We start from the raw sequence: 68,205 nt of genomic DNA, 5'->3' as shown, positions 1-68,205 counted from the left end.
CCCCCACTCCTCCCTCACGCTCCTTCTTTCACTCCTTCTCTGAATGTTTCTGTGAGTGAGGTCATAAGATACAGTCTTCTCTGAGTTCTCCGAGCAAATTGATATGGTGCTATGTTGTGGCCATTGGAAATCCCAATCCCTTTGTCGGGATATGTGTCCTGCGCTAGTCTGGAGAAGGTGTTACTGTGAAACATAGGGTCGAGAACATTGGTAAAGCAAAGGAAGCATTAGTCGTTGACCAATTAAAGCCTAATTCGTGACTAGACACAAGCAATTACAGTCTTTGCTTCCATGATTGCCGCCCACGTGAACTTTTGCATTGTGATATTGCGTTCTGTCCCTGGGTGACATAAATAGGGGGTCTCTCTCTGTTGCAGAGGGAGCTAAAATGACACGATTTACATTCTATTAGTTGTACATCCATGACTGTCCACGTGGTCTTTAGTAGGTGACATTTGGGGTAGCTCTGTGACATTTGGGGACCGTGTCCCCTGCCGTAGAGGAATGCAACGTGTCCAGCGTCTGTTAGAGACATCACACATGCTCCTCCACTCAGCTCTCTTCTGCCCATATGGTGCCGCCCTGGCCTCTCAGGAATGAGAACACTGTCACTGCACTGACCTCCGACCAGTTAGGGAAGCCCTCTAATGTCATTGTCATGGTGGGACTTTCCCTCCACACTGTTAATTCATCTGTGACGTATTGTCTCTCATTTTCTGGAGGGAAAAAAATGTAGGGTGTTGACTGTGGCGCTGTTCCAGAGTTGGGGATTGGGGTCAATTCAGATTCAGAGATTCAGATTCAGTGTTTAACCGTCACATATACAGCACACCCACACAATTCAGGAGACACATTTGAGAAATGCCATTTCTTTTCAAAGCGGATTTTCTTGAATTTAAATTTCTGTTCAGTTCCTGAATTGCTCAGGAACTGCTCGGTCTTCCACACATTTTGCTTTTCAAATCAAACAGTGAGCGGAAAGTGGCATCTTCAACAACGTTGAACTGCCACTGAATCCGGCATTACCAAACAACAGATAAGAGAGGACAAAAGAAGCAATGAGAGGACGAAGAGGGATGTGGAGGAGAGGATATGATAATGGGTGGAGTAGGGGGATTGGCTAGGAGTTGGCTGAGGCAACAGACAAGCGTCAGAGTCCCTAAAGGACGTGGCATCCCCTCTCCTCCCTTCCTCCTCTCTTTCATCCCCTCTAACTTTCAGGCTTCTCCCTTTCCTCCACCGTTGGTTTGGCCTCGCTCTGTTTGTGTAAACCACATTGCACCATGGAGAGAGAGAGAGAGAGAGAGAGAGAGAGAGGGAGAAAAAAAAAGGAGCGGGAGCAAGTTTTGTTCACCTTTATTGGCTTTGTTAAGCAGTTAACAATGTTACTTTGGGGATTTTTACGAGACAGCAGGATATCCCACCCATTTCAGGAGACAGGTACATACGTAGAGAGAGAGAGAGGACTACATAACACAAATTAAATGACCTCATCTGATGACCTCATCTGACACTTTCAGCTAGGTATCTGAGAGGTTTTCTGGGAGATAACACATTAAGTAATGAATGATTCTCTTTATCCAAATCATCTCTATCAGAGGATAACTGACGATACCCATTAACACAGGACATCACATCTCTTTTTCTCCCTCACGCACACACACACACAAACACACACACACACACAGACAATGGCTCCAGTATAAAAGGATTGAATAAGGGCAAGTGAGCTGAATTGGTGTGCTCTCTCTACTGGACGTTTTGTTCATCTGGCTTAATTAAATTTGACACACATCGTCCACCATTAGGACAGACAGGGTTACCATCAAGTCTTATGTTACATTAGAAAATATGAATTTTTAATTGAATTAATATCAGAGCATACCGGCCTACTGCATTCTTTGTAGCTTGATGAATTGATTCGATTCACGGTGGTTTGAGTTGGTAGCATTGTGTCAGATTCTCGCGTGCAGGTTGCGGACTTCTGAAGCATCATCACTTTGACACACTATACGTTGTGTGTGTGTGTGTATTTGCTTGTGCATGATTGAAACACACACAGACTAGCAGGGCATAGAGAGACTATATTAACTCTATGTTAACCCCCCCTCTCGCACACACACCTCACAGAGAAACCTCTGGTCAGGCATCCATAGAGACCTATCCATAGAGAATTATTCCCACTCTCTCACATACACATCCAGGCCACTAGCATGGAGGGTCAGTCTCTCACATACACATCCAGGCCACTAGCATGGAGGGTCAGTCTCTCAAATGCACATCCATGCCACTAGCATGGAGGGTCAGTCTCTCACATACACATCCAGGCCACTAGCATGGAAGGTCAGTCTCTCAAATGCACATCCAGGCCACTAGCATGGAGGGTCAGTCTCTCAAATGCACATCCAGGCCACTAGCATGGAGGGTCAGTCTCTCAAATGCACATCCAGGCCACTAGCATGGAGGGTCAGTCTCTCAAATGCACATCCAGGCTACTAGCATGGAGGGTCGGTCTCTCACATACACATCCAGGCCACTAGCATGGAGGGTCAGTCTCTCAAATGCACATCCAGGCCACTAGCATGGAGGGTCAGTCTCTCACATGCACATCCAGGCCACTAGCATGGAAGGTTAGTCTCTCAAATGCACATCCAGGCCACTAGCATGGAGGGTCAGTCTGAATGAGGAACTTCAGGCACAGTTGGGATTATAATCACAGGAATACTTCTCCCCCCACCTCACACTATGAGCACCACTTGAGACCATCAGGCTTCCGCCGCTCCTGGCCTTAAACCCACGCAAGTCTGCGCAATGCAATTTGCCAACTGGTGGGAACATTTTCCCACGCTTTTTTCCATTCCACATAAAGGCCGGACTCTCCATCCTTGCCCCGGCTACCTCACTCCTTCCAATTCTCTCCTTCCTGTGGCATTAGATGTGTTTTTATGTCCCGTCTCGGCCCAGGGGATAAGGACTGTGTGTGTCTGTGTCAGTGCCCGTGTCAGTGCCCGTGTCTGTGCCCGTGCCGGTGTCTGTGCATGTGCCTGTGTCTGTGCATAAGCCGAGTCCGGTCTTGCAGCGGGTCTCAGACATTCACTCACTCAGCCCCTCTAATTCTCAGCAGCGGCAGATTGCCAGGTATTTTACTACCTCCCAGCCATGTGTCTGTGTCGCGCTCGTAGCAGCGTGGATGGTGTTAGCAGACGAGAGATGTGAAAAGCAGCCCAGAGACACATAGAGACCTGTGTGGACGCACTGAGAACATGGCGCTGAGAACATGGCAATGCTTGGAGGGCATCCAAACCCATCACTCCCACCACCAAATGCAGACCTGACCGTGTGAAACATGCTAGAACCCCAACGCTAAGCTTGTGTGTCCGAGACACGGAGTGGACCTAAATGCTCATGTTGGGAAACATGTTAGGCTTCATAGCCACACGTGTGAAAACTGAACTGAAGGTGTGTACAATATGCTAGACTCCAATGCTAAGCGTGTGGGGAAGCACATGGTGGACTGAATATTTATAGTATGAAACATGCTAGAACTCAAGACCACCCGTGTGATAGGTGTGATATATTAATGAACTGAATACTACATCTATGACAGAGGGGCAGAACTGTTGCCTCTGAGTGTGACCTAGCATGTCTGGGTCAGTAGAAGTGGCGTTAGGGTGAGGGTTGGAGCCAATAGGCAGGGGCGCCTGGAGAGTGTGTGTCAGAGGGCAGTGTGTAATTGAGAGTGTGTGTGGGTCTGTGTGTGTAATTAGAAGTGTGTGTGAGAGAGTGGTGTGTAATCAGGAGTCAGAGGTCACCTTCTGTCTCTCCTAGTGTACAGTTATAGCACACCTTGAAGCAATACTTAGGGATTTTGGCAATGACGTCCATTATCTACTTGCCCATAGTCAGGTGAACTTGTGGATACCATTTTTATGTCTCTGTGTTCAGCACGAAGTTAGAGGTAGTTTTGTGAGCCAATGCTAACAAGCATGCTAGCAGATGCCCATAGACTTCCAGTCCTTGCGCTAACGCTAGTTAGCAATTGCGATGGCGCAAGTCAACAACTTCCTTCAAATTGCACACAGAGACATAAATATGGTATCCATGAGTTCATCTGACTCTGGGGTAGTAGCTAAAGGGCCTCATTGCCAAAATCCTGAAGTATGCCTTTAACACTATAATACTTTATCCTCTCACGAGACCACAGATCCCACAAAGACTGAGTAAACAATGAAACAGCATAGAAATGTTGTGGAATAGAGCATACAACATAAAAAATAGACTAGGAATAGACTAGTCTAGGGCACAGTTTAGTGAGCTGGGACTGAGCACCTCTAGTATTATTATAGCCTGTTTAACTGGTTCATACCACATTTCTATTGGCATGAGGAGGGAGACTGCTAAAACAAAGGGCAGGACCCACTCCCATGCTATAGATGCTAAAACAATGGTGTTGCTGGTCGCTCATATGGAATAGGTATTACTAGCATGTGTTCAGTGAAAACACATATATCTGGGTGAACCCAACGGGGCTATGAAAGCACCCCTGGCTTTGAGACTGGGAATGGAGCTGCTGTCTGGGGCTCTCAATAAGTAGATGCCAGGGAGAGACCTCTCTCTCTCTCCTTCTCTCTCCAGATGGATAAACAGTTGAAAAGCACACCTAATGAGCAGGATGGCTGAGAAAGTCACTGGGGTTGGGTGACTGCAGGTCTATAGGCGATTCCAGAGTGAACTTAGCTTTATTACTATAGCTTATAAGGTATTGTATTAGGTTTTAACTATGGTATGGCATACCTAAGGTTTGAGAACAGCATGATGGCAGCTATGACTGACAAGAGGCTGCCATGCATATTCAAATCTAATTTTATTTGTCACGTACGCCGAATACAACAACCTTACCGTGAAATGCTTACTTACAAGCACTTAACCAACAATGCAGTTCAATATATTTACTAAATAAACTTGAATTAAATAAAAAGTAACACAATAAAATAACAATAACGAGGCTATATACAGGAGATACCGGTACCGAGTCAATGTGTGGGGGTACAGGTTAGTCGAGGTAATTTGTACATGTAGGTAGGGGTAAAGTGACTGTACATAGATAATAAACAGCGAGTAGCAACAGTGTAAAAACAGGGGGGGGTCAATGTAAATAGTCCGGGTGGACATTTGAATAATTGTTCAGCAATCTTATGGCTTGGGGGTAGAAGCTGTTAAGGAGCCTTTTGGTCCTAGACTTGGCACTCTGGTACCGCTTGCCGTGCGGTAGCAGAGAGAACAGTCTATGACTTGGGTGACTGGAGTCGTTGGCAATTTTTTGGGCCTTCCTCTGACACCGCCTAGTATATAGGTCCTGGATGGCAGAAAGCTTGGCCCCAGTGATTTACTGGGCAGTACGCACTACCCTCTGTAGCACCTTATGGTCAGATGCTGAGCGGTTGCCATACTAGGCGGTGATGACACCGGTCAGGATGCTCTCGTTGGTGCAGCTGTATAATGTTTTTAGGATCTGGGGACCCATGCCAAATCTTTTCAGTCTCCTGAGGGGGAACAGGTGTTGTCATGCCCTCTTCACGACTGTCTTGGTGTCTTCGGAACATAAACGTTTGTTGGTGATGTGAATACCAAGGAACTTGAAACTCTCAACACGCTCCACTACAGCCCAGTTGATGTTAATGGTGGCCTGTTCGGCCCTCCTTTTCCTGTAGTCCACGATCAGCTCCTATGTCTTGCTCACATTGAGGGAGAGGTTGTTGTCCTGGCACCACATTGCCAGGTTTCTGACCTCATCCTTATAGGCTGTCTCATTGTTGTCGGTGATCAGGCCTATCACTGTTGTGTCGTCAGCAAACTTATTGATGGTGTTGGAGTCGTGCCTGGCGATGCAGTCATGAGTGAACAGGGAGTACAGCAGGGGACTGAGAACACACCCCTGAGGGGCCCCCGTGTTGAGGCTCAGCGTTGCGTATGTGTTGTTACCTGCCCTTACCACCTGGGGGGCGGCCCGTCAGGAAGTCCAGGATCCAGTTGCAGAGGGAGGTGTTTAGTCCCAGGGTCCTTAGCTTAGTGATGAGCTTTGTGGGCACTACGGTGTTGAACGCTGAGCTGTATATTATGACTTCTGATGACTTCTGTGGATGAGGAACATTTAGCACTTCTGATTGGCCATGATGATAAAACAAGGATTAATGATCTGTTACTTCAGTCTACCAGCCTTGAATATCTATATCCTCTGTCATTTCATAAATAGTCTAATGAATGTTTAAGTTCCCATGGAGTTTCTGTTTTGTGTCAATTTCTCACGAGAAGAGAGCTGACATTATGATTAGCAAGTTTCTAGTTCCTCCTGGGTGAACATGGTGTTTGTCTTTGTAAGAAAAACTGAGAGAAGGTGTGTGTTTAGCAATTAAATATTTCAGTTCTTATGGGTCCCCGTATCACGTCCACTTTAAATGATGACATAGATGGAAAGGAAAGTAGAGATAGCGGGAGAGAGAACGAGGAGAGCGCAAAGGAGGGAAAAAGAGGTTATGGGGAGAGTGAAGGATAAGGGTGAAGGTGGGGGAGAGAGGTAGTGGGGGGGGGGTGAAGAGGGATAGCAAAGGAGGAATTAATAGGTAGTGGGAGAAAGATTGAAGGGGGGGAGAGAGCGAGAGAGATGTTGTGAGGGAGAGTGAAGAGGGAGCGAGAGAGGTGGTGGGGGAGGGATGGTGGTGGGGACCCCCACAGGGCTGCTGATGGATGTGGGACTCCTGGGGTTAAGGGGAGGGCAGGCAGACCTTGTGCCGGGCTGCAGAGTGGCAGCTACCTGCCGCTCATCTCACACACTTGTACGCGCACAAACACACACAAACACAGAGATAGAGAGAACAAGAAGACAATGCTAATGGGAGGATGGGAAGGGAACATAAATACAAAGCAACTAGCAATAAGAAGTCTGACAGTTCAAGACAGGCTAGGCCTAATACTCACAGATGAATAAAGTTCAGCATAATGAAATTGCCGTCAATGAGAGCTCATCAAATACATAAACCCTTTCATTTTAACAGTCATTACACCTCTGTATAATATTGCTGACCATTATCTAGGGGGATTTTAGAGACTAAATACTGCATCAGTTCAATAAATATCTGTTGTTGTTTGCTAGGCCTACTACAATTTGTAAGTCGCTCTGGATAAGAGCGTCTGCTAAATGACTTAAATGTAAATGTAAATGTATAATATGTATTTCTTGTACCAATGTATTAGAGTAGACAGACATAGTGCCCCCTGGTGGTTCACATGAGTAACTGCTGGCAGGGTGACAAGGACAAATGATAGTGTGATTTGTCAATGACAGTGTTAAGTCCATCCATTATAACGTGCTTCAATAGTCCTTCATTAAAATCTATAATATTTTAGTACGCACTCACATGCATGATATGGCGGCACCTGATTGAAAGAGGGATTGAAAACATTTGTAGTCTCTGTCTAGTCCAAATCATTTCTTTCCTATTCAGTCTGTTTATTGGATTGGTTTACTCAACAGACAACACATAACGTATCAATATTAGACACCAGTGCAATTCAATACCGAACGCATATATTATTTTCATAATAACAATTACCAAGACATGACTGTAGCCAGGGGTAACGTTAGGCTACTGGTTGGCCCTACACATTCATTTAAGAGCTAACAAACTTCAAATGATGTCAATCAAACGTTAAAAGAGTGGCGGGGCTCTGGGCATCTGTCTGACCATCATGTGGCTGAAACAAAACTCTGGATCTGACCACCTGAAACGCCTGTGCTTGCTGGACCACAACCTAATTAATGGCAGGCAGTCAATAAACCAGAGGTTCTTCCTGGTTATGGATATATTCTAAGGGTCACATGTAATAAAGGTTGGGGTGGGGTCTGCATTTAAGGGGATAGTTTGGGATTTTGTCAATGAAGCCCTTTATCTACTTCCCCAAGGTCAGATGAACTTTGGGATACCATTTTTATAACTGCATCCAGTATGAAGGACGCAGTTTAGTGAAAAGACTGGAAGTCTTCAGGGTGTAGGCTACTCCAATGCTTTCAGTCTTTGTGCTAAACTAGGACTAACCATAGTTAGCATTGGCTCAGGAAACTGCCCCTAACTTCCTTCATATTGGATGCAAAGACATAAAAATGGTATCAACAAGTTCACTTGGGCTCATGAGGGGTGCAGTGGTCTAAGACACTGCATCTCAGTGCAAGAGGTGTCACTGCAGTACCTTGTTCAAATCCAGGCTGCATCACATCCTGCTGTGATTGGCGGAACAGTTGGCCCAGTGTCGTCCGGGTTTGGCCAGGGTAGGCCATCATTGTAAATAAGAATTTGTTCTTAACTGACTTGCCTAGTTAAATGAAGGTTACATTTTTTTTATTTAAAAAAAAAATCTGACTTGAAAAGTAGGCTGGATAAAAGGTTTCATTGCCAAATCCTGAACTATCCCTTTAAGGGGTCTTCACGCTTCACTTAACCCAAATAAATTAATTGAGTGATTAATTTGAACACTTGGCCTCTAATGGCCCATTCACCCATCCTAGGTGAGAACGTCCTCTTGCACAAAATGTCCACAACGATGAAAATGGTTCTGTCTGATTTCTCTCATAATTAAGTGAGTTTTCGTTGAAGAAGTCTGTTGCATTCGGGACAGTGTGACTGAATGATCAATTGGATAGGCTATTCAATAGGCTATCGTTTCAGCTATACTGTAAATTTACATTTTGCAAAGATATTCATGTAGCCTAATGTTTGTTAATCTACCCTAGTTTTCTTCGTTAAAATCCCCAATGTCTAAGAGCCCATGAGGAGCATCGGGTGAGAAGCGGCTGTTTAGGCAAGTGGAGATGAATGGTCTCCCTTTATCAAATGAAGGGAGGGGGTGTTTAAAAAAACGTTAATCGCCTGTAATCCTGTTAATAAACCAGTCTCTCACTTTTCTTCGGCAATACACAAGAGACACAGCTAAAAAGTATCCATAGCTAATCCCAGTGACATATCCCAATTTCATCCAAAAAACGAAAAATATTCAATCTAGGCATAATGTAAATTTGGCTATTGCATAACATTCGCATTGATGGAAAGAGGCTATTGTCCTGAAATGGACTGCAATTTTATGTTTGGATTTTTCTCTTTCAATTTGGAATATACTTTTTTAGGATAATCTAGGAACGTTCCTTTAACTCGTTTTTTATTTCATTAATTCAGAGGGTCGTTTCGGTGAAGAAGCGTCATTGCGCGCTGGGTACGCAAGACTCCTGCTTCTCCGCAAGTGTTGACTTTTCCTCAGGTGAAGATATGTTTTAAACACAGGGGGAGGAGGGACGCTTTTGTTCTGCAGAAAAAGGGGGCTTGTTCCTCGCAGATCGCCCTTCCATTTTAACCAGGGGTGTGAGTGCGAACAAGGGGTTGACATTGGAGCCTGCGATGGGAGTAGAGGAGGGGAGACGGGAGTCGCCAGTCCTGCACTACCGAACACTGAAGCAACATCACCCGCTCTGAACGCACGGGACGCGCACGTTATCCACCACGCAAAAGCCAGATATAAACTCTCTACAACAGGATACACTGGATGATAGCGATTGAGGATTCTCTGAAGGAATTACAAAGAGATAGCAATCTGCAGCAAATTAACTGTCATCTTCATTGGCTTCGGATGACCTTGCATTTGTATCCTTATTATTAGAACACTCATCCAGCGCTTTCTTTGCCAAAACTTGAATGCACCTCTCTTCTAAGTAAGTGCACTTAAACGTTGCTAATCGAGAGGGCCGCCTGACAGATAGACAGTTATTATCAATAATCAATTATCATTAATCATTATTATCAATTATCATTGTCACAGTTTCACATTTTACTGGCAAGGTTGTCGATCAGTTGTAAGCGCCAGCCTTGCCAAAACAGGCTATGGACATTTATTTGACATGAAATGTACCCACATTTTTACAAAACAATAATAGGCTTAACCATTTCTTCCACCATCTTTGGTCGTTTTGGATTTTAATGAAGTTTTTGAAGAGCGACGACTTAATCAATTGCAACCGACACCAGTGTTTCACACAGCTTACCTTTACCAAATAACCTCGATTTTGGAACACTGCAAGCCCTGTGGTCTGTATTTATCGAAGGAACAATCAACACAATCAACATGCGACGCCTCCCTTCCCGGTTGAGTTATCTGTGAGTATTTCCTGCGAGTCTCAATTATGTTGATTAATGTGCCCTAATGTATTATAACTCATTAATTAAGCTCTTTTTCAGGTTCCTACACTTCTTCGCATTCTGTTACTATGCTCAGGTATGTTCATATGCATGCTTTGAAATAGCCCAAATATTTTGTATATCAGCAGGCTTTGTGAAAATAATATAGCATTCTTGATTATGATTTTAAATATCTCACGCGTTTTCGGTTAATATGCTAATAATTTACAAACTGTTCAATCTATCAGTGGATTATTGGATACAACTGTAAATCTCCTTGAACAACAAGTAATTATTTTACGCATCTTGAAAATTCGTATAACTAACCTACATCAAATGTCACTGTTAAAACATATGGTTAGGTTTCTGGGGGTGAAAGCACGGTGTAATAATGGCGAGCAGTGAGGGAGAGAGAGACGAGAGCTCATATAATTTGTGATATAACGACACATCAGATGGGTCCCACCGCGCAAAGGGCAGCGGGCGCGCTGCATGCCGCCCGCGTCACATTTTGGCACGACGTATGTTGCGAACATACTGCCCTCGCGCAGGATGCGTGGGCACAGAATGGGCATCGCGCGGGGAAAGGCGAGTCTGTGAAAAATGTCGTGGGGTTCAAATATAAAGGCCAAAGTTAATTCCTTCGTTGTCCTCCTTGGAACAGAATGAGTGCGTATGGCTAAGTGTCAAATAGGGAAGCTTTTAACATAGGCATTAATATGTCCATTTGCTCCGTTTAATGTGAGGGAAATAATGAGCATTTATTATGTAGGCTATAGCCTGTTTGATATTTTGGACATGTTTTTTAACGTCTACCTCCACTCACTTTTACGCACAAGCTGTTGCAGATTGCGCGCCCTTTTTAATTTCTAGGTTTTCATGCTTTTAATTATGCATGCATAATTTAAGGAATGTAAGGCCTTTGTATCGGCGGTATATTCACGTGGTCTATTGCATGTTATAAAGTTATGTGTTATTATAGCCAATCATGCCAAGTAGGTCTAAAGAAAATGGGAAACATCCCTCCAAATTTGCTTCTGTTGGGTTTAGAGCTAAATAATGATGCTATTATTGCTTAATACATACGCTACTGTAATTACATTGAAGCAATTTTTGCAAATACTGATTGTGATGACATTTAATTTCTGACAGGTAACCAATCAGTCCTCGCCTAATTTCACGCAGCATGTAAGCGAGCAGAGCAAGGTGACAGACCGTGTGAGCCGCAGGTTAATTCGGACCTATCAACTTTACAGCCGAACCAGCGGGAAGCATGTGCAGGTTCTGCCCAACAAGAAGATCAACGCCATGGCAGAAGATGGAGACATACACGGTAAGCCCAATATCCAAACTTCATGGATTTGTTTCAAGTTCCTAATTTTTGTCGGTTTTAACTTGCCGAAATCCATTGCTAATATTTCTGAATCTCTATAAACTAACCTACTAAAATAAACGTATGTCTACAACAGGCTTAGGCTATGCCTATAGAGTCACAGGGCCTTAAGGCCCAGTTTGGCCTAACAAACTATCATGTGCAAGAGGTTAGTAGCCAAATGCTTACTGTGAATTCTACAGAAATGGTTTTTCTCTCGTCGTTTTTGACAGTAAATAACACGGCTACTGTATCAGCTGGTATTGCTAAGAAGAGGCCGCAGACCGTCAAAAAAATTGTCAAATGGATTGAAGATTGTGCTGTCGGTGATTCTCCAGAGATACTCATGTCTGGAAGAGCCATTAGAAATAATCATCCTTCAACCTCCTGAACATTTCCTGCATAGCTCTCCTGCTCTCTCTTTCCTCTGACCAGCTTCAGAACCAAAATAGGGCCCGCCGAATTTTCAACCAGCCCGCCTGCATTTTATCTATTATCTTTGCATATTCACAAATTAACTATTTTTATATTAGTGGTTTTTATATTTTAAAATTAAGTCCATTTTTTTGTGATTTTTCATTGGGCTATTCCCATTGCCATTAAATAGTGTTAGATTTAAACATAATTTGGCAGCAAACTGGACCTTTGACTCTGTGTGTATGCTGCTGTAGGTCCTGTCTAATGTGGTGTGTATTCACACTTGTGTGTGTTTGTGGTTTGCACCAGAGGGTGTGGAGGTGCTCGGGTCACCTATGCCAGTGCCACCTGTACCATGGTAGCAGGTTGTACTTGTGGGTCTAAAGCTGTGGCTTACATGAGGTGTTTATTGCTTAGCCCCACACCAACCATCTAACCATAACCATAACTCAATGACCACGTGGGTGTGCATGGATCAGGGAGTGGTTAGAATATCTAGTAAGGGACATACACGTGGCTAACATTTTGAAACGACATTGTGCCTATCTGTTGAATTTTGCCATGTTTAACAAGAACAGAGGTTGAGCAGTAAAATTATCAGATGCACCAAGGGTTATTCATTTCTCTAAATGTTGGTCCAGGAATGTGTGCCATCATCATGTAGGTAGGGGGATGGGAAACCCGGACGAGTAGGGGCTGCCTTGGCCGAAGCTAATGGGGACCCTGATAAAATACTCAATCATAACTCTTAGTAAGCCTTTGAAAAGTTGATTCATAATGGCTAGGTAGACATTGTGTGCCTCCGTGGAAGGCAACAACAAAATAGATAAACATATTTTAGTTTGGAAAATAAGGATATCGGTGTTTTCAATGATAGAAGCAGTTGTGAGACTTACAGTATCTATGAACACACATTAAGATAAGCCATTTAACACGCTTCTATTTATGTCCATCTGTCTCCAAGCGTGATCTATGATCTATGACAGAGATGAATGTGGTGCTTATGTGTGACGTGAGTACAGATGTAGAGAGAAAAAAGTTGATAGTCCTTCCAGGATGGCCTCTTTAGTTTTCAAAGAATTGAGGTACACATGTTTTTATGATTGTGCAAGATTTTAAGCTTGCATAAATCCTCAGGAATGGTCCCCACGGGTTGTGTGTGTGTGTGTGTGTGTGTGTGTGTGTGTGTGTGATATATAGAATTTTCTCTTGTAAAAATATAAACTGAATCAGCTTAACCGTGTCTTTAAGCAACATCCTATTACTAACAGTGCATTAGCCCTGGTTGATAATAAAACCCCTTTGTTTCCTCAGCCAAACTCGTCGTAGAGACGGACACGTTTGGAAGTCGCGTGCGGATTAAAGGAGCAGAGACAGGATTCTACATCTGCATGAACAAGAAGGGAAAGCTGATCGGGAAGGTAAAGAGAAAAAAATCCTTTGAGCACTGCACTGTGGGTTATGATCTATGGTAATGCCAGAATGCTGCCCTTTTCCATTGGCTCTGTTTTCAAGCTTCTTAAGCTGTGGTTCCAAGGTTTGATTATATTGTAGTTCTGTTTGGGTTTTCTAAGACTTGTGGTTTTGTATGGCGACTCGGCAGCAGTTCTCACCATAGTTCAGTGTGACTGTGGTTCTGTTTGGTGGTTCCCTACAGCTGTAGCTCCAGGACTGTCCACCTCTGGTATGTTCTGCATGGGAGAAGGTTAGAGTCATTGTATGCTGTTGGAAGTCACCTCCTCTGTGTAGCGTGTTGTGGGTTCGAGGGTGTCTCTGCTCCTCTCTTGCTGTGCTGGCTAATAAACAGGGCTGCCATCTCCGCCCCCCTACAGAACCCTGCCAGGTGCACCATCTGCCCTGAGCTGCCTCTCTCTGCCATACCGGCCCAGCAACAGCCTGTGTGTGTGTTTGAACGACTGTATGTGTATATTTGTGTATGTTTCACTTGCTTTCTGGCTGCATGGGATGCTAGATTTATTTTTAACAGCCCATTTTGTCCAGCTAGGTTGTTGAGCAGGTTTAGCTACATTAGTGTTGCCGGTGTGTGACGTGTCACAGACCAGTGGAGGTTGGGCTGGAGGGGTTGTGGGAGGACGCAGGGCCTAGCTACTGCTCATAGTACGAGAGGACAAACCCCCCTTCACCCTCAATGTAGAATACTAGATCAACAGAAACAACATCTACCCCGTCGTACCATTTCTCAAAATGTAGAGATAGAATAAATGCAAGACAACCATGTATTTGATTGTACCAAAGGGAGACTAGAGTCATTTATTTCAGGATCTATTGATTGATATTCAAGTCGATGAGCCCTTTGTGGTTCGATTCAGCCACAAACGAGACAGTGCAGCGCTAAATAGAAGGAAATCCACAAATGAAGCTGATAAAGAACTTGAACTCCTCAGGTATTTCTGCTATGATGGCATGTCTTAGGCTGCTAACTCTTGAGTGGTCCTCATGAATGCGTCTCTGTGTTTACTGAGGAGGGAGACTCCTTGCTTACTGTCATCCCCTCTCTGATCTGAGCCTGTAATGACTGTAGCATATGCTTCATGCGTGTGGAGAGCGCTGCGTGCACACGTGTTTGTGTGTGTGTGCGCAGGGACATACTGTTCGGGGTAGCCTTCTTACATCTGATATTTCCTATCTGTAAGTCTTCATAGAAAGCTCCTTCAGACGCTCCGACTGACCTGGTGTGTGTGTGTGTGTGTGTGTGTGTTTTGTGTTTGTCTTTCAAAGAAAAATGGGCAAGGCCGCGACTGCATCTTCTCAGAGATTGTCCTGGAGAATAACTACACGGCGCTGAGGAACGCACGCTTCGAGGGTTGGTACATTGCTTTCACCAGACGTGGACGCCCCCGGAAAGGCTCGCAAACACGGCAGCATCAACGCGAGGTCCATTTTATGAAACGACTGCCTCGGGGATCCAATCCCACTCACCCGGCCCAGCACAAGGCCTTTGACTTCGTCCACTACCCCTTCAGCCCCAGGACTAAACGCACACGCTACTCAGCCGAAGGCTGAGGGGGGCAGAGAGGGTGAGACAGAGGATAAAAAACAATGACTGAAGCTAGAATTAACTCCTTTCCAAAACCTCTAGAGACATTTGTTTTGTACTGAGCGTTACTATACCTAACATGTAGTTTTTCTATTTTTTTTTTCAAAAAGTAAATTTTTTTAAAGAAAAAACCCATAACAAATATATTTTTGTACCTGATACTTTTAGTACTGATGTGTTGTTTTTAGATGCACATAACTCATCATCGAACATTTGGGGTGCTGACATTTTAGTAAAGCGTGGACTTTTGTATTGTCTCTCTGTATTTTGGGTTGTGTTTTTGCTTTTGTTTGACTGTTCAGAGTCGTTTGGACTCACACCTGCTGCTCCAAGAGACTTGAAGGGCCCTGATCGACCGCACTGCCAGAAAATGCTGCGTTCAGAGACACATACAGTACATACACACACACACACACACACACACTTAGCATCGATGCTGCATTCAGGAGCGCCATGTTGAGTAACGTTGTGTTCAGTATCACACACAGCCACAACACCTCTGTTGAACTACTTTGGGAATTCTATAGAGACAAACGCTGTTAAAGCAAACAGTGCTTTAGGTACACACAATGGAAAATGTGGCAGCTATATTGATAATCACAGGTTTCCTGCAATGGTTATAACTGTAAATTAGAGGTGTAAAAATGCATTGATATGTCGGAAACCCCCTTTGTTTTTGTTACCCTGTCTGTTTTTATACATATATAAATCTATTTTTATTTTAAGGATGTGTACAAATAATTTTAACGATGGATTATTTATTTAAAATGTGTAATAAATGTACATTAGAATACTGATATTAAACTCTTGTTTGTGATGTGGTTGTTTTGCACACTTTGAACAGTAGGGTTGTGTGGGTAAAATCACTGGAAAAGCCAGAGAAAAAAGCCATATTGCAACCTATGTCTTGTGATAATTGCGTTGTTCGCTCTATAACCTGTTAGTTCATATGTCTTGCCACCGTGATTGAATACTGTATGCCTAAGGCCGAGACAATAAGTAGACAAAGTGGCAGAATTTATTCAACCATACATTTGATTCATCACAAAACTGGAGAGCAACCTCTGTTTGGTGAAGTCCACAAAGCATATTGCATGTAACAAACAGTTACATGACCTACAGCATGGTGAAGTAAGTTAATGTTTCCTACATTTTTGAACTACTAAACAACTATTGCTTCAGAACCACTGAGAGTTACTGCGAGTCGCACAGAATACCGGAGCTGCCTCCACTATTCCAGCACCATTTACATTTCAACATCATCAAATCACCTAAGCTTAGTCTACTACAGTGACAACTAAAAGATACCAAAAACAATTTAGTCCAATCGACATAAGCTAAATATGATGTGGCTGTCCATGATTTAGATATTTTTTTGTGGAATGTGTGCGTTCGCGCAAGTAGAAACGACATGTTGACTCATCCTACGTGTAGACAAACGCCAATGCCATCCTCCTCTCTTTCATGTTGACGAAATGGTCACTCTGTCATACAGTGCACACTTTTATTTTTTGTCGTCCTAGGCTACCTGTCTAAAATGCTTACCTCCTTTCATGGGCAACGTTAGCTAGTTAATATTAGCCTTCTACATTTAGCTACATATTGAACTTCCATCCTCTCAGTCCAGGGGCACAATGTATGAATTTATGTTTGGATCAGAATCGCCATTATAATCATTAGCCAGTACAGAGAATTAAGTCCAAATCCCTATCTCTATCCATGGCTAATTTAGGAAAGGGTCAATTTTAACTAGCTAGCTAGCCACCGGAGGACAACAACACATTGAGATGCAACAATTCAAGTAGTTTCTGTCAGTTACGTATTTCTGTCAATGCGATGTGCTAGGAGTGAAGCCAAATCCAAACTGGCTTCCCTTGACACTTTTTTTAGGACCATTCACAGATGAGATCTCAGTTTCGCACAACGCTGATTGGCTATTATTTTATACTTTTTTATCAAGGGAGGCCAAATGCTTGCTGGCTTCCCTTGCATTCAATGCTACGGGCGGCAACAATGTCATACTCTTTTTGACCAGACAGCATCAGATAGATGGCCTAGACAAACAGAGACAGAGGGGCACTGTTTCGCTCGCTCAGATACATTCAGCTGAAGGAAAATGATGAAACAGAGAGATGAAAGATAAATCATTTTATATGTTTTTTGGGGGTTTCCCTTGGTATCATGAATACACGCCTCTGCTTGGGAAGTGGGAGCATCGTTCAGGCACACACTGGAGATGGCTTAAGTCGCTTCATGCATGCGCGCAAGCACAGGCACACACACACACAGGGCACTTGGATCACATCAGCATTCTAATGATATATAACACAGAAGGTCATCCCTTCCCAGCCTTCAAATCCTTTATGCATACATCATGTCGTTTCCATGAGTTGATCTTAGAAATGTGAACTGTAAAGTGGGAAATGTTTTCGTCCTCTAACCTTGCACTCCAAAAAAATATATCTGTAAAGTTTGATAGAGAGTTAGGTATAGATTTCCTCCTGCTCTGCCCTGTTTGGAATGCAACTCTTAGCCCCCTAGAAGGCCGAGCAGCAGTCTATAGCAAGCAGTGTGAGACTACAGCAGGTCATTGATGTTGGAGCCCTTTAGCAGATAGCAGTGTGTTGGTCTTCTACTGGTTGGTCCTCCAGAGACGATAGCAGTGTGTTTGTTTAATTAAGGCTTTTGGTTTCTCCAGGTTCAGTAACTGTCTCAGTGTCTCCTCGTATGCAGACGACTGTTTTTCTTTCATCTCACTCCTTTAACACCCCAGGTCTTAATCTGATTGGACAGCCCTGGTGTGTGTGTGTGTTTTATAATCTGATTGGACAGCTCCGATGTGTGTTTGTTTGTTTGCTGACAGTGTCCTCATGGGTGGAGAGCTGTGCTGAGTGAGGGAGGTTGGGTTCTGACAACTCCTTCGCCACAGGGATTCAGTTCCTTCCAACAAGTTGTCTTCAGACCCCTTCTGCTGCCCTTGCTCCCGCGAATCAGACTAAGCCGAAGTCTCTTGCTACAGAAGGCTCTCTTGATGCAGCTCTGCATGGCAGAGCAAGACCTGGTGATGCATCTCTGGAAAAGATCAAAACAGAACGAAGGACGGCCAAGCGCAGTAGGCAGCTGTTCCATCTGCCGAGCGGTGTAGAATCGGAGGGAAATGAACACAAGACGACGTCCGTTATTCTGGTCAGAGGCACTCGCTTGCACTTGGCCACCCATCGTTCTGGTGTGTGTTCAGAGTAAGGCCTTCTGGTTGAGCTCTGTATGGCAGAGCGAGGCCTGGTCTAATGTTGGAATGCTGTATAGGGCAAGGCACAGGTTAGCATGGAAGGCTTCAAATCAAATTCAAATCACATACACATATTTAGCAGATGTTATTGCAGGTGTAGCGAAATGCTTGTGTTCCTAGCTCCAACAGTGCAGTAGTATCTAACAATTCACAACAATACACACAAATCTAAAAGTAAAAGAACAGAATTAAGAAATATATAAATATTAGATTGAGCATTGGCTAAAATACAGTAGAATAGAATACAGTATATACATATGAGATGAGTAAAGCAGTATGTAAACATTATTTGAACATTATTAAAGTGACTAGTGTTCAATTATTAAATTGGCCAGTGATTCCAAGTCTATGTATGTAGGGCAGCAGCCTCTAAGGTGCAGGGTTGCGTAACCGGGTGAAAGCTGGCTAGTGATGGCTATTTAACAGTCTGATGGCCTTGAGATAGAAGCTGTATTTGGTCCTTGGTCCTTGCTTTGTTGCACCTGTACTGACCTCGAATTCTGGATGATAGTGGGGTGAACAGGCCGTGGCTCGAGTGGTTGACGTCCTTAATGATCTTTTTGGACTTCCTGTGACATCGGTTGCTGTAGGTGTCCTGGAGGGCAGGTAGTTTGCCCCCGGTGATGCGTTGGGAAGACCACATCACCCTCTGGAGAGCCCTGTGCATCTGTAAAAGTTTGTGAAGGTTTTAGGGGCCACCTCCTGAGGTGGAAGATGCACTGTTGCGCCTTCTTCACCACACTGCCTTTGTGGGTGGACCATTTTACATCGTCAGTGATGTATGCAGAGGAACTTGAAGCTTTCCACCTTCTCCACTGCGGTCCCGTCAATGTGGATAGGGGTGTGCTCCCTCTGCTGTTGTTTTGTTGATGTTGAGTGAGATGTTATTTTCCTGGCACCACTCTGCCAGGGCCTTCAACTCCTCCCTGTAGGCTGTCTCGTTATTGCTGGTAATCAGGTCTACTACTGGACGATTGAGTTGGAGGCGTACGTGGCCACACAGTCATGGGTGAACAGGGAGTACAGGAGGGGGCAGAGCACGCACCCTTGTGGGGCCCCTGTGTTGAGAAGGTGTTGTTTCCTACCTTCACCACCTGGGGGCGGCCTGTCAGGAAGTCCAGAACCCAGTTGCACAGGGCGGGGTTCAGACCCAGGGTCCCGAGCTCAATGATGAGTGTACTATGGTGTTGAATGCTGAGCTATAGTCAATGAACAGCATTCTTAATTAGGTATTCCTCTTGTCCAGATGGGATAGGGAAGTGTGATGTGAGATGGCGATTGTATCATCGGTTGATCTTTTGGGGTGGTAAGGAAATTGAAGTGGGTCTAGGGTGTCAGGTAAAGTAGAGGTGACATGATCCTTAACTAGCCTCTCAAAGCACTTCATGATGACAGAAGTGAGTGCTACAGGTCATTTGGATAGGTTACGTTTGATTTTTTGGGTACAGGAACAATGGTGGACATCTTAAAGCAAGTGGGGACAGCAGACTGGGATAGGGAGCGATTGAATACGTCCATAAACACTCCAGCCAGCTGGAGGCTACCCGGAACAGATCCCAGTCCGTGTGATCAAAACAATCTTGAAGCATGGATTCCGATTGGTCAGACCAGCATTGAATAGACCTTAGCACGGGTACTTCCTGTTTGAGTTTCTGCCTATATGGAGGGAGAAGCAAAATGGAGTTCAGATCAGATTTGCTGAAGGGAGGGCCTTGTAGACATTTCGAAAAGTTGAGTGGTCCAATGTTTTCCCAAAGCGAGTACTACAGTCAATGTGTTGGTAAAACTTCGGTAGCGTTTTCCTCAAATTTGCTTTGTTTAAATCCCCAGCTACAATAAATGTGGCCTCAGGATCTGTAGTTTCCAGTTTGTATAAAGTCCAGTGTAGATCTTTTTCAGGGCATCCTGGTATCTGCTTGAGGGGGAATATACATGGCTGTGACTATAACCCAAGACGATTCTCTTGGCAGGTAATACGGTCGACATTTGATTGTGAGGTATTCTAGGTCGGGTGAACAAAAGGACTTGAGTTTCTGTATGTTATCACAATCACACCATGAGTAGTTACAGTTGAAGTCGGAAGTTTACATACACTTAGGTTGGAGTCATTAAAACTTTTTTTTCAACCACTCCACAAATTTCTTGTTAACAAACTATAGTTTTGGCAAGCCGATTAGGACATCTGCTTTGTGCATGACACAAGTAATTTTTCCAACAATTGTTTACAGACAGATTATTTCACTTATAATTCACTATCACAATTCCAGTGGGTCAGAAGTTTACATGCACTAAGTTGACTGTGCCTTTAAACAGCTTGGAAAATTCCTGAAAATGATGTCATGGCTTTAGAAGCTTCTGATAGGCTAATTGACATCATTTGAGTCAATTGGAGGTGTACCTGTGGATGTATTTAAAGGCCTACCGTCAAACTCAGCGCCTCTTTGCTTGACACCATGAGAAACTCAAAAGAAATCAGCCAAGACCTCCCCCAATAAATTGTAGACCTCCACAAGTCTGCTTCATCCTTGGGAGCAATTTCCAAACGCCTGAAGGTACCACGTTCATCTGTACAAATAATAGTACGCAAGTATAAACACCATGGGACCACGCAGCCGTCATACCGCTCAGGAAGGAGACGTGAAAAGTGCAAATCAACCCTAGAATGGACAATTACCACAAGCATACTTCCAAAGTTGTGGCAAAATGGCTTAAGGACAAGAAAGCCAAGGTATTGGAGTGGCCATCACAAAGCCCTGACCTCAATCCCGTAGAGAATTTTTGGGCAGAACTGAAAAAGGGTGTGCGAGCAAGGAGGCCTACAAACCTGACTCAGTTACACCAGCACTGTCAAGAGGAATGGGCCAAAATTCACCCAGTCTATTGTGGGAAGCTTGTTTAAGGCTACCCAAAACGTTTGATACAAGGGAAACAATTTAAAGGCAAAGCTACCAAATACTAATTGAGTGTATGTAAACTTCTGACCCACTGGGAATGTGATGAAAGAAATAAAAGCTGAAAGAAATAATTCTCTCTACTATTATTCTGACATTTCACATTCTTAAAATAAAGTGGTGATCCTAACTGACCGAAGACAGGGAATTTTTACTTGGATTAAATGTCAGAAAATGTGAAAAACTGAGTTTAAATGTATTTGGTTAAGGTGTATGTAAACTTCCGACTTCAACTATATGAAACATTCACCCCCGCCTTTTTTCTTCCTGGAGAGTTCTTTATTCATGTCTGCGCGATGTACTGAGAACCCAGATGACTGTATGGACGGGGAACGGTATATCCCGAGAGAGCCATGTTACCGTGAAACAAAGTATGTTACGATCCCTGATGTTTCTCTGGAAGGAGATCCTCGCCCTGAGCTCGTCTACTTTATTATCCAGAGACTGAACATTAGTGAGTAATATACTCGAAGCAGTGGATGGTGTGCACGCCTCCTGAGTCCGACTAGAAGTCCACTCCGAATTCCTCTTCTCCACCGGCGGTGGAGCAGCCTCTGGAATAACAAACAAAGGATCCAATTCAGGAAAGTCGTATTCCTGGTCGTAATGCTGGTGAGATACCACCGCTCTGATATCCAAAAGTTATTTCCGTAATAACACAAAAAACATTCTGGGCTAATAATGTAAGAAATAACACACACAAAAAAACGAAATACTACAAAGTTACTTAGGAGCTAGAAGCAGAACTGCCATATCTGTTGGCGCTATAATCAGGCTTCCCAGCTCATACTTCATTGTAGATTCAAAACAGATCCCTGTAGATGAATTGAAACACATTATCGTATCTAATACTGTATCTAACCTCACATCTTAACTGTTTTAAGTCAGTGCTAAGGTGTTGAAATGCTCTTCCACCCTTGAGGACCGAGTTAAAATGTCTATTCACAATACTTGACAGTAATCTGATTGAGTCCTTCCATGACGGATTAACAGGGTTTCTGTCCCCCTGGGCTCTCTGCAGTGACTCTCTTGTCTGCCCACGGACTCTCTAGTCTGCCCACACCTTCTATGACAGTAAAGCCCTAATGGACCCAGGGAAGGAGTAGGTTGTGGGAAAAGTCACACCTTCTGTGTAGCCTGCGATGCCATGCAAATGCAGAGCAATTCTGCTCCAGAAGAAGGGGGTAAAATTGCTTTCATCCGTTTTATTGAGCAGATAAACAAACAGAGCTACCCTCTTAATTTGCTTCGGGAGCAATTTAGCCCCTGTCCTGAACCCCCCCCCCCCCCCCTCGTAGGCTAGCAGGGGTGAGCAGGGAGCGCGACCCTGCTGTCTTAACCAGCACTGCCGCAGACTGACACACACTGCCTTGGTTAAACAGACTTTAATGAATGATCAGATACCACAAGCTTTCCTTCATTATCTTACCTTGATCTGGAGATACATACTGTGAGGCCTATGGTGGGTTTAAGTGTCCTGGGTCTCAGGTGTGTCCTTACATTAGGATGCAGTTTGGGGGTTGTTCATATAGCTTTATTTCCATGGCATGTTTACCATCTATTTTTATCAATATAGAAAACATAACAAAAACACAAATCAGGAAACCCAGTATAAGCAGCAATCAATCAGTGAGTCTGCGTTTTCTGTGTTTGACACTGTCCAGAAACAGAGTACAGTTAGTTAACTCCCCTTCTCCTCATTGCATTTCATTCTTAGAGCCTAGAAGACTAGTTGCATTGATTTTCATTCCAAGTGACAGAGATTCCCTTAAATCCATGTCCTTATTCTTCCTGCAATGTTACGGAAGAACCAGCAGCCAAACCAAGCTGGATAATTGAAATGCAAACACTGATCAAAGTGGAGTGCCAATTCGACAGTTTCATTGTTTATATACAGGCCGTACAGGAGACCTGTTTACTTTTCCAATTGGAGCTGTAAACTTTTGTTTGTCCAAGACTGATTGTCAGAATGATCTGAACAATTACCAGCTAAATGTGTTTGCCAGCTCAGGGAGAGTCCCCCTCGCTGCCCTAAAAAGATCAAAAGGGAAGACCCCCCTGGCCCCCCCGGCGCACCCCTCCGCTCCCCAGCTCCCTCCTCCCAACCTCTTCATTTCCTTTTAGCCATGTCAGTTCAGCTGGAAACCCGACCATAAATGATTTTTTAGACGTCCCAGTGTTTGGGACATGGCCTTTCAGAGTGTGCAGCTTTCAACAGAGGACACGTCTCTAAAAAGATCTACATATTTCAATGATGTGCTGTTATGCACAGCTGATCAAAGACTTTTGGGGCTGCCAGTTGTAACTAAAGGCTAGAGCACCCTCGTGATGTGAATGTGCACAAATTGATGCTACTGACACTAAACGGTTACGGTAAGCTTTTACGTACAGTTGAATGGTCAATATTAGTCGTAATTTCACCATTGTATGACTTTTTGTGAATAGCATCTTAAATTCTGGACATCGATTGCTTAGGAAGACAGATGTATCATTATAAGAGTATATGCACACCTGATAATAAGGTACTGCAGGTGGAAAGGAGGAATATTTAGCATGCAGATAGATTTAACAGAAGTTGTTCTCTTTGGTTTATGTTCACATGATTTACAGTGTCATATAAACTTGTTCAGAGATAAGACAACCCTTTGAACATTTTTTAAACCATTGCTCCTTGCATTATAAAGCCTTTCCCACAGCACTCTTTTTCATGTTATTCTAGTATTTCACAGTTAGCATCATCCGAAGAACCGCAGGTGCTTTTGCTTAGAAACTGTATTAGTCAGGTACACACAGAGAGTCAATGATATTGTTGTTTTATAAATCATAATGTTGTAGGATGTGGTCCCATGGTCCTATGGTCGCAGTGAGCGGTGTAGTGTGGCCTGGTCGCCTGTGTTTGACCTGGTCACCGTCCAGTTACTGTGAGGTACTTGGTCGCAGTTCGGTCACCTCTCTGTGAGCAACACAGTCACGACGCTGAATGAGATGAGGTCACTTTGGTCTAAATAGAAACCACCACCTAGGAGCTGCATTTCAGCCCATCAACACACCATGACCTCTGATCAAATGACCTATCACATACCATAACCCCTGACCATTGTGGATGTAATAGAAAAACATGTCAGACAATGACAGCTTTGAATACCGACATGAGATGGGGGTCTGCCAATAATTACAAGAAGCTCCCCAAACAAAAAAAACATAACAACAAAACATCAGAGAGACTAGGTCAGTCAATACGCCACGGAACAGAAGAGGCATGGAGAGATGAGAATGACTGAGGGGCCGAGGGGCATTCCACAAGCCACGGAGCATGTCTGCTGCCGGGGAACTCATGCCTGCTGCCGGGGAACTCAGAACGGCCAATAGACGAGGAAAGACAAGGGGAAAGCCAAAGAGGCCAATGAGCAATGAGAAGCCTGAATTCTGATTTAGTGGATAAAGCTGCTGAATCAATTAAACACTTCTCATAAAGTCCCTTGTCAGAGAACAATTGGGGACATGACCACCTTCGCCGACCACACACACACACACACACACACGCAAGAAAAAAGCATAATAAAACTAAAATGAACTTAAAAGAAGTTGTTGAAATGCTATAGGACACTGTGGAAAAGCCGCATAGGCACGAGTGTGGAGCCAGGCCCACCCAATCAGATTGAGCTAAAATGTATACATACAGTATTCAGTGCCTTCAGAAAGCAGTTACTCCCCTTGCCTTTTCCACATGTTGATGTGTTACAGCCTGAATATAAAATGGATTCAATAGGGATGCCTTGTCTCAGGCCTACACACAATACCCCATAATGTCAAAGTGGAACGACAGTGCATTCGGAAAGTATTTAGACCCCTTGACTTTTTCCACATTTTGTTACGTAACAGCCTTATTCTAAAATGGATTGAAATAAATAAATCCTCATCAATCTACACACAATACCCCATAATGACAAAGCGAAAACAGGTTTTGTATTAAAATATATTAAAAATAAAAAACAGAAATACCTTATTTACATAAGTATTCAGACCTTTTGCTATGAGAGTCGAAATTGAGCTCAGGTGCATCCTGTTTCTATTGATCATCCTTGAGATGTTTCTTCTTGATTGGAGTCCACCTGTGGTAAATTCAATTGATTGGACATTATTTGAAAAGGCACATGCCTGTCTATATAAGGTCTTACAGTTGACAGTGCATGTCAGAGTAAAAACCAAGCCATGTGATTGAAAGGAATTGTCCGTAGAGCTCCGAGACAGGATGGTCACTCTGACAGTTCCTCTGTGAAGATGGCAGAACCTTCCAGAAAGACAAGGATCTCTGCAGCAATCAGGCCTTTATGGTAAAGTGGCCAAACGGAAGCCACTCCTCAGCAGAATGCACTTGACAGTCCACTTGGAGTTTGCCAAAAGGCACCTAAAGGACTCGCAGACCATGAGAAACAAGATTATCTGGTCTGATGAAACCAAGATGTAACTCTTTGGCCTGATTGCCAAGCATCACGTCTGGAGAAAACCTGGCACCATCCCTATGGTGGGGATGTTTTTCAGTGGCAGGGACTGGGTGACTCGTCAGGATCGAGGGAAAGATGAAAAGGGCAAAGTACAGAGAGATCCTTGATGAAAACCTGCTCCAGAGTGCTCAGGACCTCAGACTAGGGCGAAGGTTTACCTTCTAACAGGACAGCAACCCTAAGCACACAGTCAAGATAACTCAGGAATGGCTCAGGGACAAGTCTCTGACTGTCCTTGAGTGGCCCAGCCAGAGCCCAGACTTAAACCCGATAGAACATCTCTGGAGAGATCTGGAAAAAAATATATACTGTATATATGGTCAACCAATGACGCCGCAGGAGATGGCTGCCATTTTACGGTTTCCTAACCAATTGTGCTATTGTGTGTTTTTTTTCCCGTTAATTGTAACTTATTTTGTACGTAATGTTTCTGCCACTGTCTCTTATGACTGAAAAGAGATTCTAGATATCAGGACAGCGATTACTCACCTCGTACTGAAAGAAGGTTTTTTTCTTTAAAGAGTCGGACATGAAGGATTTACTTCAGACACCCGACAAGGCCAAAATCCCAGTGATTCGCATGAGAAAGAGACGGAGATATCGGGGATATATAATTATTCAAAGCGGTCTATTTACCACCACAAACTGATGCTGGCACTAAGACCGCACTCAATGAGCTGTATAAAAAGCAAACAGGAAAACGCTCATCCAGAGGCGGCGCTCCAAGTGGCCGGGGACTTTAATGCAGGGAAACTTGAATCCGTTGTACCTGATTTCTACCAGCATGTTAAATGTGCAACCAGAGGAAAAAAACTCCAGACCAACTTTACTCCACACACAGAGAAAGCTCTCCCTTGCCCTCCATTTGGCAAATCTCCTCGCCCCTACCTGGGCTTGAACCAGGAACACATCGACAACAGCCACCCTCGAAGCATCGTTACCCATCGCTCCACAAAAGCCGCGGCCCTTGCAGAGCAAGGGGAATAACTACTCCAAGTCTCAGAGCGAGTGACGTTTGAAACGCTATTAGCGCACACCCCGCTAACTAGCTAGCCATTCCACATCGGTTACACCAGTCTAATCTCGGGAGTTGATAGGCTTGAAGTCATAAACATAAATGCTTGAAGCATTGCGAAGAGCTGCTGGCAAACGGACGAAAGTGCTGTTTGAATGAATGCTTATGAGCCTGCTGCTGCCTAGCACCGCTCAGTCAGACTGCTCTATCAAATATCTATCAAATATCAAATCATAGACTTAATTATAACATAATAACACACAGAAATACGACCCATAGTTCATTAATATGGTCAAATGCGGAAACTATCATTTCGAGAATAAAACGTTTATTCTTTCAGTGAAATACGGAACCGTTCCGTATTTTATCTAACGGGTGCCATCCATAAGGCTAAATACTCCTGTTACTTTGCACAACCTTCAATGTTATGTCATAATTACGTACAATTCTGGCAAATTAGTTTGTAACAAGCCAGGCGGCCCAAACTGTTGCATATACACTGACTCTGCGTGCAATGAACGCAATTGAAGTGACACAATTTCCCTAGTTTAATATTGCCTGCTAACATGATTTTCTTTTAACTAAATATGCAGGTTTAAAAAGATATACTTCTGTGTATTGATTTTAAGAAAGGCATTGATGTTTATGGTTAGGTACACATTGGTGCAACGACACTGCTTTTTTCGCGAATGCGCTTGTTAAATCACCCGTTCGGCAAAGTAGGCTATGATTCAATGATAAATGAACAGGCACCGCATCGATTATATGCAACGTAGGACAAGCTAGATAAACTAGTAATATCATCAACCATGTGTAGTTAACTAGTGATTATGTTAAGATTGATAGTTTTTTATAAGATACGTTTAATGCTAGCTAGCATCTTACCTTGGCTCCTTGCTGCACTCGCATAACAGGTAGTCAGCCACGCAGGCTCCTCGTGGAGTGCAATGTAAACGGCCATGATTGGTGTTATGAAAACAGGAAATCGGCCCTAATTAATCGGCCATTCCGATTAACCGGTCGACCTCTAGTACATACCCCAACCAGAAGCCATGGATTACAGCAACATTCGCACTGAGCTAAGTGTAGAGTGTAGAGCTGCCGCTTTCAAGGAGCGGGACTCGGAAGCTTATAAGAAATCCTGCTATGCCCTCTGACGAACCATCAAACAGGCAAAGCGTCAATACAGGACTAAGATTGAATAGTATTACACCGGCTCCGACACGCCTCGGATGTGGTAGGGCTTGCAAACTATTACAAACTATAAAGGGAAGCACAGCCGCGAGCTGCACAGGGACACAAGCCTACCAGATGAGCTAAATTGCTTCTATGCTCGCTTCGAGGCAAGCAACACTGAAACATGCATGAGAGCATCAGCTGTTCCGGACGACTGTGTGATCACTCTCTCTGTAGCTGATGTGAGTAAGACCTTTAAGCAGGTCGATATTCACAAGGCCGCGGGCCAAACGGGGAACCAGGACGTGTACTCCGAGCATGTGCTGACCATTACTGAGTCTGTAATACCAACATGTTTCAAGCAGACCACCATAGTCCCTGTGCCCAAGAGCACTTAGGTAACCTGCCTAAATGACTGCCGCCCCGTAGAACTCACGTCTGTAGCCATGAAGTGCTTTGAAAGGCTAGTCATGGCTCACATCAACACCATTATCCCAGAAACCTAAGACCCACTCCAATTTGCATACCGCCCCAACAGATTCACAGATGATGCAATCTCTATTGCACTCCACATTGCCCTTTCCCACCTGGACAAAAGGAACACCTATGTGAGAATGCTATTAATTGACTACAGCTCAGCATTCAACCACATAGCGCCCTCAAAGCTCATCACTAAGTTAAGGACCCTGGGACTAAACACCTCCCTCTGCAACTTGATCCTGGACTTCCTGACGGGCCGCCACCCCAGGTGGTAAGTGTAGGTAACAACACATACGCCACGCTGAGCCTCAACACAGGGGCCCCTCAGAGGTGTGTGCTCAGTCCCTTGCTGTACTCCCTGTTCACTCATGACTGCATGGCCAGGCACGACTTCAACACCATCATTAAGTTTCCCGACAACACAAGAGTAGTAGGCCTGATCACCAACAACGATGAGACAGCCTATAGGGATAAGGTCAGATACCTGGCCGTGTGGTGCCAGGATAACAACCTCTCCCTCAACGTGATCAAGACAAAGAAGATGATTGTGGACTACAGGAAAAGGGGCTGAAGTGGAGCAGGTTAAGAGCTTCAAGTTCCTTGTTGTCCACATCACCGACACACTATCATGGTCCAAACACCAAGACAGTTGTGAAGAGGGCACGACAAAGCCTATTCCCCCTCAGGAGACTGAAAAGACTTGGCATGGGACCTCAGATCCTTAAAAAGTTATACAGCTGCACCCTAGAGAGCATGTTGACTGGTTGCATCACTGCAGTAATATCTAACAAGTAATCTAACAATTCCCCAACAACTACCTAATACACATAAATCTAAAGCGGTGAATGAGAATATGTAGAATGTAAGTATATGGATGAGCGATGGCCGAGCGGCATAGGCAAAGTGCAATAGATGGTATAAATTACAGTATATATATATATATATATATATACAGTATATATATATATATACAGTATATATATATATATATATTTATTTATATATATGAGTAATGTAAGATATGTAAACATTATTAAAGTGGCATTATTTAGAGTGGCATTGTAAAAGTGACTAGTGATCCATTTATTGAAGTGGCCAGTCATTGGGTCTCAGTGAGACTGTTGCTGTTTAGCAGTCTGATGGCCTTGAGATAGAAGCTGTTTGTCAGTCTCTTTCTTCAGCAAGCAGTACTGGAGCGCCGGTACCCCATGTATCTAGCCTCGCTACTGTTTACTGTTGTTCTTTAATTATTTGTTATTTTTATTTCTGTTTTACTTAACACTTATTTTTCTTTAAACCGCTTTGTTGGTTATGGGCTTGTAAGTAAGCATTTCACTGTAAGGTCTACTACACCTGTTGTATTCAGCGCATTTGACAAATACAACTGTATTTTATTTTATATATAGTTATATAATACGTCATTACGTCGCACAACGTCCCCACGTGATCGTTCGTCACTATTTTGGAATGGCTTCCTGTATCTTCTCTTTTCACGCGCTCTAAGAACATGGATTACTGTTTAACGCTATTAAACCCTTTTTTTAAGAACTACCATAGAAGAGACAATACACCAAGAGAAAGATACAGGGCAATACAGAAACGGAAAAGAGAAACCTTCAATACGAACTTACAATGTTCTTATTCCAGTTACCAGAGGTTGTGCTCTACCACATTATGTCATATTTGGAATACAAGTCTTTGAGTCGCCTTTCTCAAGTTTGCAAAACAATTTACCATTTTGCAAATCGTGACGCCGTATGGAGGAAGATAGCAAAAGAGTTAATAAACACTGGAATTACACGACAAGGAGCAGATGTGTAAGAAATATTGTTTTATTCGTACAATAAGTAGGGTACAGTGGTCGTTTCATGATAAGCATCATGACTTCCCAAGAGTTGTTTACAACTACTTCCAACGGCTTGCTACAGTTGTTGCCATTCACACCGCTATCCTTCTCGATGCAAAGTTTTGCAACACTGTAGCATGCACTACATGGGCTATACTGTTTCAGCATGGTGCCCATGGAAAACGTTTATGTGTTGTAAAAACGCATACAGAGAGCCTCGTGGTTACTTGCTGTAGATATCTGAACGGCGTTTACAAATAAATTGTAGCAGCATAATAACACAATCCTTGTTGCACACAGTCATGGTGCTACATAATCCTGAGAAGAATATCCTCGGCCAATGACTGCAGTTATGTTGACACGACGACACTGTTTTTCAGGATACATTCATTGTGTGAAATATATATATAGCCTATTTCCCACTTGCTGCCGTGGAAGCCCTGAGTCTGACTGACTGGTCTAGAAACACCGTTCTAGAGAACCTAACATTGTGAATTGGACCTGAGCCATTCTGGCATTACTGCCTTCTCCCCCAGCACAGCTACTTATGCCACAGTGACAGCCACTCTTATCAAACCATGGGTCTCCTTTGAGATGCAGCCTAACAGCAGTGTAAATAAACTTGGTAATCCTGCTGAGCGCTACAGGACACCACATCCCACAGCTCTGTGAGAGAAGCAGGCTGTTTCCTCCAGCCCACATCCACCCCCTCTGGCACAGGCCTCCTGAACACATGTGAACACATATGCTAGTGTTCTGAACGACAGTGTTGGGTTCAAGTATGACAATAAGGGTTTATTTGAGGCCTCCTGCTATTCCTTGTGATATTCACACCATATCTGCTAATATACAGCACACAATGCTGTAATTCTACGCCTGTTGGGCATTGTTTGTGTGCATTGTCCGTTCAGAGGTTGTATTTATGTGGTGTTCTTCAAGGGTTATAATTGTGTTATCACATCACTATCCATGTTACAGGTATCCCCACATCCCTCTGAAGGACAGAGTGAAGGTATCTCAGAACTGGTGCCATGGGATCTGCAGAAAGGAAGTCATGCTCAAATGGAGGATTAAGTGAGTGTGTTTGTGAGTTTGGGCATCATGGCACCACAGTGTAGTTTCAGGAGTTTCCCTAATCCATCTCATCTCTTGCGCCACTGAACACACGACAGGGATTGGCTGGTGAAAGTTTAGGTAGAAAAAATGGCAAAAGAGGTCCTGAAGAGTTATTGTTAGTTTTTTAATGAAGCTGTATACAAGTAAAAGGTATTAAACATTGGAAAATGGTTGCTGAATAGCTTATAGTTCTAGATGTTGGGGCTGAAAAGCTCATTAGGAGTACCAGTAAGCACTATCCAGAGAGTCAATGGTGGGTTTACAATCTATCCCTAGATTACCATTCACAAGGTTTCAACTAGAGAGAGAATCATGCTCTCCTTTTAGTCATTGTGTCACCTCAATCTGGGTGATTGTGGAGGCCAGGTCATCTGATGCAGCACTCCATCACTCTCCTTCTTGGTCAAATAGCCCGTACACAGCCTGGAGGTGTGTTGGGTCATTGTCCTGTTGAAAAATAAATGATAGTCCCACTAAGCGCAAACCGAATGGATGACGTATCGCTGCAGAATGCTGTGGTAGCCATGCTGGTTGTGTGTGCCTTGAATTCTAAATACATCACGGATAGTGTCACCAGCAAAGCAACATCACACCTCCTCCTCCATGCCTCACGGTGGGAACCACAAATGCAGAGATCATCCATTCACCTACTGCATCTTACAAAGACACAGCGGTTCGAACCAAAAATCTCAAATTTGGACTCATCAGACCTAAGGACAGATTTCCACCGGTCTAACGTCCATTGCTGGTGTTTCTTGGTCCAAGCAACTTTTTTCTTCTTATTGGTGTCCTTTAGAAGTAGTTTCTTCACAGCAATTCAACCATGAAGGCCTGATTCACGCAGTCTCATCCTGAACAGGATGTTGAGATGTGTCTGTTACTTGAACTCTGTGAAGCATTTATTTGGGCTGCAATCTGAGGTGCAGTTAACTCTAATGAACTTGTCCTCTGCAGCAGAGGTAACTCTTTCTTTCCTGTGGTGGTCCTCATGAAATCCAGTTTCATCATAGCGCTTGATGGTTTTTGCAACTGCACTTGAAGAAACTTTCAAAGTTCTTGAAATTTTCCACATTGACTGACCTTCATGTCTTAAAATAATGATGGACTGTCGATTCTCTTTGCTTATTTGAGCTGTTCTTGCCATATGGACTTGGTCTTTTACCAAATAGGGCTATCTTCTGTATACCATCCCTACCTTGTCACAACACAACTGATCAAACGCATTAAGAAGAAATTCCACAAATTAACTTTTAACAAGGCACACTCTTAATTGAAAAGCATTCCAGTTGACTACCTCATGAAGCTGATTGAGAGAATACCAAGAGTGTGCAAAGCTGTCATCAAGGCAAAGGCTGGCTACTTTGAATATAAAATGTATTTTGATTTGTTTAACACTTATTTGGTTACTACATGATTTCATATGTGTTATTTCATAGTTTTGATTTATTCACTATTATTCTACAATGTAGAAAACAGTAAAAATAAAGAAAACTGGAGTGAGTAGGTGTGTCCAAACTTTTGACTGGTACTGTATGTCAGAGTATTTTCCATTATTTGATTGTGTGTTCCCCCTACAGCTTGTTGCCATGGATACAGCTAGACGGGGATGTGCTGTATCTGTCTCAGGCTGCAGACATCGGAGCGTACCATCTGAGGCCGGACACAGGGAAGCTCCAGCGCAGCCCCATGGCTCTGTTCTCAGGACACCTGGAAGACGTGTGTCGATTTGCTGTGACTGACACACACCTCGTTAGTGGAGGAAGGTAATCAGCAGTAATCACCTTAACTCAAACTCCTGAAAGGAATAATATCAGTGGTTGAAGTTCAGTCTATCATGTTGCTTCAATACTCACTTGCCATTCTTACTGTGTACATACTTCAACTAAAGGTCATTGAAGCATCATCACTTCTGCTGACCCACGGCCATAGAAGCACACTCTCAGTCAAAGATATCACATTCCACTTAATGTACTCATGTCTGTTATAGTGAACTATTATCTGCCTCTTTCAGTGATGGTAAGATCCTGGTGCACCACAGGAGGAATGGGTTCTCAATGGAGTACTCAGGTCACAACCAGGAAGTGAATTGCCTGGACTGCAGAGGAGGACTGATCGTCAGCGGCTCCAGAGACAGAACAGCCCGGGTGAGACACACTAATATTCTAGCACCGAATGTGTCCGTTTGTTTAGATGATACTGGCTGAAATAGGGCTCCACTGTAGTTTCACATTGGGTGGCAACCAAAGTATGTGTCATATGCAAGCTTGGCGAACAAATTGATATCATTAACTCTGTGTGTTCCACCCTGGCTGCATTTACACAGGCAGCCCAATTCTGATATTTTTTTTGACTAATTGGTCTTTAGACCAATCAGCTCTGAACAAGATCTGATGTGATTGGTCAAAAGACCAATTAGTGGGAAAATATCAGAATTGGGTTGCCTGTGGGAACGCAGCTTCTGTGGCACATTAGGGTGTACTGTCAACCACAGACAAGTATGGTTTTAATGTTCATATTTTCTTAATGTTTCCTTTCAGATTTGGACTTTGTCTTCCAACTGCCCCAGAGACACGATCCCTATGAACGACAGGGTGTGGTCTGTGGCTATTAGTCCCACACAGAGGTATGTAATGTACATGCCTAGAATGTCCCAAAACAGTCAAACAGCTACACTAACATCATACATGAGTGCACAAAAGGTAGAGTCCTGCCCACCCGGACAACCCCTATCAGTCAGTACGACACCCTGACTTCAGTTATGCCATTGGCATAAAAACAGTTGTCAAATCAAATCAAATTTTATTTGTCACATACACATGGTTAGCAGATGTTAATGCGAGTGTAGCGAAATGCTTAGTCCCAACACCGGTTTGGGTGTTAGTTGAGTTTGGGGCTAGATTAACCTGAGCGGTGGGTTCATTGTCCTCTGTTACTGAATAGGACAATATTTATTTCCCTCGGGTGGTCTGGGGAACGGTGAAAGAGGGATCGAGAGAGGTGAAAAAACAGGATATCAAGGCAAAGCGGGGTTGCCTTCATAGGCCCTTTGATTGCTCAGCCATGTAGCTACACACCCACACACTTAATGATGCTCACACACACGAAAGCAAGTACACGAGCACATACGTACACACACTCGAGCGAACACACACACACACACACACCCTTAATGACACACAGACGCACAAGGCTGTAACAGTATCCCTGCTTCACCACCTGCCCTAGACCGGCAGGCAGCTGATCCTTCAAACTGACCTTAGCGCCGCCGCAGAGTGGAAACACCATGAGTCACAGCAACAAAGGGCAGCTCTCCTCGGCTGACAGGTCCCTGGTCAACTCTGTTAAATTCAGGCAATCAGAGACACCATCATCTTCTGGGTGGATTGTTCATGCATTACATTTCCATGAATTGACTTGAATTTATTCAGGTAGACCTGGAAGACTGAAACTGTAGTGAGACTGGCTGTTTCTGCTCGTTGACCCCCGCCATACATTCATTCGGTATAAACTCAACTTCACACGCACACTTTTATTGTAGAAACACACACAGCGACAGACAGTATGAACTCACTCGATCGCTCTGTCACACACACACTCCTTCAGTATATATTACTCTCACACAGACACACACATTCACGTTGAGCCCCGGTGGCCCTGTCTGCTCAGCCAGAACTTTAGATCTGAGAGTATGGGGCGATTATCCACATCATTAATTCTCCAATTTGCTGGCTGAAATAGCAACCGTGCCTCAGCCTGCTGCCCCCTCATAATAAACCTGCTCCTTCCACACACTGACCAATGACCTGGTTAATTAATAGACCCCTGGAACCGAGGTGTCAACTCGCTGACAAACCTATAAGCCCACCTATCCCCTTGCAACCTCATCACTCCTGGAGCTAAGAGGATACAAGGAGAGAGATGTCATCGCTTAGTCAGTGCTTTGTCAAATATTACATGTGATGGCACCGCCAATTAATTTAACTATCGCCAATTAATTTAAAATGATTGCATGACACAGGTCTTGTTAATAAGGAAATGGCTCAAAATCAATCTAATAATCTCTTTATGGTAGACCTTTCTACTCTACCAACTGTGTCGCATGACCCAGGTGCTATCGCTTACCCGTTAAGGGTCAGTTAGGGGCATTGAAAGTTTGAGTTTTATCTTGTTTTAAATGACAGTTGACAGCGACAGAGAGCAAAATGGTAGAAGCAGCATGTTTTTTTGATTTGGTGGGAGGGGCTCCTTGTGTTTTAAATGTAATTGTCCCTGCTTTACGCTCACGGAATCTAAAGAGTAGGGGGGGGGGTGCAGCAGGAGACGGGGCTGGTGTGATGTGTGAGATCAGCCTGCTAACTGTAGTGTTGGTACCATACTGTAGCTACAACTTTAGGGCTGCTTTTCTAAATGTTACATTTGAGTCATGTAGCAGACGCTCTTATCCAGAACCACTTACACTGGTGAGTGCATACATTTTCGTACTGGTCTCACATGGGAATCAAACCCACAACCCTGGCGTCGCACGCGCCATGCTGTCCCAACTAAGCCACACATAACAATATCTGTTATGCTGTCATGATATTGAGTGCGACACTTGAAATTTGAATGAGCCCCAAGAAGAATATAATTTTTCGCATAGAATGTGACAGGCTGAACAATTGAATAGGTAAACTATTTTACTATGGGGTTGTCTGATTTTGCTGTTGCTTTCTTTTGTTGTTAGCTGTGGCATATTAAATGGGGTCAACAATTTTTCATCAGATAATTCAAATAACCAAAAGGTACTGGATCTCAGCTTTGCCTGGCTCTCATTTTGATTGTACTGTAGGTACCGGGTCTCAGGCTCGGCGGGACCCTGCCCAATTGAATCCCTGCTAACCATATCCACTTTTGTGGTCGGTACTACCACAACTATACTGATATTACCCAATGGCAGTGTTTGCCCTATATTAATTTATCAGCGGCAGTATGACCATGGGCATTACGATCAGCTGCACTCCGAATTGATGATTACTTGTGTGCTGCAAGCTGTGGGCAGGATTGAAATAAACCCAAACCAAGGGAAACTGTTACGGTACCCTTCATTCCTTGACACACCATTTTTTCCTAGCGTTTTGCAAATCGCCGTTTTGGACGAGACTGACTTTATGATCAAAATGATCATATTTACACATTGTAGTACATTTGGACTCATATCGATGCCACATAGAGGCTGTTTTCAAAAAGAGAAGTTGCTTTTAAAGGCTGTCGCTCTTTAGAACTTTAAAATGTCGTCTCTCGCCCCAAGGCAAAATGTCGTCTCTCGCCCCAAGGCAAAATGTCGTCTCTCGCCCCAAGGCAAAATGTCGTCTCTCGCCCCAAGGCAAAATGTGTAGAATTGCAGGAAGTGAGCTTTAAAACAGCAAAATGTTGTCGCTGCAGACAAGATAAGACCCTCTACAATGTTCAGTTGGAGACGAATGCGGATGGGCAACACCATGCTCCAGCCTATTTATTTAAAGCCACTATGCTGCATCAGTTGGGCTACAAATTATAATGCTTTTAAAGGGAAACTTATATTTCAGATGGTGCCATTCATTTTGGAGTAGAATGTCCTTCTACCAGAAATGTCCTTCTCACAGTCATTCTACAGAATGAAGCAGCAAATGGAATCCCCCCGCTCTGCTACACTGCCGCTGTCGCTGCTTTTCTCATATTCACCCTCGTGTTCAAGCTGTGGGCGGCGAAATGTTCCCCCCTCTTTATCCTTCCCATTCCCCCCTTTCTGTAATCTTCCTCTCTTGGTGTCCCTCTTTTTCCATCTCTCTCTCTTGGGTTTTCCAGTAAATATCATCTCAAAGTCTATTAAAGGATTACAAAGAGGTGTATTGTGGCTGCATTGAAATGCCAATGCTGATGCGACTCCGTGTTGGTCCCTGCCTACTTTGGGCGAGATTGATCCCAGCAGTAGATCTGGCCCCGATCTGGCCCCTTCTTTCATGCTTTTCTCAATTGAATGTCTTTCCACGCCACGCTGTGTGATACTGTCTCTGTCCCGAGGCCCACTTCATATAGGCTACCTGGGGTTGCAGGTAGCTTAGTGGTTAGAGCGTTGGACGAGTAACCAAAAGGTTGCTGGATTGAATCCCCGAGCTGACAAGGTAAAAATCTGTCATTCTGCCCCTGAACAAGGCAGTTAACCCACTATATATATATATTTATTTTTAAATATTTTTTAAAATAAATATGGCACATGGTTATTGGAATGGAATAGGACTGGGCTCTGTTGGATCCATGTCCTAGAGGTTTTCTGTCATTGACTAGCAATTGAGTAAGAGGGGTCGAATCCGGTCTTAGACTTGACTCTGACATTGTAGCAAGACTACACATTAGATATGAGGACTTGTAGTATTAGTGAGAGAGGATGAGGGCGGACATGGGTCTAAATGCTGGCTTTTCCACTCTCCCACCATGTCTCTATCTCTGTCTTTCTCTCTTCCTCTCTCCCTTTCTCACCCTCTCTTTCCACTCTTACAGTACAGTTTCTTTGAATTATAAAGAAGCGGGCAGGTGGTTAGTAGTTGACTGAGGTGTTCCCTGCAAATAGGCTTGGGCCAACAAGACCGGACAGGTTGAGCGCTGGAGCTGTCGTGGCAGATCACACTGTTCGATGGGAGAGAGCATGGAGTCACGACTGAGTGGATTTCGTACCATATGTTTTTTTATTGTGTGATGATACTATTTATTGCTGTTGTATTGCTGCTCTGTAGGAAGAGTAAGGAAATGGTCTAGGAACAATGTAATGAAAGCAAGGTTTCTCCCTCCTAGGGAATTCTTGCCATTGTTACCTCTGCGTTTTTATTGAGGGTTTAAGTCCGACTCTTTGTTACAAATATAGGCTCTTTGAAAAACTGCAGCCATACAAATGCAATTTGATAAATGGATTGGCTGGAACTCTGGTGTTAATCGGATAACTGGGTGATTCTCATGAAAAATAATCTGTGTTGCTATAGTTTATCCATAAATCCTAAAAATGTTTACATTGAACTATTATATTTATTACGTACAAACACAGTCTGTGGACATGTCTCATTAACGTAACACTTTCTCAAGTTCCTGTAAAAACTCCAATCAGTTTTGATATAAAGTTTAATCAACCCGTGATGCATCATCTAGAGGAGTAGTAGAAGTTAAGTTAATTCATTTGCTTATATGCCTCCAGAATGAGGTTCTTATTCTCAACACACCCCCCTTTACCCCACTTGGCCTTCTCATTACTGTAATGGCTAAAAAGCTCAAATTGGGAAAAGGTCTTACATTTTATAATCATTTTATGATATGTGCATTTTTAGTGTTATGTTTAACTCAGGCCTTTTCATTAGAGGAGGAATGTTAAAAAGATTAATTGATTTCTTTCTTTATTTTTTGGACTGTTGCCGTAATGAGAATTTTGTGGAAATTGTGGTAGAATGCATAATATCTGATCAAAAAAACATAGTAATAATTATGAAATTGATAAGTACAGATCTTAATCTCAGTGATCCAAGATATATACATTTTGTAAATATTTTAAAATGACACCTGAGAATTTTTGGATCAAATTTTTGATTTGTGAGAATGACCCAACTGTATTCCATAAGAGATTCGCCACAAAATCTGTCACTCACACACCCAGAGTATCACCTGAGTGCATGTGTTACAGGGTTAGCAGAACGGAATAGCCAATAACAGACCACTCCAAAGAACCAATTAGGGTTTGACGCTCAGTGTCAAAGAGCCTATAAGATCAATCCATTTCTCAGTGCCAAAATGCAGTTACACAATGTATGTCGGCAAGATTGGGGGGGGGGGGGGGTTATACTGACCACTCGTAAAGGGGAGGGGGCTGGAAGCCACTGGAGGGAGAAGCTACCCCGAGGAGAGGTGAGAAAGGGGCGCTTTTTCAGGGTTTGTTTTGTTTAGAATTCCTCAAGCACAACTACAAAGATGTTGCAGGGGCAATGCCTTTGAACGTTTCCAAAGAAAATGATTGTTGGATAAACCGCCCCGATTCGCCACTTTCTCACCACGGAGGGAGGCTGACCTCTGACCTCTAGTATCAAAGTACAGGGAGACGCCCCCTCCAGCCCTGATTTTACCCCCACTGCTCTGCCCCACTCAACCGCAAGAAAAAGCCTGAAATTCATGTCTTTCTCTTTCGTCTCTCACAGGCTCGGCCTGTGGCTCAGGAGTCAAGAATTCAATTAGTTAAAAAAAGAGAAGAAAAGAGAGAGGCTGCAACAATGCAGCGATAAGGGGCAGAATGTGCGTTCCCACACGCTAAATACAGGGCGCTTTCTCTGGGGCCCACAGAGCCGGAGGACCCACACTGCAGGAGGCAAGAATAATCACAGCTCCTCTGAACCACTCATTACACACACACACACACACACACCTGACACCCACATTCCACAGACATACGGTACCTCAAATTTACACACAGGCACTCCTAAGCTACTTCAAACACATACCCATGTGCCCACCTCATACACACACACATGCGTGCACACACTGCTCAAAGTCATTTTACAGACATACACATACTAGCACCTCAGACATACCTGACAAACACACACATACACAACTCACACAGGCCTCTCATTACACACCACCTCATACAGGTGTTCCTCGGGTTCACTTGCTCTACCTGAGAGACTAGGCCTGCTGTTCAATGTACAGAATGGAAACAACACTACTCGTGATCGACATCATGGCATAAATTGGGTTAATGATACAACTGCCCAGTCAACATGGGTTGGTATATCAGATTCTGTTATTGATTTCATTAATTGTGTTCTATCAACATTGAAATATCCCTCTTCTCGTGGATGGTCTAGGTTTAATTGATTGTTTGTTGAAAGCATTGATGTTTGTTTTGTTTCTTTGCACACAGACCTCAATTTGCCAACATGGTCCAATGGTCAATTGAATGGATGTTAGTTCTTATAATCCAGTATCCTAATGACTGTCGCTCCTTTCATGTTTCTGAGTGAGAAGAAGATGAGTGACAAGGTCTCTGATCATTCAAGGGAACCGGAGCTGAGCTGACACAAACCACAATGAATTAATCCTCATTTGTGTCTGTCTATTGGTCCTCAGCTAGTAGAGCATAGCATAGTTGGTTCGATTTCCGGGACCACCCGTATGTAAAATGTACGCATGCACGATGACTGTAAGTTGCTTTGGACAAAAGAGTCTGCTAAATAGAGTCTCTTGTTGTAATCCATTATAGGAATCCACTAGACTCATAATCGACATCATCTGAACTTTAATGTTTAGCTGTTGTTAGTTGGAGGATAGCCGTTAGTATAGCGAGACCGGATGGTGTTTTCAATACATGGTGGCGGGCCGTTCTGTTCCGTTCCAGCCGGCTGAGCAGAGCAGCGCAGAGGGGCTGTGTGTGGAATGTCCTGGTGCTGTCCTGGTGACCTCAGACAGAGGGGACACAAACAGAAGCCAAAAGGGCCAAGGGGGTGGGGTATTGGGGGGGGGGGGGGGTCTTGGCGAGCCCCTGCCATTGTCCCCCTCCCGGCTGATATAAAAGCATCATAACCCTTTGAGCTCAGACATATTTAGAGAGCAGATAAAAGCACTTTTTACAAACTAGATACACGGCGGGCACAAAGCCGGGGGTCAAGCGCAACAAATTAACAACCTCTTTTGCCTAGAGGGGGGGAGGAGGGAGGAGAAGGGGGGCAGGGGCATAGCTAAATCGCCCCTGGAGTCCATCGCCATGCCTCTACATTCCCAGCGCCTGCATGGTCTGTGTTCATCTCTGCTATTTAGCCTATTCTTCTGTAATTGGCTGGGGTTTAGTTTAGATAAATGGTGACTTACTTGTTTTGTTTGGAGTATTGTTGTTCATGCGATAGGTTTGTGTGGGATTCTTTGAATTTCACGAAAGTGGTGCCAATCTTTGGCAATGGTGAAAGAATTGGAGTCAGGTCAAATGTAACATTTAATTTTGATGTCAGATAGCCATATATCCCATTTTAAACAGTAAGCTTCAATTTTTTTGTATTTTGCAAATACACTTCACTTTTCTATTTTGCCATAAGCTACAATAGTGCCAGGAGAAATTCAACTGACAGTGCGTATCTGTTACCCTTGTCTCTCAGAAGAATAAACGTTGCAAGACTGGAGTGTAGTTGTTCCATTTGGTGTAGTACAGCTGTTTAGGTAGTAAGCTGAAAGTCCTACACATGGAAATTGTATCCTTTTGTAGTGACTAGTGATGCAAGCCAAATGCTAAAGCCAAACTGGTGGCTTAGAATGTGCAGCCCGACACCAAAGTACACCCCTAACCCACAGGCTGTAGAACGGACATATCATTAGAACACTAGAGTCAAATTCTGCTTCCTAAGTCCATACATTTACTTTCTGGTGTTTGACACTAAATGTACTTTCTATGTGTTTGACTTTCGGACTTGATTTACTGCAGTTTGACTCCAAGCAGGTTCAAATAGGTAACCTTTTTCATTTCTAAGGAAAGCAATTGGAGAATCCCCTATTAAAACTGAGAAATAATTATCATAACATGTCATTTGTTAGACTAGATTCCTAGACCAGGCTGTTGTTCACCTCTTTGTTAGGAAACTAGAAATGATTTTGGGGCTGAGAATGGGGATGGGTTAACAGAAGTGGAGCGTTTGCGGTGGTCTTGGGAAAGCGTGGAGCACCCTGTGCGGTCAGCTTGTTGATTTGGAGCTAACAATGTTGGTACTGTTGGGCTCTTCTCCCAGCAGGGGCTCAGTGTGCGTGTTTCTGTCTGTGTGTAATTATGTGTGTGCGCTTGTCTGTGATTGTGTGTGTGTGTTCATTTGGCTGGGTTCCCAATGGGGGCTGAGTTAGTTTGTGTGACCCTGCCACACAGCCCCTTAGATAATGCAGCCAGCTGATGAGGTTACCCAAACGGCAGCAGAGGCCCAGCATGTCCTTATAATGAGGAGTGGACTGGGAAGTAGAGGGAGAGGGAGAAGGTCGGGAGGCTACAGAGATGGGGGTGATTTCAGGATGGGGTGGTAGTAGGATCTCAGGGAGGTGATTGGGGGGTGAGGGGTTTTAGGGAGGGGGCACCTGTCCCACATCAGGCGAGAGAGGCTTTGACCTTAGCAGCTATAATATCAGTGAGTGATCTGACCCTAGATCAGGCCAGTGCTCGGGAGGACAGAACCGGTTCATTGTATGTCTGTGCTGTGTACCCCCCTTCCTCCCCCAGCAGAGCAGAGCCCAGTGAGGGGTGAGTAATGTGAGTAATGGAGAGTAATAAGGGCCAGGCAGCGAGTGTGACCTTAACCCTATTGTATCTTGTGTCACCAGGGTTCAGAGGTCATACTCGCTGAGGGCCCGCCGCCCTGATTGGACCAAATGAGTTTACCCAACACTAATTAACGGGGGCTTTGCTAACGGGCCTCTCCGCTTAACGGGCCTGACAGCTGCCCCTGTGCCTCAGTACACCCTCCCGTGCCCTGCTCACGCCCCTCGTTACCCCTGTCTCAACGCAAAGCGCCTCCACGCCACCCTTACCCCATTGCCAACCCACCCAGCCGTCAGAGGAAGAAACGCCAACCAAACCACCCACCACTGCTTCAACACAGTTATCTGTCTACTTCTCTGTCCTTCTCTCTGGCTATTCTATCCCGCTGTTTTTTATTTGAGATCTGCCGTTCTTTCTTGAGATTGTATGCGAAAGCAGTTGATGCTGAAACTGTGAAGTAAAACGGAAAAATAGTCAATTAATAAGTGGTACAAAAGAAAGTAAAAAGATAATCAAATGGTGGTTGTGCCCCAGGGTGTTGGACCTTCCCCTGTCAGTCAAACCTGCAGGAGGCCCTAAGCCTCAGACCTGGGCAGAGCTAACAGAAGCCCCCCTACTGCCCCTCTCCCCTTTGGCCCACCCCACCCTCTACACACAGACCCTACTACACCCCTCCACCCCTCCTCCTCTCCTTTCACCCCTGTGCCGCCCATGCATACCTAGGCCACTACTTCCGACCTGTCAGTCCAATCAAAGGAGTGTTTTAGTTTCTCCTCTTTTCTCTCTCACCACTGAAACAATAAACGTGTGTCTCTGACCGGAGACTGTTGAGGGTGTCACGCTTTAGCTTTGCCCTTTGAGGTGTCTCAGTGTTCCCAGTTTTCCTAAACGTTCCTCTGTTGTCTCCTTCACAGCTCCTTCGTGACTGGCACGGCCTGCTGTGCGAACTTCTCTCCTCTCCGGATCTGGGATGTTGAAAGGTAACTAACTACACAACACACACACACACAGATACATACTCCACTGATTCACACAGACTTTTACACACCACTTACTACACACACACAACCCACAAACAACAGTGCACCATGACCAAGCATTTTAAGTACATTCCTATACAGTATAGAAATTTAGAGTTGAGCCCTTCATCGTCCACCAGTAGTATTCCTACCAACCCACTTCTTACCAACCCAACTATTCCAAGACCTCCCATCCTAGCCCATCTGTCAGTATAACTGATCACGGCAGTGAAAGTGGAACCTGGCTGTAATGATAGTTGTTGTTTCATCATCCCGTCTAAAAGCCTTTGCTTTGAGAAGTTCAAAGGAGGGCTGGGAGAATTCCTGGCACTGAAAGCCCAAGCTTAAACCTGATACAGCCCTGACAGGCCACTGTAATTCCCAGCTTTACCTGCCGAATTAAACCTTCTGACACGTCCCGGGCCGGACAGAGAAAGGCGCTTCCTGCTCCAAATGACATGGACATTTGAGCTGGGGAAACGGGGGAAGGGAGGAAGGGGAGGAGAAGTTATTTGTGCGTTGCAGGTGTTCCGAAAATATATTGACACAGTGTACCAGAGCTCGTTCTTGCTAGAAAACATGAACAACATGTCCTTGTGTAGTATGTACATGCAGAATAGTATTCAGGTATTGTGGTTTGTGTTTTTTTCTCAGTTTAGGAGTAAATATTTTAAGTCCCAAGCCTGGAAAATTGTATGTCTTTGCTGTAGTATGATGATTGGGACAAGTGGCCTGGCTGATCTGTGTCCCCCACTGTAACTTCCTGTCTGGTAATCAGCTGAGGTGCAAAAAGCGGTCTGGGAGAGGGCAGGGCACATACTGTACACCGATGACAGCAGGATGAGGGTTATGGGGGTACTCTGTGTGTCTGTAACGGTCTCTTGTTTCCCATATCTCAGATGCACGTGCGCACACACAAACACAGACACACACACAGCAACCCCACCACGCACATATTCAACCTCTCCAGACACACCACCATCACGATCCATCCCCCTCCACCCCAACCTAAGACTACCAGCAGCATCCCAACCCAACCCTGTGCATTAGTGCGGCCACACTCCCTTTGACAGCAAACACATCAGAGAGAAAAGATCACAACCAAGACACCGTTACACCTGCAGCACCAAACATAGCCAGTAAAGCAGCTGAGTGCATCAGGATCTGAACAAGACAGGAACCACAACATGTTGCTGATTCCAGAAATGACTTGTCATCCGAGGATGGAAAATAGTGGCACAGGATGTGACTGAGATCAAAGATGCTGATGCTCAGGTCATGGACTGCCACTTTCTTTAAGAGAGGGAAAGAGGTGAAGAAATATAGATGGAGAAAAAGGGGGAGAGAGGGAGACTAGTGGAGGAAGAAAGGGATATTTGTTCTGTCTGTGTTCTTTATGTGATTAATCTAGTTTCACAAAACAACTATTTTACTCTTAATTCTTTTTCAAGAAATCGTGACCTGAATGAAGCATGTCCTTGTTTTATGACAGACGTGGCATTATTCTATAACAGGCTCATTAAAAATCAGTTTCTCTTTGTTGACCCTTCTAAGTGTTGCCATGCAAAACCAGAACCTTCCCACTTATGTGGGGCAAAGGAACCTTGACCATTCACCCATTGTGCCTTTGATTTTAATTTAATTTAACACATTTCTTTTTTCTCCCATTGCAATTAATTCTGTGTCTTTTTCATCTCGATAGCACAAAGCCTATGATCACCCATACAGAGGGATCCCACACAAGTGGCGTTTTTGAGCGCACCCCAACTTTTCATGGTGCCTTCGCTCGTGGATAAACAGGGAAAAAGCATCAAAGAACCCCAACCATCGCTCCGAGATTCCCGTCAAAGGAGCCCCACAATCGCCTGGCAGATTCCTGGCATTCCTCTCTGAAAAGCGGGGGTTAAATGTCTGCGTTGGGAGGTCGCTCTGTTATACAAATTGCACGGGCATTGTTTTTGGAGAGAACGCGTGTGACATTTAAAGGTGGCCATTGTTCTGCCCGTACATTCCTGCCCGGTTCTGTGTCCCGCGGTTCTCCCAGCTCCCTGAGTCCCCACTGTTTGTTTTAGGGTCTGAAAACCCCAGCAGGACTCTTTCTCTACCTGTCTGACATCCTTTCAGAGGAGTGGCTGTTTCCCAGCGCGGACGTCCCCAGGCCCAGTTTAGACACCAGACTTAACCTTACAAGAGCTCTCCCACCCATACTGCTTTTCTATAGCCCCCCCCCCCCAACACCAAGAGAGAATCCCCTTAGCTTCTCCTGTTTAAAGTCTGTAAATTCATTAATGGTTCCTTTCACAAACTGGTTGTGTATATATGTGCGAGTGTGTGTGGCCCGAAAGCCAACCTGACTCCTGCAGTGAGACCAGATAGGCTTAAATCAGGACTAACTAATTCTCCCTGTGTATCACAGACAGTCACTTCTCTCATAACAGTCAGTCAGTCAGTCCCCCTATGGCGGACAGTCAACTAACCTTCCAAAATCAATTCAGTGTTGGGCTTCATTTTATTTCAAATTCTCACTATTTATTAACCGGAAACCGATTTTCCCCTTAGACAAACATAAGCATTCAATATTTTATTTCAGTCGAATTTCAGTTCATTTCCTCAATTACTGGGAATGTGATTTGCCTCATGTCAACCCCATATCACAGCTAGTTAAGTCCCACATTCTGGCTCATCCAGGGTCAGGGGCACTAGCTACTCTGTAGTTTGAGTGGGGTCACAGAACATTGGTGTGAGAGCAGCAGTTCCCTCTCTCCACTCTCTGGAGTATACTGCCCATATGATCTATCTCCCAAGTGCACCTTACTGATCTCTGAACTCCCACATGTCCATATTGTAGACATCATCCTTGGTGACATGCAATCATTTGCTCCTTTTTCTATTTAGCACTTTCACCTTTTGTATTTTCTCGAACATGGATTAAATGAAGTATATTTTTGCATCTCGGCCTCCTTGGGTTTTTCCTTTTCATGGTTTGAGTACGACTTAACTTTTCGCTACAGATTTTTTTTCTCTCATGCACCAGCCACTATTCATCCTAGCCGGAGCGCACACCCTCATATTGCCTTTCGTCATGCAATCAAATCAGCTACAGAATAGTATTAACTAACTTGTACTAAATATTACCTGTTTTTATGGATCTAGTAGCATCTTAAAAAATATATATACAGTTGAAGTCAGAAGTTTACGTACACTATAGCTGTCACGCCTTGGTCATAGTGTTTTGTGTTTTCGTTATATATTTGGTCAGGCCAGGGTGTGACATGGGTTTAAATGTTGTATTTCATATTGGGGTTTTATAGGATTTGGGATTGCGGCTGAGTAGGGGTGTAACATAGGTTTGGCTGCCTAAGGCGGTTCTCAATCAGTCAGGTGATTCGCGTTGTCTCTGATTGGGAACCGTATTTAGGTAGCCGGGGTTTCACTGTGTATTTTGTGGGTGATTGTTCCTGTCTCTGTGTAGTGTTCACCAGATAGGCTGTAATAGGTTTCACGTTCCGTTTGTTGTTTTTGTATTTATATAGTTATTTCATGTATCGTCATTTCTTCATTAAAGAACATGAGTAACCACCACGCTGCATTTCGGTCCTCTCTTTCAACAAACGAAGAACGCCGTTACAATAGCCAAATACATTTAAACTCAGTTTTTCACAATTCCTGACATTTAATCCTAGTAAAAATTCCCTGTCTTAGGTCAGTTAGGATCACCACTTTATTTTTAGAATGTGAAATGTTATAATAATAGTAGAGAGAATTATTTATTTCAGCTTTTATTTATTTCATCACATTCCCAGTGGGTTAGAAGTTTACATGCACTCAATTAGCATTTGGTAGCATTGCCTTTAAATTGTTTAACTTGGGTCAAACTTTACGGGTAGCCTTCCATAAGCTTCCCACAATAGGTTGGGTGAATTTTGGCCCATTCCTCTTGACAGAGCTGGTGTAACTGAGTCAGGTTCGTAGGCCTTGCTCGCACATGATTTTTCAGTTCTGCCCACAAATGTTCTATCGGATTGAGGTGAGGGCTTTGTGATGGCCACTCCAATACTTGACTTTGTTGTCCTTAAGCCATTTTGCCACAACTTTGGAAGTATGATGGGGTCATTGTCCATTTGGAAGACCCATTTGCAACCAAGCTTTAACTTCCTGACTGATGTCTTGAGATGTTGCTTCAATATATCCACATCATTTTCCACCCTCATGATGCCATCTATTTTGTGAAGTGCACCAGTCCCTCCTGCAGCAAAGCACCCCCACAACATGATGCTGCCACCCCCATGCTTCACGGTTGGGATGGTATTCTTCGGCTTGCAAGCCTCCCCCTTGTTCCTCCAAACATAACGATGGTCAGTATGGCCAAGCAGTTCTCTTTTTGTTTCATCAAATCAGAGGACATTTCTCCATGTGTCCCCATGTGCAGTTGCAAAGCTTGGTCCGGCTTTTTTATGGCGGTTTTTGAGCAGTGACTTGTTCCTTGCTGAGCGGCCTTTCAGGTTATGTTGATATAGGACTCGTTTTACTGTGGATTTACAGTGAGGGAAAAAAGTATTTGATCCCCTGCTGATTTTGTACGTTTGCCCACTGACAAAGAAATGATCCGTCTATAATTTTAATGGTAGGTTTATTTGAACAGTGGGAGACAGAATAACAACAAAACAAATCCAGAAAAACATATGTCAAAAATGTTCTAAATTAATTTGCATTTTAATGAGGGGAAATAAGTATTTGACCCCTCTGCAAAACATGACTTAGTACTTGGTGGCAAAACCCTTGTTGGCAATCACAGACGTCAGACGTTTCTTGTAGTTGGCCACCAGGTTTGCACACATCTCAGGAGGGATTTTGTCGCCCCCCTCCTTTTTGCAGATCTTCTCCAAGTCATTAACGTTTCGAGGCTGATATTTGGCAACTCGAACCTTCAGGTCCCTCCACAGATTTTCTATGGGATTAAGTTCTGGAGACTGGCTAGGCCACATGGCCCCGTCCATCGTCCCTTTGGTGCGGTGAAGTTGTCCTGTCCCTCCGCAGAAAAACACCCCCAAAACACCCCCAAAGCATAATGTTTCCAGCTCCATGTTTTAATTTTTTACCCCTTTTTCTCCCCAATTTCGTGGTATCCAATTGTTTTTAGTAGCTACTATCTTGTCTCACCGCTACAACTCCCGTATGGGCTCGGGAGAGACGAAGGTTGAAAGTCATGCATCCTCCGGCACACAACCCAACCAAGCCGCACTGCTTCTTACCACAGCGCGCATCCAACCCGGAAGCCAGCCGCACCAATGTGTCGGAGGAAACACAGTGCACCTGGCAACCTTGGTTAGCACGCACTATGCCCTGCCCGCCACAGGAGTCGCTGGTGCGCGATGAGACAAGGATATCCCTACGCAGTACAGCGCCCTTGACCACTGCGCCACCCGGGAGGCCCCACGTCCATGTTTGACGGTGGGGATGGTGTTCCTGGGGTCATAGGCAGCATTCCACCTCCTCCAAACACGGCGAGTTGAGTTGATGCCAAAGAGCTCCATTTTGGTCTCATCTGACCACAACACTTTCACCCAGTTGTCCTCTGAATCATTCAGATGTTCATTGGCAAACTTTAGACGGGCATGTATATGTGCTTTCTTGAGCAGGGGGACCTTGCGGGCACTGCAGGATTTCAGTCCTTCACGGCGTAGTGTGTTACCAATTGTTTTCTTGGTGACTATGGTCCCAGCTGCCTTGAGATCATTGACAAGATTCTCCCTTGTAGTTCTGGGCTGATTCCTCACCGTTCTCATGATCATTGCAACTCCACGAGGTGAGATCTTGCATGGAGCCCCAGGCCGAGGGAGATTGACAGTTCATTTGCGAATAATTGCACCAACTGTTGTCACCTTCTCACCAAGCTCCTTGGCGATGGTCTTGTAGCCCATTCCAGCCTTGTGTAGGTCTACAATCTTGTCCCTGACATCCTTGGAGATCTCTTTGGTCTTGGCCATGGTGGAGAGTTTGGAATCTGATTGATTGATTGCTTCTGTGGACAGGTGTCTTTTATACAGGTAACAAACTGAGATTAGGAGCACTCCCTTTAAGAGTGTACTCCTAATCTCAGCTCGTTACCTGTATAAAAGACACCTTGGGAGCCAGAAATCTTTCTGACTGAGAGGGGGTCAAATACTTATTTCCCTCATCAAAATGCAAATCAATTTATAACATTTTTGACATGTGTTTTTCTGGATTTTCTTGTTGTTATTCTGTCTCTCACTGTTCAAATAAACCTACCATTAAAATTATAGACTGATCATTTCTTTGTCAGTGGGTAAACGTACAAAATCAGCAGGGGATCAAATACTTTTTCCCTCACTGTAGATACTTTTGTACATGTTTCCTCCAGCATCTTCACAAGGTCCTTTGCTGTTGTTCTGGGATTGATTTGCACTTTTCGCACCAAAGTACGTTCATCTCTAGGAGACAGAACGCGTCTCCTTCCTGAGCGGTATGATGACTGCGTGGTCCCATGGTGTTTATACTTGCGTACTTGCTCCCAAGGATGAGCCAGACTTGTGGAGGTCTACAATTTTTTTTCTGAGGTCTTGGCTGATTTCTTTTAATTTTCCCATGATGTCAAGCAAAAAGGCACTGAGTTTGAAGATAGGCCTTGAAATACATCCACGGTTACACCTCCAACTGACTTAAATTATGTAAATTTGCCTATAAGAAGCTTGTAAAGCCATGACATCATATTCTGGAATTTTCCAAGCTGTTTAAAGGCACAGTCAACTTAGTGCATGTAAACTTCTGACCCACTGGAATTGTGATACAGTGAATTATAAGTGAAATAATCTGTAATCTGTCTGTAAACAATTGTTGGAAAATTACTTGTGTCATGCAGAAAGTAGATGTCCTAACCTACTTGCCAAAACTATAGTTTGTTAAGTGGTTGAAAGTGGTTGAAAAAAAAGTTTTAAGGACTCCAACCTAAGTGTATGTGAACTTCCGACTTCAACTGTATATATATATATATATATATATATATATATATATATATACCACTTTCTGGTGTATGATGGAGTCTTAGCTATTCTACAGTGACTCTAACATGTGACGGTATTGACTCATCCCTGTGATTTCACAGACTCAAGAATGTGACAGGCTACATTCGGACAGACTCAGGTAGGTATGTGACGGTAACGACTCGTCAGGTTTATTTCATAGACTCAACCATGTAACATCCCACTCAGGCATGCTTTGGACCAGACTCAAGTATGTGATGGTGTGGACCCAGACATGAGATTGTCAGATCACACAATCAAGCCGCAGCTCAAAGGCAAGCGGCAGCCGCACTAGCAGATACAGTCCTTCTGACAGATTATATGGTTTGCTCCGTCCTGTAATTTTCCTGAGGCTCATAAAAGTGGTGACCTAACAATTTGACAATCCCGGCTGTTCTGCTGCTCGCCATCCACCGCACAGTGCTATTATGGCTTTAAGTTCTCGACGCAGATGTGAAGACCGCTTTCAGGGATCTGGATTTTTAGCGTCTCACCTTGGTGTTTGACATTTTTAGAGGGCCACGAAGACCTTGAGTGCGATCAGCACAATTGGGTTTGTCTGTGAGACATTGTATTTAGATAACGACTTGATTGGCCTATTGCCTTGTGGGTTGAGTTGTGTAGGGGCTGTCTATAAGACACATTTGAGTTATGAGTCAATTATTCACATGTGGCTTGAGTGGTATAGGTGTTCTTTGTCCAACATGCGTTAAGCTCAGGGTTTTAGCAGTAAAAAGAAAATTAGGGATCGGTACCCCACACAGACACATATCCCAGAGAGAGAGCCCCATCACGGACTCCCCATTGGCCAGGCTTAGACCCCAGCTCTGAGAAAGCTCTCGTCCAATAAGACGCCACGTGGGGAAAGCCCTCGTCCAATAAGATGGCCCCCTGGGGTGAGGCTAGCGGATTACTAGCCTGCCCCTGGTGTTTGGAGCAGTGGGGGCACGAGCGAGAAGGGGGAGGGAGTGCGGTCACCAGGGCCAGTGGCCTCCTTTAAATGGTTGCTAGGGAGCAGGTATCAAAGGTCTGCGAGTAACACACAGTCACGGTCATGGAGGGAATTAAACCGCAACAAAGAGACAGTTATTCTGCAATAATCCGCCCTGCGGAGGGCAAGTTATTCTCCAGGAATCAGAGCCGCCGAGTGGGCAGCCAACGGAGGACTGTGATCACAAGAGCATGGTACTGCCCATACACACACCTTACACATCCTTTGTGCATTCATACACCACGATGTCTTCTCTCTCTCATTCTCTTTCTTTCTCTCTCTCGCTCATTCTCTCTCTCTCTCACACACACACCTCACCATCCTGGTGTTGTAGCGTGGGGGGATCCCTGTAATCAGTCTCAGAGCCCTCTCCCAGATAGAGAGGTGTTGACTTTGATCTCCTCTGGGTGGTCTGGAGCCAGTGGGATTGGGAATATAGAGATGGAGAGAGAATGGTAGTATATGGGAATATAAAGATACACAGAGAGCTTAGGGGTGTATCAAGGATCAACCGCTATAAAGACCGAGACAGGTGGAAATAGTGTTTTATCCATCTCACTGTGGGTTAAGGTGAGTTATACCTTACATCAATGAGTAGGGGCTCCATTTATTATTCATGGTTGCTTAGGGGCGTAAGTGAAAACTGCACATCCTCATTTGAAGCACTAAGGACATCCTGTATTGGACATATTAGTAGTCAGTGGCCAGCAGGCATTTATAGTATTGATACAGTGTAACATGCCTGTGATCTTAGGTGCAGAACTTCCCCTGAACTGTCTCTGTCTTCATATTTCTTCTTACTTTCTCCCTATTTCTCCATCCTCCCTCTCCCTGTCTCTCAGGTGTGAGCTGCTGTGTTGTCTGGGTTCAGAGTTCCGTCGGGGTGCAGGTGTGTTGGATATAGTCTATGAGTCGCCTGTCCTGCTGCTCACCTGTGGCTATGACACCTACATCCGCTCCTGGGACCTTCGCCTCAGCCCCAGGTACACCGTCAATCAGTCAGCCGTCAGTCAGTTAGTCCATATATTAAGCTGTCAATCAATCATTTTGTTCGTATTTATGTATAAATTGTCAAAATGTAGATTCCGGTCAAGCATTATGATTGGCAGGGAGGCGTTCTGAGCCATACCAAAACAAGAATAACATCACGGCTACATCATACACATCTACACACACGTGCTATGAGTCAACACAGCACACATAACAGCACTAGCAACACAGTCCAATCATTCCCCTCCACTCCATCTTCCAAAAAGAAAGAGCACAGTATATTCCAACCCAGTCCAATCTGGGCGGTACCTGAATGATTCGGACCCTTGCACATTTCCACTACAAACCAAGCAGGGTCCTGCTATCAGAGGGGAGGGTGCCTTTTTATTTGGGTGCGGTGTGTGTGTGTGTGTGTGTGTGTGTGGCGTGGCGTGGCGTGGGTCAGTCAAGTAACACAAATAAGAGCTGATTGTCAGTTAGCTCTGGGGAGTTGAACGGGGGGGTTGGGCTGGGAGGGGGTCCCTCTTTAGACATCAATAATTCACACACACAGCACCACCACGAGGCTCCCTGGGACAGTGAGGTGGTGCAGGGTGTCTGGACCTTGGGTTCCCGCTGAAAGCAGGACTTTGAGTCTCGCAGACGCCTTGAGTGTAACTGACCAGCGGACAAAAACACATGCCCAACACACACACACACTTTGTTCTCTGTCTGAAATACAGTGTTGTCTTGGTGTTGTCTCTTGTTATGGCTTTATGTCGTGTGGTGTTGTTGGGATGTACGTAGTGTCTTTTATCAGGTTGATCAATCATCTCATGGTCTTGTTGAATATGTGAGTTTTGTGTTTTTGTGTGTTGGGTCATTTCATCATCTTTTTGGGGTTGTTTCTTTGTATTTATAGTGTGGCTTTTTGTAATTGGGTCATGGCAAATAGTTTTCTCATGCAATGTGGTATTGTCTTATTTAGTTATGTTTTTGTGTCGTGGCTGTGACATTCTCTGGGTGAAATGGTCAGTGTGTATGCATTTTGTTCACAAACTGTTGCATTCTCACCTCGTCCGACTAACCACACACCACGTCGGCTATAGGTTTGGCAGAGAGAGGGAAAAAGAGAGAAAGAGGAGTCAGCCCAATTGGCCTAGTCTACCTCATGCACTCTTGTCTCAAATTGTCCCAGAAAAACACACTCTGAGAAACCGACACAGCTCAAACTCTCAGACACACACAATGTTATTTTATGTCTTTACCTCAAATGCCATGACAGGCAAAGTAGACTTGTGATGGCGACCCTCCTTTGAGTCTGGTTGAATCGGTGCTATATTTGTCTATATCTGGTGGTGTCTCTCAACCCTTTAGTACCCACTAGCTAGGTTTCCATCCAATTTGCGATCAGCTTTTCATGTGTATATTCTAAAATACGCAATAAAAGAAGTGCATTTTCCAACCAGACGTGTTTCCATCAAATTGACTTGTTGCGGATAAAAAGCTGTGCGTGGTGTTGTAGTGCACATTAAAAGCACTTTTGTGCTTAGTTTCTAAGTAGCGAATAAAAATCTGAAGTTCATTGTGTTTCCATCGCGTTTTATTTTTACCGATGGCTTTGTCACAAAAACTGTTGAGATAAATAGCAAACTTTCCCAATCTGGTTTTTGCGTATGCTTTCTAGTGTAGACAACGGTTTGCAGATAAAGTCAACAGGGTAGGTTATGCGACAAGAGAAAGATGATTTTTTTGGTCGATAATGTTAGCCCAGCATAGCACCGATCATCATGTCACCAGCATTCAAATAATACCCTAGATATTTATTGGAAATTTGCATGAAGCTCGTCACACCCTTACAACCACGATGTGAAGTCCATCATAACTGATTTCATCTGCCTATAAACTCTTCATGCATTTCCACGTGGTGGCTATAGGCTACAATGTATATATCACGTTTTCTTTGACATCATGGTTATCATATCAATAGTTGCTCATAACAGTGTTTCCACCGCAATTGTGACAGAATGTATTTATTGCCTAGCGTATTGTTTCGAGTTGGCATACAGAGATTTTGTCAACAAATTGGCTGTTTCCATCAGGCCTGCCGTGAGTTTTTTTTTTATGTGTCAGGTAATTAATTGGTTGGATGGAAACCTGGCTAATTACAGGGAATTGAGCTCGCACTCATTGGATTGCTAAAATGAGGACGAACAGACTGTGTGTGTGTGTGTGTGTGTGTGTGTGTGTGTGTGTGTGTGTAAGCCTATCTGTATGTGCGCCCTTGTGTATTTGCGTATGTGCATACTTGTGAGAGGGACTCCAGACATCTCCCCTGCCCTTCTGTCTGCTCTCGGTCCCTGTGCATCACTTATTGATGAGGCTCTAATGGATGATCGATCTCTATTGGCAGAACCCCCAAAATACTTCCCCTACCACCACCTCTTTCCCCACTGCAAACCCAGCCAGCGCTCCAACACCCCAGCGCCTTTCTGTTAACAACAGAGGAAGTTTCAGCATCCTCACAAAACGCACGCCAACATACAAAATGTAACTTCCTCATAACATGCACACAGACATTTGCCTTCTTTAAAATTCTTCAGAGTGCACTCTCCTAAATCCAGTCACACTCTGCACTGTGTTGCAGTGGTCCTTTTAACATAGCTCATCAACGTTAGTTGAAGAAAATGAATGCCGTATTGCTGTCATGCTGTATTTCAAATTAAACGGATGTCTACTTTTTCTGAACATTCTCTGATGTCATTTCCTCCTATCCCAACAGGAAGTGTGTCATGGAGTGGGAGGAGCCTCACGACAGTGCCCTCTACTGCATCCAGACGGATGGGAATCACATGATTGCCAGTGGCTCCTCTTACTATGGCGTCATACGGACGTGGGATAAGCGGCAAACCCGCTGCTTAGAGGTGTGTGTGTGTGTGTGTGTGTGTGTGTGTGTATGGAATCAAATGTGTGTGGGTGAGTGCCATTTATGACTGTGGTTGTCCTTGCCACAGATGTTCCAGCTGTCCTCTGCTGTGAGTAGCCCAGTGTACTGCCTGCGTTTCAACACCTCTCACCTGTACGCTGCCCTCGCCACAGCACTGCACTCTCTTGACTTCAAACAGGGCCCCCGGCCTCGCAGATAACGCCCACTCCCACAGACAGCTGTTAGGATTTAAAACAATAAATTCGATGTTTTTGACAGTAAATGGCTTCATTCTCTGTAATAACTGGAACACTGAGCTAGAAAGACCGTTGGGAATGTTCATGCATGAAATATAAAATATGGGGATACGCCACACTGATACCAACATATTAACCTCTGCCAGGGCAACACAGATCCTGGACTAGAGGGCATGCAATAACCTGTTGTTACAGAACTAATCCAGTGGCCTGGAGGCCCACAGACACACACAAACAGGCTAAAGCCCTAACCTAGATAAGTCTTCCATTGAAGAACACACAGGGAGGTGTTTCCACCTTACACTTTGAGTGGCTGTGGGTTCTGTCATTTGCTTTGAGGGGATAAAACCATATTAGCCACTGACAGTAACATAGAAACACCGTGTTTAGGCTTCCATTCATTTGACCTCAACACCTGTGATCAATCAGTTTTATGGATTGAAGTGTTTGAGCTTAGAAAATCCACATCTTATAATGTAAGGATTCATTTGATGGACAGATGTCAAATATACACACATCTGGCATATCAAAGTTCTAGAAGCATATCCAAACCCCACGTACACCTGGCGGTGTGTCAGTCATTGTAGATAGTTCAAATTAGACTAATTTCTGTCTTCGGATTCGTTTGGTCAGTGGGGAGAGATAGTTTGGGGTTTTATTCTGTGTTGTGCTTGGGTGGGAGGGTGATTTGGAGATTGGGGTGTGTGCATTTGGCGGGGTTCCACAGTGAATTCCCGGAGACCCTCCCTGCTGGCCATTAATGGCATATATTAGATCATATGCAAGGTGGGGCAGTCCATTAGCTAATATCACAGTAGCAGAAAAGAGGAATGGCCATGCTGCGGACAGACATTGCACAACCATGCAGGAGATGTGGCCCCCAGAGACGGCAGAGTTGAATTAATCATAACTACCCAGGGAAGGGGCCCCACAGAAGTTGTTCAGTAGTGTGGCCAGTGTTTTGTTATCTGTAACTCAGTGGACTGAAACACTGCGTGAAAGGGCTAGATACACTGGTTTTGCACTGATGATAATGATGATTTGATAGTTTACAATGTCGTCCTTCCCCTATTGTGTGGTTTGGTATGAAATGCCTGACCGTGTGAGGAAGCACACACATACACACACACAGAGGATGCCCCAGACTGAAGAGCCTTTAGGCCACACTACTTGGTACCCACGATGCAGTGCTGTTGTCTTGAGGTTCCGTCACAAACTCAACACAGTGACTCACCCAACCCAACCCCACCACCCACCTACCCCGCTCTCAGGAAGAGGCTGAAATGAAGACCCCCTGGTGGGACAGAAGTGGTGGAGAGGGGGCTGGGCTGAGGGTCACACGAAGGGTATTTGTGGTATCCCTCATCACACCTAAAGAGCCCACACACACCAATACGCACACCACACTCACCTAGCTACACTTTCACAAACCATGGGCTCACATACAGACTCAATAGTGAGGGATGTATGCCTTGCCTATACCTGCCCCTCTCCCTCAGTAGTGTCAGTTTGGTGGGAATGGATGAGGAGGAGTGGGTGCAGAGGGCACCTGTGCAAACCTCTCTCAGTCACAGTTGATGGGAGCTTAGCAGGGAGACAAAGGATTTCACCTCACTCAACTCTGCCACACTGCCTTAATTTCTGTGACATCATATTCAGTTACATCATGATTTAGAAAGCTACTGTTGTACAAGTTGTACCACTGTAATTTACATCTAAACAATATGATTCCTGTTTCAGACATGGATATAACAACATGTCCATTGACAGAAATGATTAAATCAATGGTTATTTGTTCTTGTTTTGTCAGATCTAACAACAACAACACAAAAGATAAGGATTTTAACTCAAGTTAAATGTACCAGTACAAATTGTTAGTAAATGGCTTGTGAAATAAGAAAAGTATGGCTAGCAGAATTCTACATTTAGATACACTCATTAGATTTTGCTAAATGTTCTGGCCTTGGTGGCTGTTTGTTTAGCAGGATCTTCAAATGAAGAGTCTGAGGCTCAATCTGACATCTAGCAAGTATGAAGAGGGCAAGCCATCGTGACCTCACTGAAACACAGCCAGCCGAGACACACAGTATATTTAGCTGAGGGAACCATATGCAGAGCATCAGGGTGCGTCTGTGGGTTAGTGGCGACCTGCTTTAAGACGTAAATCACACACACACTTGGATCAAGCAGATGACGGATGTGGAAATAAAGTATAGTCTAGTACTGCAACTACCTCGCAGTGGAGCATGACTTGCACTAAATTGCATTAGCTTAATGCCAAAACGTGTTAGCAGATGAGAGCTGATGGAACAAACCAGGCTGTGTGTGTGTGAAGGAACAATGTTTAACTGTTTTCAACACAATATGGTTTGACCAATTAGAATTGTAATTTCCGTACCACTACTGTTACTTCTCCCACTAGATAAACACAGAGTAACTCACTGGCACCTGTCTCACAGAGCAATCCACCATCCTTTGACTTTGTTCTCTCTCACAATGGATAACCTGTAATTTATCCTCAGCACTTAGCAAGACTAGCAGAGTAACATGAGAACATGTGAAGAATCACACAGTGTTTTCTTTGGCCAAGTTCATTGGACTTGAATGGAAGGAATGGCTTCCCTTTCAGTGGAGGTGAGCCCTGTTTCCTTGGGCTCAGGGGGTACAACCACAGAGAGGATCAGATGTCAGAGCAATTCTGGGCTGAGCATAGGAGCATCATACCAGGGTTGAGATTGGTTTTGGGGAGGTGGTTGAGCTGTTATAAATGGGCTGTCTGTTAAAAGGTTTTTACACTGACTTACCATTGTGCATTTATGTACCAAAAGGTGCTGGAGCTCTAGCATCCAGTTGAATCACATTTTAGAAAGAAAAGCTGTTTGAATTCTATGATTTTTATACCAATGCTGCCATCTACAGGCGATGAGAGTAAATGCATGCATGACACCACTACTAGAGTTTTCACATGTGAGATTCACCTGAATCTCAGAAGTCCGAAGAACCAATCACACACGTCTTTCAGAGACAGACAGGTCGAGTGGCGAATGAGGTGACCCCTCCACTCATTATAAGAAGCCACACGCCCACCCTCTGGTCATTCTCACCTCTCTTCCTCACGAAGAGCACTTCTCTAAGTTCTCCTCAGCAGGACTTGAGCCATGTTTCTTGCTTAATTGTTCGCAGGTTTCTTGATAAACTGTTCACAGGTGTGCCGCTAGATCATAACTCAGAGTGCAGGTTGTTCAGCTCTCGTCTTCGGTGCCGGGTGACTTTACCGAAAGGAAAGTTTTCGCTTCGGGTAAGAATTAGCTTTTCCGCTTTTTCTTCCCTTAGTCTCCTGTCGTAACTAGCGTCACACGGCTATCTACTGAGACTTCAAGGCTTAGCTAACCTGGCTTGTTCGCCTCAAAGCTGGCTATCCTACCGACTAGCTACTAGTTTGCTATCTCGTTTAGCTCAACCCACTACCGTGCCGCATTGACTAGATATACCGTCCTAGCTATACTGCTTATCTGTCGAGAGACACGTTTTTGTTAGTTGGAAGTGGAAGACTAACAAAGCACTCTCTTCCTTTGGCTAACAGTGTGCTGCTAGCTAGGCTACTAGCCCACGAGGTGAATGCTAGCTATGTTCATATTGTTAAAGGATTATCTTACTCCTGCTAGCACCTTGCTAACTAGCTAGGCTATTAGCCCACGCGGAGGCCGCTAGTTAAGTTTCACTTTGTTGTCGGAAGAGCTGTTTTTTGGAGCCATGGAGCCTGCTAGCCGGGCCCAAGGCGTACCGATCAAGGCGATGGCCCCTGCCCTAGCACCGGAAAATCCGTGTCCATGCGGGGAAACCAGATCAAGCAAAGACACGCACCCCCTGTGCAAGCAAAGACACGCACCCCCTGTGTACAGTCTGCCTTGCGCTCGAAAATACACACAAGCGGCATTCTACGACTCCGAGTCATGGGAAAGACTTTCCTGCTAACACCCTCCGTTGAAGAGTGTGCAGAGCAGCCCAGCTTGATCAGTCTCCTACACTGCCTTCAAGCAGGGAGGCTACCTCACAGACCCAGCCCACATGGGCCGACGTCTTGGACGGCTACCCCGAGAATCTTGTCGTCGACGAGTACAATGGCGAGGGCATGACTGACCTCCTCAAGGCACAGAAGAGGAAGAGGACATGGAGGCGCAACCCTTACCTTTAGGCCCTCTTCCACCCTTAGCAGGGCATTAATGGCAGATGACAGATATTTGCCCATCTGCATCTTCAAAACGGGCAGTGGCCAGACTCAGCATTGAGTGGCCCGAACCCATTGGGGGTGGCAGCGCAGAGAGAGACTGGTATGAATGGAGGAAACTCCCCTCTCGCACCGTCCCAGGCAAGCCAAATGTAACTGGGACAAACCCTTGACAGGCAAAGTCCAAACCAGACTTTTTGCCAACATGAATGTCAAGAACATAGAGGATCTGGGCTTTGGCAAGCCACCGGTGATCGAGCCGTCACTGGCCAACCACCTCAACCCCAGTGCCTCATCACTGACAGGCACTTCCCTCCCTGATAAGACGGACCACATTTCCACATCCATCTACCAAAAAGTCTACATGTCTACCGCATGTTAATTATGGCCGTTGAATGTTATGTCCATACCGTTGGCCTACCAAGCCCATTTGATACTGGAGATGCATAGTCTTCTAGCCATTGGCAAGTGTAACCCAGAAGACCTTTGAGGTCTGTGGTGTCACAGACCTCAACCTCCAGAGGCGACATTCAAGACTGTGGCCGTGCCATGAGCCTTGCATTGGTGGGGGAGAGAGCCCTGTGGCTCAACTTGTCCAGCCTGTCGGACAGAGAGAAAGCAGGTTTCCTTGACGCTCCTTTCGAGCTGAAGAAACTGTTTGGACCGGCTGTCAACGCAATGCATCAGAAATGTGAACTTTAAAAAAAGGAGGGCCTTCAACTTCTGCCTTGGGAAATTCGCTGCACCATCCGGAAGAGGCACATCTGTGCTCCTCGAACCCTTCCCTTTGTGCAGCGACCCATTCCCATGTGTTTGCTCTTAAGGAAGACGGAGGGAACCCACTTTAACATTTACTGAAGGAAAAAGGTTTCACTCAAATTAATTGTGTGTGTGTGTGCCTTTGTTTGTACCAGAATGTGAATCTCTCCATCCCAAACACCGTCAACTCTAACTCTGCCCTCACCTGTCAGTCATCCAAGGGTCCCTGGGCTGAGGAACACAGTCCTGTCAGAGGGACTTCTACTAGCCCTCAAAGAAAGATCCCCCCCTTCCCCTGACAAAATAAGTCAAATTTAAGAAAGTCGGCCCTACTTTGCAGATCACTCAGTAGATACCTGATTGTCACTCTGAGAGTCGCAGCCTAATCCTATTGTGTCCTCTACAGGATTACTCTCTGTGGTCCCTCTCTCCCTGTGGCTGTGCGCGGGAGAAAGGCCAGATTAAGGGGATTAGTTTGTATCCTCCTTACTTGTCAAATCGGGATGTAAAGAACCATTGACTTCTGGGATCTGAATGAGAGAAGTGCCTAAAAAAGAGGCAATGAAAGGCAGTGAACAAGAAAAATTCTTGAAAGAACAATGTGATTTGTTTCCTTTTGTTCCCTTTAACTGGGCTGAAAGGTTCAAAGAGCTTCCCCTGAGGAGATGGATAGCGAGAGAGAGCGAACGAGAGAGAGGAAAGGAAAGATGGAGGGAAAGAGAGACAGAGGGAACCAAGGCGGGAGAAGGAAAAGGGAGTGTACGAGAGATGAAGGGAGAGAGGGGGAGATTTCTATAACAAACATGTAGGCCTATCTTGTTTTTTTGTACTTGAATACATGACATATTGCCTTATGTATTGCCTGTTTTTAAAGTGATAGAATTGCACCATTACCTATTTTTTTCTCTCCAGCCATTGATCGTCATCCCACATACACTTCCTATAGACTCCAGGAGAATGAGACATGGCATCAATCTCTATCAAGAAAATTAACCCATTGCTCCATCCATAAAATATCATGTTTAGGCTACACTTAGTCAGGGAACAATTGACAGCACCCCCCCCAAAATGGAAAAATGAACATGGGCAAACCTGTAAGTGCTAAATGGTCTAAACCCCTAGGAGTCCCCAATGAGTCAATATACTGTATGTGTACCCAATAATACCCATAGACTGCCAGTATGGGGAATTACATTGAAACTCCATGCTGCCACCTACAGGTGAATGTATGGCACATTGAATATTAGTGGTGGGCCAGTATATTGAAATGTGGGTGTGGTGGGTCAGTATAATAGACATGTGACAGGTATGTATTTGGGCAGTGGCAGGATTGTGATGAACACAGAGCGACATTCGCAGGACTTTGAAATACATGCAGCATGTGAGAAAATGTTAGAAGCAATGTACTGTATTTCAAATGATGTTGCACACAGTGTCAAATAAATTAATTGGTAGGCCTAATATGCCCAATTTATTCAATTATAAAGGGCCTCTTAGGTAAACATCCATCTGCCCCTTTGATTCGTAAGGTGAGACTGCATCCTGAGCAGAAGTCTGGACCATGAGGGAAGTTGTGGTGCAGTTTGTGGGCGGGGTGACCTTTTACCCTTCACTGTAGTAGTTTGTATTCTCCTGTGCTTCCTTGGACTCTCATTAGTGGGGCAGGGGTCAGCTAGCTGTTTGTTCACCCGCCCGCCCGCAATGGCGATACGTAACCAACCGACTATAGGCCAGTGTGATAAACTGAAAATTGGAGTCCCGCACCCAACCCTAAACTCCAAATATAGAAAATGTGTTATACAGTCAGATGGCGGAGCAATTTTTTTGACAGCGCTTTTAGATAGGCCTATGTCTCCGTTTATCATTTCTGACATTTTGGTAGGCTATTTGTTAGTCAACTCGTCTAGGCAACATATAATAAACCCTTGCTCACCAGAATAATGCAATACATTGATAAAATGAATGCTTCAATAAAGTTGAATCAGTAAAGTTTTCTCTTTCATCTCGGCTTCTCTGCACACAATATAGCAAAGACATTTGGGGACCAGGGTGAAAATGCACAAAAATGTAATTAAGTAAATTAACAGCTGTGAAAACTACCTAACGTTTCTAATAAGATTTCAGTTTGTCTTGGATACATATTTTATGTGGTTGAAATAGGCTACTATCAACTTTTATGATGGTGATAAAGATAGCACCTTTACAGACGGTCCCTCCACTCCTGTTCCGGTGTTAAAATGTACATTTGGTGTAGCATTTTACTGCAAGAAATGCTTCATTCTGCAGGACTTAACATTATATTAGGCAATGTGAATGGTTATAGACCTACAGTCAGTGTCCAGATTTCAGGCTACTATTCTATTTAACCCAGTAGCCTATACAGTTCCCTTGATGTGTCAATTCCCTGTCTTGTGACTGTCTAATTTGTATAGCACCTCACAATCCTCACAAATAACATGGCTGGCACTGCATCGTTATTCGTGTACCGTTCTTTCAATCAATATCCAAACTTAGACAACAAAGACGGACAAGCATTTCGACTGCATTAATTCATTTTTCTAATGTCGTTCACAAGATTGAATGAATGAACAGAGGCAGTGTGGGTGTGGAGAGAAGGGGATGCAACAGAATACCTGCGCTGCCATGTGACTATCTAACATTACCTGGTCATCGCTCCAGCTAGCTAGCTTTCACCAGGTTAGTTATAGTAAGGGCCACCAACAAGTAACGTTAGTTAGTTAGCTAACTGTTACAGGAATTTAATTCCTCTGTTTTAATTCCCAATTAAAATGAAACATTCTGTCAATTCATAAGAATTTGTATGACCCTAATTTTATAGAGATCGACAGAGCCCGGTCTTAAAGTCAAATAGCAGCCTTTATTCACGAGAGTACTGAATACGATACAGTTTACCACAGGTTATAAACTGAAAATGATGTCATTAGTTTCAGCACCAACCCGTGCCATCTCCATTCCAGTACAAAGGCTGTATCTCAAGCCTTCCCACATCCGTCTCCCTACCAATTTAATATAATTTACGAGCCAAGGTCTTCTCGTGTAGATAAGCATTCTAGCCAGTCTGAAGATATCGTTCATTCATTGCTACCAAGGAACAGACAGTCATTGTTCTAACTCTTGACCACATTCACACACATTATATTCAGTACTGGGATCAAGAAAGAAAACTCATACATATACAGCAACATAATAGTATTCTGATTAGTACATATACAGTAACATAATAGTATTCTGATTAGTCAGTCTTGATTGAAATGTATACATAATTAGTCATCATTGATAAAAAATTCCCTTAACACTAACCAGCTAGCTGCCTTCCTTCAATGCTTGGTGGCTTTACTGACCGACAAGAGAGGGAGCTTATATTAAAAGCCCCCAAGCATCGAGCTAAAGGATACCGGTACGGGGCACGGAACCTCGCCGATCCTTCACGACTGGAATACCGACATAATCTGCCCAAGGATCCCAACAAGCCCCTCAGGCACGATTTCCCCTGAAGGCCCATTCTGCTAACCGCGGCCTGCTAGCTATCTATAGCATATTGGACTGTTAGCTGATCCATCGGCCAGTTTCTTGGACAACTAAACCCATTTTGCAAATTGGACTTGGACCCCTCTGCTACTTGGAACCATACTAATTCCACGACTGGTCTATCGACGTCACCACACGAGGAGACAAAAACAGATTTTCCCCCATCGCGATGTCCCTCTAAGGCCCTTATGCTAGCTTGCTAGCCCCGGCCTGCTAACTGCTAGCTTGCTAGTCCCGGCTTGCTAACTGTCTGAATCGCCATGTCCCCAGCCAGCCCAACCACTCACTGGACCCATACGATCACTTGGCTATGCATGCCTCTCCCTAATATCAATATGCCTTGTCTATTACTGTCCTGGTTAGTGATTACTGTCTTATTTCACTGTAGAACCTCTAGCCCTGCTCAATATGCCTTAACCGACAATGTTGTTTCACCTCCCATATATGCGATGACATCACCTGGTTTAAACGTCTCTAGAGACTATATCTCTCTCATCATTACTCAATGCCTAGGTTTACCTCCAATGTACTCTCTTCCTACCATACCTTTGTCTGTACATTATGCCTTGAATCTATGCTATCGTGCCCAGAAACCTGCTCCCTTTACTCTCTGTTCTGAACATGCTAGATGGCCACTCCTTATAGCCTTTAGCCGTACCCTTATCCTACTTCTCCTCTGTTCCTCTGGTGATGTAGAGGTTAATCCAGGACCTGCAGTGCCTAGCTCCACTCCTACTCCCCAGGTGCTCTCATTTGTTGACTTCTGTAACCGTAAAAGCCTTGGTTTCATGCATGTTAACATTAGAAGCCTACTCCCTAAGTTCGCTTTATTCACTGTTTTAGCACATTCGGCCAACCCGGATGTCTTAGCCGTGTCTGAATCATAGCTTAGGAAAACCACCAAAAACCCAGAAATGTCCATCCCTAACTATAACATTTTCCGCCAAGATAGAACTGCTAAAGGGGGCGGTGTTGCAATCTACTGCAGTGATAGCCTGCAGAGTTCTGTCTTACTATCCGGGTCTGTACCAAAACAATTTGAGCTTCTACTTCTAAAAATTCACCTTTCCAGAAACAATTCTCTCACAGTTGCCGCTTGCTATAGACCACCCTCTGCCCCCAGCTGTGCCCTGGACAACATATGTGAATTGATTGCCAACCATCTATCGTCTGAGCTCGTGCTGCTAGGTGATCTAAACTGGGACATGCTTAACACCCCAGTCATCCTACAATCTAAGCTTGATGCCCTCAATCTCACACAAATTATCAATGAACCTACCAGTTACAACCCCAAATCCGTAAACACGGGCACCCTCATAGATGTCATCCTAACTAACTCGCCCTCCAAATACACCTCTGCTGTTTTCAACCAAGATCTCAGCGATCACTGCCTCATTGACAGCATCCGTAATGGGTCTGCGGTCAAACGACCACCCCTCATCACTGAAAGCGAACAGGCCTTTCTAATCGACCTGGCCGGGGTATCCTGGAATGACATTGACCTCATCCCGTCAGTAGAGGATGCCTGGTTATTCTTTAAAAGTGCCTTCCTCAACATCTTAAATAAGCATGCTCCATTCAAAAATTTTTGAACTAGGAATAGATATAGCCCTTGGTTCACTCCAGACCTGTCTGCCCTTGACCAGCACAAAAACATCCTGTGGCATTCTGCATTAGCATCGAATAGCCCCCGTGATATACAACTTTTCAGGGAAGTTAGGAACAATACACACAGGCAGTTAGGAAAGCTAAGGCTAGCTTTTTCAAACATAAATTTGCATCCTGTAGTACAAACTCAAAAAGGTTCTGGGACACTGTAAAGTCCATGGAGAATAAGAGCACCTCCTCCCAGCTGCCCACTGCACTCAGGCTAGGAAACACTGTCACTACCGATAAATCTACAATAATTGAGAATTTCAATAAGCATTTTTCTACGGCTGGCCATGCTTTCCACCTGGCTACCCCTACCCCGGTCAACAGCCCTGCGCTCCCCACAGCAACTTGCCCAAACCTCCCCCACTTCTCCTTCACCCAAATCCAGATAGCTGATGTTCTGAAAGAGCTGCAGAATCTGGACCCCTACAAATCAGCCGGCCTAGACAATCTGGACCCTCTCTTTCTAAAATGATCTGCCGAAATTATTGCAACCCATATTACTAGCCTGTTCAACCTCTCTTTCGTATCATCTGAGATTCCCATAGATTGGAAAGCTGCCGTGGTCATCCTCCTCTTCAAAGGGGGAGACACTCTAGACCCAAACTGCCACAGACCTATATCTATTCTACCCTGCCTTTCTAATGTCTTTGAAAGCCAAGTTAACAAACAGATTACCGACCATTTCGAATCTCACCGTACCTTCTCCACTACGCAATCTGGTTTCAGAGCTGGTCATGGGTGCACCTCAGCCACGCTCAAGGTCCTAAACGATATCATAACCACCATCGATAAGAGACATTACTGTGCAGCCATATTCATCGGCCTGGCTAAGGCTTTCGACTCTGTCAATCACAACATTCTTATTGGCAGACTCAACAGCCTTGGTTTCTCAAATGATTGCCTCGCTTGGTTCACCAACTACTTCTCCGATAGAGTTCAGTGTGTCAAATCGGAGGGCCTGTTGTCCGGACCTCTGGCAGTTTCTATGGGGGTGCCACAGGGTTGAATTCTCGGGCCGACTCTCTTCTCTGTATACATCAATGATGTCGCTCTCGCTGCTGGTGATTCTTTGAGCCACCTCCACGCGGATGACACCATTCTGTATACCTCTGGCCCTTCGTTGGACACTGTGTTAACTAACCTCCAGATGAGCTTCAATGCCAAACAACTATCCTTCCATGACCTCCAACTGCTCTTAAATGCAAGTATAACTAAATGCATGCTCTTCAACCGATCCCTGCCCGCACCTGCCCGCCCGTCCAGCATCACTACTCTGGACGGTTCTGACTTAGAATATGTGGATAACTACAAATACCTAGGTGTCTGGTTAGACTGTAAACTCTCCTTCCAGCCTCACATTAAACATCTCCAATCCAAAATGAAATCTATAATTGGCTTCCTATTTCGCAACAAAGCATCCTTCACTCATGCTGCCAAACATACCTCTGTAAAACTGACCATCCTACCGATCCTCGACTACGCTCTACTCAACAAAATGGATGCAGTCTATCACAGTGCCATCTGTTTTGTCACTAAAACCCCATATACTACCCACCACTGCGACCTGTATGCTCTCGTTGGTTGGCCCTCGCTTCATACTCGTCGCCAAACCCACTGGCTCCAGGTCATCTACTAGTCTCTGCTAGGTAAAGCCTGCCTTATCTCAGCTCACTGGTCACCATAGCTGCACCCACCCGTAGCAAGCGCTCCAGCAGGTATATCTCACTGGTCACCCCCAAAGCCAATTATTCCTTTGGCCGCCTCTCCTTCCAGTTCTCTGCTGCCAATGACTGGAACGAACTGCAAAAACTCTGAAGCTGGAGACTCTTACCTCTCTCACTAGCTTTAAGCACCAGCTGTCAGAGCAGCTCACAGATCACTGCACCTGTACATAGCTCATCTGTCAATAGCCCATCCAATCTACCTCATCCCCATACGGTATGCATTTATTTATTTATCTTGCTCCTTTGCACCCCAGTATCTCATCTTGCACATTCATCTTCTGCACATCCTACCATTCCAGTGTTTAATTGCTATATTGTAATTCATTTGCCACCATGGCCTATTTATTTACCTCTCTGATGCTACCTCATT

The 68,205-nt window shown here is 44.4% G+C and overlaps 2 protein-coding genes across 2 annotated transcripts; both read left to right on the top strand.

Moving 5' to 3' along the window:
• Window positions 1-10,101: 10,101 nt before the first annotated feature.
• On the top strand, window positions 10,102-15,161 carry fgf8a (fibroblast growth factor 8a). Its single transcript, XM_029669605.2, has 5 exons — window positions 10,102-10,196; window positions 10,278-10,314; window positions 11,370-11,550; window positions 13,321-13,427; window positions 14,746-15,161. Exons 1-5 carry the CDS (start codon window positions 10,165-10,167, stop codon window positions 15,028-15,030), a joined length of 642 nt encoding a protein of 213 aa, XP_029525465.2. The 5' UTR covers window positions 10,102-10,164; the 3' UTR covers window positions 15,031-15,161.
• A 14,774-nt stretch (window positions 15,162-29,935) lies between these two features.
• fbxw4 (F-box and WD repeat domain containing 4) lies at window positions 29,936-55,945 on the top strand. Its single transcript, XM_029669604.1, has 9 exons — window positions 29,936-30,297; window positions 31,305-31,400; window positions 33,020-33,205; window positions 33,454-33,586; window positions 33,980-34,065; window positions 43,632-43,697; window positions 52,610-52,750; window positions 55,519-55,660; window positions 55,751-55,945. The coding sequence occupies exons 1-9, from the start codon at window positions 30,113-30,115 to the stop codon at window positions 55,880-55,882; spliced, it is 1,167 nt and encodes a 388-aa protein (XP_029525464.1). The 5' UTR covers window positions 29,936-30,112; the 3' UTR covers window positions 55,883-55,945.
• Window positions 55,946-68,205: the final 12,260 nt, after the last annotated feature.

Source organism: Oncorhynchus nerka, linkage group LG10, assembly GCF_034236695.1.
Source record: "Oncorhynchus nerka isolate Pitt River linkage group LG10, Oner_Uvic_2.0, whole genome shotgun sequence".
NCBI classification, from domain to species: domain Eukaryota; kingdom Metazoa; phylum Chordata; class Actinopteri; order Salmoniformes; family Salmonidae; genus Oncorhynchus; species Oncorhynchus nerka.
This window is presented reverse-complemented; position numbering and strand designations above follow the sequence as displayed.

What these genes read in the sequence shown, in the direction of transcription:
- fgf8a (XM_029669605.2), top strand. Translation starts at nt 10,165, where the DNA reads ATGCGACGCCTCCCTTCCCGGTTGAGTTATCT. An exon ending in AGAAGATGGAGACATACACG is followed by an intron (nt 11,551 to 13,320) that starts GTAAGCCCAATA and finishes TTGTTTCCTCAG; the next exon opens with CCAAACTCGTCGTAGAGACG. An exon ending in AGGGAAAGCTGATCGGGAAG is followed by an intron (nt 13,428 to 14,745) that starts GTAAAGAGAAAA and finishes TGTCTTTCAAAG; the next exon opens with AAAAATGGGCAAGGCCGCGA.
- fbxw4 (XM_029669604.1), top strand. Translation starts at nt 30,113, where the DNA reads ATGTTCTTATTCCAGTTACCAGAGGTTGTGCTCTACCACATTATGTCA. An exon ending in ACACGACAAGGAGCAGATGT is followed by an intron (nt 30,298 to 31,304) that starts GTAAGAAATATT and finishes TCCATGTTACAG; the next exon opens with GTATCCCCACATCCCTCTGA. An exon ending in ATGCTCAAATGGAGGATTAA is followed by an intron (nt 31,401 to 33,019) that starts GTGAGTGTGTTT and finishes TTCCCCCTACAG; the next exon opens with CTTGTTGCCATGGATACAGC.